Source organism: Narcine bancroftii, chromosome 7 (assembly GCF_036971445.1).
Source record: "Narcine bancroftii isolate sNarBan1 chromosome 7, sNarBan1.hap1, whole genome shotgun sequence".
NCBI classification, from domain to species: domain Eukaryota; kingdom Metazoa; phylum Chordata; class Chondrichthyes; order Torpediniformes; family Narcinidae; genus Narcine; species Narcine bancroftii.
This window is the reverse complement of record NC_091475.1, coordinates 72186414-72258502: the sequence shown is the minus strand read 5'-3', so window position 1 is coordinate 72258502 and position 72089 is coordinate 72186414. Positions and strand designations below refer to the sequence as shown.

The following is a 72089-nucleotide window of genomic DNA, read 5'->3' as shown; positions in this document are numbered from 1 at the left end:
AAAAGTTGAAGTATATCATGTCAATTGCATTTTTATGTATTATTACATGATATTAAAAGAAATCTTGAACCTTGAATTGCCGTGTTGATTAATTTTCTGACTGCAAGTGAAAAAAAGAAGACTGCGTGGATAAAACTGTGCAAACCTCAAACAATAATTGGTATTTTCCCCTTGATAGTACTAATAGATGTTTAATTCTTGGTATTGTTGAAAGAAAATCTCTCCTGTTAATTGCATCAATTTCCTCAATTACTTGATAGTTCACATTGTTTAGGATTGGTGAGTTAACCTCTTGCCCTTCAATTATGAGTTTGAAGTTTCCTAGGTCAAGGTCAAGATATTTGCAGTTCTTTTTTGGTTAGATTCGGTTATTAATTATTTGGAAGAAGATCAAAAATTGGACCACTAAACTTTATTTACAATCTGGCTGCCATCTGGCAGGAAGATACATGGATCAAAATGACACCAGGCAGAATCAGACATGGTTTGGGAGGACCTGATAAACACTGAAAACGAGAAGAGGAATGCTTATCATAAAGAATCTTTATAGTTTTGTGTACTTTCCTATCCTATCTGGGCCTGCACGATTCCTTTCTGCAAAGATCCAAACATCCATGGGTAGTCATGGGTATGGTAGAATTATTGACTCAACAGCTTCTATTTTGTGCTATTGACCCAGAGACATGAGTTCAGTTTCCATATCAGCAACTGGGAAATTTAAATTCAAGTTATTAATGAACAACAGGAAAAACTAGTCTCATTAATGGTGAACCTCTGTGGTGTTGTTTAAAAAAAGCATGTCCTTAACTGATACATTGAAACTCCATTATAACGCAATTGTTGGGGTCCATAAAATCTCATTGCGAATAAAGCAGGGTCGCGCTAAATCAGGGGCTTCACTGTATTTTCTTCTTTAATTTCTATTTCTCCTTTATTTGGAGCATCCCAGATATTCTGCATGCTCCTGCCAGGAGCCTGAAGTCCCCTCTCATGTGAATGGAAAGAAAAAGTTTGAAAACCACTGTTCTAATCATCCCAAATTGACTCGTTATGTCCACAGTTTCATAACTCCAAAGGAAATGGGCCAATGACAATTTTTCTCAAGCAAAATATTTCAGTAACAATTGGGTCTGGAGCAGAGATTCTTAACCTTCCCTTCCCACTCACATCCCACCTTAAGCAATCCCTACCTAATCACAGAGCACCGATGGCATAGGGATTACTTAAAGTGGGATGTGAGTGGAAAGGGAAAGGTTGAGAACCTCTGGTCTAAGTAGAAATTCTGCCTGGCCTGAAGGAAAAAACGAATCTCAGAGTTGTATGTGAGGTCATGTATGTTCTCTGACAATATATTTGAACTTTAAATTATATATCTGTTAGCATTATCAAGAAAAAATACAGATTATTGTTTGGGGTTTATACTTTGAGTGTTTTTTTTCACTTGTAGTCAGCGAGTTATTCAACATGCAAACTCATTTCGTGTTTTTGCTGATACTTCTTCATATGCAATTTCAGATTACAAAATAATAGTTTCATCCACTGAATTTTATCCCCAAATAAACTCCTTCGAGTCCATGACCTATTCACTCAAATTGGGTATTACTTTATCAATTTGTTGATCACAGGATCTCCCATTGTCTGTTGTACCAAATTTGGAATAGTTAATCCAAAGTCATATTAAATCCAATGATCAGCACAGACTTTCCTGTCCACAGTTAATCAAACCACATGGAAATTATTTTAAATATGTTTTTTGCTAGTTCTTTCTTTGACATCCTTACTACAAAGAATCCATAACAATAATTGACCCTTGTAATTTTCAATGATTATCATCAACCACTTTGAATGGATTTATTTTGAATTTTAAAAAAATTGTAGACATATAGCACGATAAAAGGCTGTTTCAGCCCACGAACCCGTGCCACCCAATTGACCTTCAACCCCCAGTATGATTTGAACAATGGGAGGAAACCAGAGCCCCCGGGTAAAACCATGCAGACACGGGGAGAATGTACAAACTCCTTATGGATAGTGCAAGATTCGAACCCTGGTCCTGATCGCTGGCGCTGTGACAGTGTTGAGCTAACTGCTAGGCCAACCATTAGCCAATGCCTTCCAATATGATGTGCTACAACCACCTTGATCATTCTGCACCAAAAAAATTCTGAGGCTCTGAATTGAATCCTTTGCATTTGATCTGAGCACCAAGCAAAAAATATGCGGAATTGTGAAGGCGACGAGTTTCACTAGAGATTGTCGCTTACCAGCCTGCTTCCCTGTTTAATGGGTAGAATAAATTCTGCATCAGTAGCCTATGAGCTAATTTTGTCCCAGAATCATTTTTTTTTCCCCACTGTTTAAACTAACTGCCTTGGAAAGAACTGGCTTGTATATTTGTGGATTTAGTTAATGTTACCCATGACATGACACACAACTCGGGAAATAAAGTGGTATGAGGTACCTAGAAAATATTTTCAGGCAAATCATTAAGCTGTAAAGCTCTCGCTTGTACTTTTAGGAAGTCACTTATTTAAAATCAACACCACAATGCCAAGTTGAGCTGAAAACCTTTGGTAATTTTCCAATCAAGCAATCAACACCCAGACCCGGTCTTGTTTTGCATTGTACATGCCTGGAATGTTAGCAAGTTATATGCAGAGAATGGCCCCAACAGTCTCAATGTTGATGGCATCAATGCATTTGAGTGGGTATAAAGTGCAAATGATTGAAAGTGTTTCCAGATCTTGGTTGTCGACAATGCAGGCACTGTTCTCCGATTTGATGGTCATTTTATTGCCAGAGGATGTGGTGCAGGAAGGCGGAACAGTGCCAAGCTCTGTCTAATGGCTGCAAACAGGGTCTGGCCGATATCTTGGATTCCAAAGAGTGGGAAATGAAACACAGATGGGTCAGATGGGCATAGAAGGGGATTACAGGTCAAACCAAAGAGTTAGAATACATTCAATGCTTATGAGGTACAGAATAGTGCATTGTTAATGTGAATGGACAGGAGAAAACAATCCAACCTTTGTCAGCCTCTGTAAACATACAAGTCATTTTACAGAACACTTTAGTCTATTACATTGCAATTAGAGCTATGGGCAGTTTGGTGTCAGAATCAGAATGACAATGTTCTGAGAGTCAGGAGCATGTGTGGATATTACGCCAAACAATCCATGCAGAAATTTTTCTGAAGTAAAACAAATTTTTGATGCTCGACCCTCACAACTAATTCAGCACCTTGCATCTATGTCTGAAGGATCGCATAAAAGAATTGCTCATTAATTCCTTATGTTCTATTCTAACGAAAAGTAAACCCTATTTTTCATCACAGTGGATATGCCTCGCTTAGCAGATTTACAGAAATACAAGATACAAGATAACTTAGAATTATAATAAATTGGATTGTCCCTTTTACCTGAGCTGCACTATATTTCAAAATAATCACAAAGAACCAGTGTTCATACATAAATGGACTTCAAATGATGAATATCTTGCAGTTCTTCTCTCATTTCGGTGAGATTACACTGTAATTTCTTTCAAAGATCCCTCTACAGAAGGTGCTGATTTTTTGCTGGGCTCAGTTCGACAATATCTTGCAGGTGGTGACAAGCCTCCACTGCTTTATCTGGGTGTCCATCATTCACATGTGAGTTCAGACAGTAAATGCTGGTAGGTGTTCAACCGTGCAAAGAGAAAGCCTGTTCTTACCTGATACCCACGTGCATGGATTGTCCAGTAGGGGTCACTAGTGAGCAATTAGAAAGTAAGACCAGAACGTGTTTTCAATCTTTTGCAGTCCAGCAGATAATATATTTTTGTACATTTCCCACTACTTTGGCAAAGAGCAGTGCAAATTGCACACATTTTAAAAAATATATACATTCATTTTTAGGATCTGAGCATTTTTTGCCAGCATTTATTGCCCATTCTGAATTGCCTTAAAGGAGATGGTGGTCAGCAATTTCTTGAACTGCAGCAGACCTTCAGGTGAAGATACTCTCACAATGTCAATGGGGCAAGATGTAGTTTCTGGTATAACTGAGTGGCTTGATGATGCACTACAGAGGGCAAACACTTCAGAGTCAACCATATGGGATAGGTCTGCCGTCACATATTGATCAGACCACATAAGGATGAAAGATTCCTTACCCAGTATGGCATCATGGTATTTTGTTGGTACAATGAATTAGAGTGTTGTGGTATACCACTGTATGTATATATCTATCTCTTTGGGCACACCCACTGGCTGACCCTGCAGCCCCTCCCATAGGCTCCTGCATAAAGGAGTCCCACAGCCCCCTCCTCAGTGCAGGACACTTCAGCAGCATGGAGGTGCTTTTGTTCCAAAGCAAATAAAAGCCCATCAATTTGCTCAACTTCAGTCTTTGGGAGTCAATGATGGGGCATCAAATTTATTTGCACTAATTTTGATAACGAAGCAGATTCTGAAGGCAGAGAATCTGGAAATCGACCCTCAATCACCTAAGGCATCGACCAACTTTGAACTCTGGCTACGTTGTTTCGAGGCGTTTCCTGCCGGCATCTTCAGCCACTCTTCGGTCCGAGACCAACAAATTACAGGTTCTGCACTCCCGAGTGGGCGCTCTGGTGTACTCGATTATCTGGGACACCTCAACGTATCAGGAGGCCGTAGACATTCTAAAGGGCCAGTACCTGCTTAAGATTAATGAAGTCAACAGCAGACACCTCCTGGTGACCTGAAAGCAGTGACCTGGGGAGTCCTGCGAACCCTTGGATGGGCTGTGAATGTAAGGCCATGATGGCTGCAGAGTATACTGAGGACCTGATCAGGGATGCCTATGTTGCAGGGATCAGGTCAAACTACATCTGCCAAGACTATTGAAGCAAGGGGAGCTCAGCCCGTGGAGAGAAGTCGAGCTGGCAGGTGCATTGGAGGTGGCCCTTCAAAATATGGAGGCCTACTCAACCGACAATGTGGCCGGCTCGTGGTTGCCCCAGTTGCTGCCATCTTGGGACGCAGTGCCACACCAATGATCCGACTTTGGCAGCAGTGTTCTGCGAGTAGCCATCACCACCATTTCCATGTTCCGTCAGTGACCCAACCACAGCCGCTGTACTCTAGGAACACTTGAAGTACTACTTCTGCAGTCTGGGCAAGCACCTAAGGAAATGCTGCCCAGCCGAAGACACGGTCTGTGCCACCTGTGGGAAGAAAGGACACATTTTGCACATAAGGTGTGTAGATCCAAACCTCTTCCCAGCCGCGCCACATGTGGGCCGTTATGTTGGATGCTACCATCGCCGGGAACTAGCAGTGCCACGTGGAAGTCATACGGGCCATTATCTTGGGCGCCAATCTCAGGATTTAACAGCGCCACGTACAGGCCATGGGGGCTGCCACCTTGGACATTGTCATCTTCCAAATCAGCATGCGACAAGCAACACTCCGACACTGGCCTCCATCACACTCGACCAAGACAACTCGCATCAGCTTGCCAGGTCGATGATGAATATTCAGTAAGCGGCCACGTGATGTGTTGCTTCATTCATCCCAGCATGGTGCAGTGCTACTCCCTCGTAGTAAGACCAGTAAACCAAGAGGTCTCCTTGGCCATAAGATCACATATGGCAGATATCTGTGGTGACTGCATAGTGACTCTGACTGTGTGGGGTACTGACTGTAAAGACTTTAAATGTTTGGTGATGCTGCAGCTCTGTCCTGCCATGCTACTGGGACTTGATCTTCAATGTCAATGACAATGGAGTTCAATGGGCCTCATCCATTCCCCTCTGACTGTAACCAGTTTTCAAATAACCCACTGCACTCCACCCACCCTTCAGCCTCCCCCCTCCCCACCGCATACAGCCAGCAACTCAATTAATGGCGCATGATCAGCAGACTCTCCACGCTCAAAATCACCCCTCCACTGTTGTTCGTCAATCTCCCCCCTGACTGTAAAACCCATCACCACCAAAAGTAGATGCATAGTGCCGGGGTTAGGGCCTTTATTAGGGTGGAAATGCAGTGGTTACTTAATGAGGGGATCATTGAGGCCAATACCAGTGGGAGATGGACTGCATGGTGGATCAGTACGAGCTGCAGGCCACTTTCCCGTACCTTGACAATGTCACCATCTGTGGCCACGACCTGCAGGACCATGACGCCAACCTTCAAAAATTCCTCCAAACTGCCAAGCTCCTCAATCTCATGTACAATAATGCCAAGTGCATATTTCACACAACCCGCTTTGCCATCCTTGGCTGTGTTGTTGAGAACGGAGTCATTTGCTCCGACCCTGACTGCATGCGCCCACTCCTGGAACTCTCCCTCCTCAACAGCCTTAAGGCCCTGAAAGGTGCCTGGACTTTTTCTCTTACTTTCCAGTGGGATTGCTTAAGGAGGTATGTGGGTAGAAAGAAAAAGTTTGAAAACCACTGTTTCATTCATACCTAAATGACTCGTTATGTGCAAGGTTGAGAACCACTGATCTAAGTTATAGGGAAAGATTAAATGTTAGGTCTTTATTCTTTGGAGAGTAGAAGGTTGAAAGGGGATTTGATTGAGGTTTTTTAAATTATTAGGCGTCTAGAGTGGACTTGGAGAGTCTTTTTTCCTTTAAGAAAGGGGGAGATACAAACGAGAGGACAAGCTGAGTGTTAGGGGCAAAAGTTTAAAGGGGGAACTTTTTTACTCAGAGAGTGGTCAGTGTGTGGAATGAGCTTCCAGACGAAGTGGTGGAGGCAGGCTCGATATTAGCATTTAAGGAGAAGTTGCTTATGTATGTGGACGGGAAAGGAATGGAGGGTTATGGGTTGAGTGTAGGTCAGTGGGTTAGGTGGGAGAAAGTGTTCAGCATGGACTAGAAGGGACAAGTTGGCCTGGTTCTATGCTGTAAATGATATGGTTTTACAGTAAACAGTGACTTTTATAAATTGGGGCAGATCAGGGCAATGCTATCACAATGTCAGCGACCCGGGTTCCAATATAGCACTGTCTATAAGGAATTTATACATTCTCCTGTGTGAGTTTCCTCCAGATAATCTGGTATCCTCTCATGTTCTAGGGGGTTAATTGGTCACATGGGTATATTTGGACAGCACTGGCTCATGGGCTGGAAGGTCCTATATCTCCAAATTTAAAAAAAAAATCTTAATTGAATTAAAAAAGACAATTAATACATAAAATGGATAGAAAGAAAATAATTATTCACAGTAATCCTCGTGCACAAAAAGCGAGGCAACAGGGCGAACAGTCTTTTTGTGCTGTCCGAGCAGCCCACGATTAGTGTATCAATTGGAGATTCAAGAGTGTGACAGCTGGTAGAAATAAATTGTTCTTGAAGCTAGATGTGCTGGTTCTGTACCTTCTGCCCAAAGTTTGCAGTGAGAAGAAGGTGTGGCCAGGGTGAAGGAGGTCCTTTATGATGCTGGCTGCTTTCTAGAGGTAGAGGCTCGCATAGACGTCTGCAATGAATGGGAGGTCAGATCTGTAATGGACCTGGCTACGTTTGCTATCTTCTGTAGCTTCCTGCATTCCTGGGCACTTAAATTTCAACCAGCCAATATAGTTTATATAGTGCACCAGTACGAGTTCTATAGGGTATCCGGCCACTGGCCATATCTTCTTCAACTCCATAGAAAATATGAGCATTGATGAGCCTTCATCATGGGCTTGTACATGTGCCTGGGAAGGTTGAAGTCACAACTCACCGTGTCAAGCCTTAAAATGCACTCAATACAAGGAACCTCAACCTTTAAGACATTCACTTCCAGAGGTGCGGAAAACCCCTTTGCCCTGCTTAAAACCAGCTCCCCCGCCAGCTCTTCTAACTTTACTTCATTTGGCTTGGCCTCTGCTTTACCTTATTAAGAGCTCTAGGCTATTTTATCCCATCCTGAAGGAGTTCTCCATTTAAAAGAAAAACATATGTTCAAGTTGTTTTGTTAAAGGAACAAAATAATTTGTCAGACTGACTGTTTTACATTAGATGTTGAGGTTTGTTTTTAGAAGATCCACACTACAGGTTTTAAAAGTTTGAAGTCACAGAGGCATGGCTGAGGGGCAGGCAAAAGCAGATTCAATCACTGTTTTCAAAAGGGAATTGAAAGATATCTAAGGAAGGAAATAATTCTAAAGAATTCTGCTTATAATTGTGATGTTCAAAAGACATTTGGATAGATACAAGGCAAAGATCATAGAACATAGAACAATACAGCACAGTATAGGCCCTTCAGCCCTCGATGTTGTGCTGACCCAAATATTCCTTCCTAAAAAAAAGTACCACGTAATCTTCCATTTTTCCTCCATCCATGTGCCTGTCTAAGAGTCTCTTAAATGCCCCCAATTTTTTCGCCTCTACCACCATTCCAGGCTCCCACAACTCTGTATATAAAAAAAAACCTTACCCCTGATGTCTCCCCTAAACTTCCCTCCCTTCACTTTGTACAGATGTCCTCTGGTGTTTGCTGATCCTGCCCTGGGAAACAGGTGCTGGCTGTTCACCCTATCTATCCCCTCTCATAATCTTGTAAACCTCTAACAAGTCTCTTCTCATCCTTCTGTTCTCCAAAGAGAAAAGTCCTAGCTCTGCTAACTGTCATGATAATGATTATGTATGAGATATACCGGAAGTCACGTGGTATGAGAGAGAGATAAGAACACAAGCAGGAGAACAAAGGAAACTGGAAAAATAAAAAGCCACTGAGAAGTTTACCTGAAAAAACTTGTGTTTAATGTTTTATTAACTTCACATTTCGGGCCACAAATGTGACATTGGCGACGAGGATGAAAGAAGCTTGAAGAAAATTAAAGACTAAACAAGATTACAGACAACTTCAAGGTGATAAGAATTTTCTCTTTAACTCAGTACTTTTGGGGCTGGAATATTTCCTCATGGCTGGGGCAGACGGTGACTTTCTAACGCATAGTGGAATTGCTCATTTTGACCCAACGGATGCAAGCACTGTAAGTGTGAAGTGGAAGGCATGGCTGGAAGAATTTGAATCCTACGCCGACAGTCGTGGCCTATTTCTAGATACCGGTACGGTTGAACAAAAAGCGCAGAGGAGGGCGTTACTTCTTTTCACTGCAGGACCCTCAGTTCGGGAAACATTTAAGACACTTTTAAATACTGGAAGAAAGGATGAGTATCGGAAAGCGGTAGATGCATTAAATGCACACTATGTAGTGACACCGAATGCTACATTTCAACGCCATTTGTTTCAGAGAACGAGACAAGAAGATGGCCAGACAATTGCTCAGTACGTGACGAGACTACGCCAGCTAGCTGTTGGATGCAATTACATGCCAGCTGATTTGGACAACCAATTATTGGATCAAGTCGTACAGCACTGCAGATCAGATAAACTCAGAAGACGTCTACTGGAAAGAGGGAGTGAGTTGGAACTCACCGATGCTTTAACCATTGCTGCTGCATTAGAGGCTGTTGAAGGGCAATTTCATACCATGACCCTGAAAGACAACTCAAGCCAGCAAATTAAGAGGCTCTCACATCGCCATAATCAGCCAAGATATACGTCGACAGAGGACGTGGAGTGTTATCGATGTGGAAACCGAGGTCACTTTGGAAAAGACCCATATTGCCCGGCCAAAGGCAAAGTTTGCAGAAAGTGTGGAGGTAAGGACCACTTTGCAAAGAAGTGCAAAAGCAAGCCCAATGCAGACCAGAAGAGGAAGAGTACAACTTCCAAAGGCAAAGCCTGGGGGAAAGGAAAGTATCCTGGAAAGAAAGATACCATTCGCCAGATAGACAGTGACGATGATGATACCCAGGAGGAACAGAGTTGTTACCAATTTACGTTGAAAGAAGTACGTCATGAGAAGGTCCCAGTGATCATTGGTGGGGTGACAGTTCAGGTCATTGTAGACTCAGGCAGTGACAGTAATGTGATTGATCGACATTTATGGGAGAAGTTGAAAAGGAAAAAGATCATCTGTACCTCAAAGAAGTGTTCCAAGAAACTGTATCCATACACAGCAACCAAGCCAATGCAGACCATTGGATGTTTTACTGCAACTGTTGAAGCTGGAGATAAGTACACCGAAGCTGAGTTTATGGTCATAGAAGAGAGGGGAGAACCATTGCTGAGTAGAAGCACAGTGCAAGACCTGGCAATACTTCATATTGGAGCTTGTGTCAATTCAATTCAGTCATACGAGGATATGAAGCAAGAATTCCCCGCAGTCTTCCAAGGAGTAGGAAAGCTGAAAGGTCGACAATTGAAGCTAGCGGTAGATGAAACAGTCAAACCCAAGGCACAACCAATGCGCCGAACTCCGTTTGGACTTTGTGGGAAAGTCGAAGCCAAAATTAAACAATTGATCGAACAATGCATTATTGAACCTGTGGAACATTTGACACAATGGGTCAGTCTTGTAGTGATTGTGCCCAAACCAAAGGGTGACATAAGACTATGTGTTGACATGAGAATTAGAGAACGACACCCTATACCTACAGTGGAGGAAATACTTCAAGAACTAACTACCAGCAAAGTACTCTCAAAAATTGATCTGAAATGGGGCTATTATCAATTAGAGCTGGATCCAGGTTCCCGAGATGTAACAACATTTGTGACTCACTGTGGATTGTATCGTTACAAGAGACTATCATTTGGAATTAATGCAGCTTCGGAGATCTACCAGTATGAAATCCATCGAGTGATTCAAGGCATTCCTGGAGTTGCCAACATTTCTGACGACATCATAGTCCATGCACCAACGAAGGAAGAGCATGACAAACGGTTGAGGCGTGTACTATCTAGACTACAGGAGGCAGGCCTTACCGTGAATGGAAACAAGTGCCAGTTTGGTGTGTCAGAAATGGACTTCATGGGACACAGACTTACACGGGAAGGACTAAACCCTGCAGAGGCCAAGGTGAAAGCTATTGAAGAGGCATGTGCACCTCAGAACGCAACAGAGGTGAGGAGTTTCCTGGGATTAGTCAATTTTTGTGCAAAGTTCATTCCTAATTTCGCTACAGTGGCAGAACCACTAAGGAAACTAACCAGGAAAGGAGTATCATTTCATTTTGGTGCTGAGCAGAAGAAAGCGTTCACAGCGCTGAAGCAAAGCCTGACAGATGCAAAAACTCTTGGATATTACGATCCGGCGGCATCAACCAAAGTCATAGCGGCTGCCAGCCCGGTTGGTTTAGGAGCCGTGTTGGTCCAGATGCATGATGGAGGACCACAAATCATTGCCTATGCCAGCAGATCGTTATCAGATGTGAAGAGAAGATACTCTCAGACAGAGAAAGAAGCACTCGGACTTGTATGGGCCTGTGAGAGGTTCCATGCATATTTATACGGCATTGAATTTGAACTCATCACAGATCATAAGCCATTAGAGGTGATCTATGCACCTAGATCCAAACCATGTGCCAGAATAGAGAGATGGGTACTCAGACTACAACCCTACAAATATAAAGTAATCCACATTGCAGGGAAAGCAAACATTGCTGATCCGCTGTCCAGATTGGTGAAGGATGGTGGTCCACAACCCAAGTCAGAATTGGGAACAGAAACAGAGAGCTTTGTACGCTTCGTAGCTATTCAGGCGACACCAAAAGCTGTGACTATGAAGGAAGTCGAGAGAGAATCCGAACGTGATCCAGAACTCATGGAAGTAAGAGAATGCATACAGAGTGGACAATGGGACAAGTGTACTCACAAGGCTTACATTCCCATTAGAGACGAACTTTGTTGCATCGGACAGTGTGCATTGAGAGGTTGCAGATTGGTGATACCGCAAAGATTGAGACTGAAGATCGTATCCTTAGCGCATGAAGGACACCTAGGCATTGTTGGTACCAAGCAAAACTCAGAACCAAGGTATGGTGGCCAGGTTGTGATAAAGACGCAGAGAAATTTGTTAAAACTTGTCACGGATGTCAAATTACAAGTAGGAGTAATCCGCCAGAACCGATCCGGAGTACGCATCTCCCGACAGGACCATGGATCGACGTAGCTGTTGATTTTCTTGGACCTTTACCGACGGGTGAATCAATTATGGTAGTGATAGATTACTACAGCAGATACTATGAGTACGTGGTGTTGAAGTCCACAACCACTGAAAAAACAATACAAGCATTAGCAGAGATATTCGCAAGATATGGATTACCTGTTACATTATACTCTGACAATGGTCCACAATTCATTTCAGAGACATTTGCGGAATACATGAGGACCACAGGTATCCACCATCATAAAGTAACTCCGAAATGGCCGCAAGCCAACGGGGAAGTAGAGAGACAAAATCAGTCCATTGAAAAACGATTGAGGATTGCACACGCAGAAGGACAAAATTGGCGAGAAGCATTGCTATCTTATGTGGCTGTCTATCGAGCAATGCCTCATGCAACCACTGGAAAAAGTCCTGCAGAAGCATTTTTTGGGAGAAAAATACGCACAAAAATGCCAGAAATAAAGGAAATCCGAGACGACCAGGAGATGAGGGACCACGATGCTGAAAAGAAAGGTGCAGCAAAGCTGTACACAGATTCGAAACGTGGAGCCAAGTACTCAGACATCATGCCAGGAGATAATGTTCTAGTGAGGCATGAAACTGGTGGTAAGCTAGACACACCTTATTACCATCAACCCTATACTGTCGTATCCAGAAGTGGCAGTATGGTGACAGTCAAGTCTCCGACTGGAGTCCTGTATAAGAGAAATGTCTCAGGTGTAAAAAGGTACCAGTCCAGAGATACATCGAGCGAAGAGGTTGAAAGGCCAATACGAGATGCTGAAACTGAGAGTCCTGATGATGTTCCAGAGGCAGTTACCAGCACTCCTGATGAAGTGACTAGAGCGCCAGAAACACCCGAAGCCGTGGCGAGCAGTATTGCCGACGCCGAGAGTGAACAACCGAGAAGCGACGACAATATCGCAGGCAGGCCGAAACGAAACCGGAAAGTGCCCAAACGATACGAAGACTTTGTGCCATAATTTTAATAAGAACTTTGGGACAGTATTTAATCTTATATCATAAAGTGCATGTATGAGTGCTGTAGGAAGTAAATTTTATGTAGTTGAGTTATAGTATTACCATTAGTTACGATGTTTGTATGTTTCCGAGGGATATTGGTAAGTGAAGGTAAAGTTTATTTCTGAATAAAGGAGGGATGTCATGATAATGAATTTGTATGAGATATACCGGAAGTCACGTGGTATGAGAGAGAGATAAGAACACAAGCAGGAGAACAAAGGAAACTGGAAAAATAAAAAGCCACTGAGAAGTTTACCTGATAAAACTTGTGTTTAATGTTTTATTAACTTCACATTTCGGGCCACAAATGTGACACTAACCTTCCTCATAAGACTTGTTTTCCAATCCAAGCAGCATTCTGGTAAATCTCCTGTACACTCTCTCCGTAGCTTCTGCATCCTTCTTATAATGAGGTGACCACAGCTGAACACTAAATGTGGTCTTACCAGAGATTTGTAGAGTTGCAACATGACCTCTCTACTCCTGAACTCAGTCCCCCTATTAATGAAGCCAAACATCCCTTAGGCTTATCTTATCAACCTGTGTGGCTACCTTCAGGTATGTTTGGATTTGAACCCCAAGATCCCTCTGTTCGTCCACACTCTTAAGCAACCAACCATTAACCCTGCACTCAGCCTTCTGGATAGTCCTTCCAAAATGCATCACCTCACACTTATCCAGATTGAAATCAATCTGCCACTTTTCTGCCCACCTCTGCATCCTGTCTATATCCTCTTGTAACCTTCAACAACCTTCCACTCCATCCACAACTCCTCCAACCTTTGTGTCAACTGCAAACTTCCTCACCCATCCTTCCCCCTCTTCATCAAGGTAATTTATAAAAATTACAAAGAGCAGGGGTCCCAGAACAGATCCCTGCTGCATTTGACTAGTCACTTTCCCTCCACTACTACTCTCTGCTTTCTTCCTACAAGCCAGTTTTTTTATCCACACAGCCAAGGTTCCACTGATCCCATGCCTCATAACTTTCTGGATGAATCTCTCATGGGGGACCTTGTTAAAATCCATGTAAACCACAGCTACCACCCTGCCCTCATCAATTTCTTTTGTTACCTCCTCAAAAATTCAGACTCATGAGGCATGACCTTCCTTTCAGAAAGCTATTTTGACTATCCTCGAGTAGACTGTACATCTCCAAATGCTCATAGACCCTTTCCTTAAGAATCCTCTCCATAAATTTGCACATCACTAATGTAAGACTCATCAGTCTATAATTCCCTGCAGCCAAAAATGATTCAAAGATCATAGCTATATCCTCAGCTATCTCTTCTCTCACTTCCAACAGCATCCTTTGGTATATCGCCTTCTGCTACAGGGACTTATCAATCTTGATGTTTTTAAGAAGATCCAACACTTCTTCTTCCTTAATCTCCATATTCTCCAGCACACAGGCCTGTTCTATTTCAACCTCACCCTGATCAAGGTCCTTTTTACTTGTGAATACTGATGCAAAGTTTTCATTTAGATCCTCCAACAACTTCCTCTGCCTCCAGTCACATGTTTATACTTCATCCTTTAGTGGCCCCACCTTCATTTTCATCATCCTTCTAGAACACCTTGGGGTTATCCTTATTTCTACATGCCTGGGCCTACTCATGCCCTCTTCAAGCTCTCCTAAGTCCTTTCTTAAGCTACTTCCTGGCTACCATATACTTCTCATGAGCCCTTCCTGTTTCCTGCTTCCTCTTGACCAGTTTCCTCACCTGTTTTGTCAGCCACGGTTCCCTTTTCCTACTATCTTTTCCTTGTCCCAGTGGGACAAACCTATCTTGAACCCTGCACAAGTGGTCCCTAAACTTCTTCCACATTAGTTTTGTGCTCTCACCCTTGAACATCTGCTTCTAATTTAGTTTTGCTAGTTCCTGCCTCATCCCTTCATCATTAGCTCTTCCCCAATTAAGCACTTTCCAAGTTTGACTGTTTTTATCCTTTTCCATAACTATATTGAAGCTCAGGGAGTTGTGGTCACTCTCACCAAAATGCTTCCCCTCCGAGAGGTCCACCACCTGACCAGGTTCATTCCCCAGAACTAGATCCAGTGTGGCCTCCCCTCTCGTTGGCCGGTCCACATACTGTGTCAGGAATCCTTCTTAAACACACCTGGCAAATTCAGCCCCATCCATCCTTCTTGCAGTCATGAGGTGCCAGTCTATATTAGGGAAATTGAATTGACCTATAACCACAACCCTATATTTCTCGCACCATTCCAAAATCTGCCTGCTTATCTGCTCCTCGGTGTCCTGAGGGCTATTTGGGGGTCTATAGACTAATCCCAGCACAGTGTTTCTGACTTCCACCCACACCGACTCAGTGGACACTCTATCTGCAGTGTCCTTGCTTTCTATAGCCATTATACTATCCCTCCCCCTCCTACCTCCCACCCTATTCCTTTAAAAACACCTAACCCCGGGACCTGCATTAGCCAATCCTGATCTTCCTCCAGCCAAGTTTCAGTAACAGCCACTACATCATAGTTCCATGTACTGATCCAGACTCTGTTCATCCCCTTTATTCCTTTACTCTTAGCATTGAAATAGACACATTTCAACTCCTCTATCTGGCTATCTTTACGTTTTGTCCCCCGGTTGTCCTTCCTCACAAACTCAGAGCACATAGCACCATGCTTTTGACCTTCTCCCCTAATCTCTGCCCCCACATTTTAATTCCCACCCCCCTCCCCTGCGAAACCGCCTGCCAGGATATTGGTCCTCCTCCAGTTCAGGTGCAGCCTTCCTTTTTGTACAGGTCAGACCTTCCCCAGAAGAGATTCCAATGATCCAGAAATATGAACCGCTACCCCCTATCTCCCACAACTCCCTGTTCCCACCCTCTCTGGCATGTGGCACACTCTAGGAGACAAAATACCATCCAGGAACCTTGATATCATTCGCCAAACCTCTTATCTGCTGTGCTAACCAATGAGTCCCCAATTACCATGTTCTATGTTATGGACCAATTATCAATGAATTAGTACTAGGCCAGAATTGCAACCTGGTCAGCATGGATTAATAGGGCTGAAAAGCCTATCCTGGTATCACTCTAAGATATGGGGAAAATGCTGGGGATTGGGTTTGCAGGATATTATTTTTTTGTGGATGGTTGGCCCAACAGGCTCAATAACCTTATTCTGAACTAGCCATCCATCTTCAATTCTTCCTCAGTGACCCTCTGGATATTATAAAATCTAGAGTGAGCATTTGTCAATGAATCAACTGAGCTCAACTCTATTTACAGCTCGATTAAACATAAAGAAGCTCCTGCTTGTCTACGGCAGGTCATGAACAATGTCAAGGCCTTTGATCATCAGGAACATGTAATATATGCATATATAAATGAAAATAAATGATCATTGCTAATATTACATTCTCTGAGGTGTTTGAAGTCCTGTGTCTTTTACTGAAAAGATGTCTGTGGATAACTTTCATCCAAGGGTTGACAATATCTGGGCCAGACAAAGTTCCTATATGGGCATTCTGCCCACATTCATATCAGACAATTTGATAAATTACAATCGGGACAACAGGAGGCCAATGAGTTTGCTTTCGAGTTTTCTTTCCCTCTGGTACACCTTCCCAGTTCATCACACAAGTATTTGCATCCAGGGTGCCACTTGTGGCTGCAAATAAAAGGCACAGCTTGGAGAGCAATTAAAATCAATTTCCTAACATCGCTGCTCATTGAGCTCGTCGTGACCAAGTCTCAGCAGCTTTCAAAAGAACATTTTAGGTATTGTTCCATCATAATTATTGTCCTCTGTTGTACAATGTACAATTTAATTATTTACTCATGCTGAATTCAATTTTGGAAATGTGTAATCGATTTTTCTGCATCTGTGCATTGCTGGAAGGGTAACACTCATTGTGTGTCTTTAATTGTCCTTGTGAGAGATATTGCCTGCCTTCTTGCATGGCGGCAGTTTTTATGTTGAAGAACATTGTTACATAGAATATTTCATGACAATGATGGAACAGTGATATCGGAATGGTGTGAAAGGCGGGGACCTCTAGGTGATGATCTATTCATTTGTCTGCTGTCATTTTCCTTCTTGATGTGAGAAGTCATAATATGGGAGTGACTATTGGAGTAGCCTCAGTGAGTAAAAGCAGTGCCTTTTGTAGATGGAACACAATGTGGCTGCACTTCCCCTGGTGGTAGAGGTATGCAAGATCGGCCAGATGCATTGGCCCACATGTCATAACACTTCTCAAATTCCATTAAACTTGCCTCCAATCAAATAATTGGAGGGTCTTCCACCATGGGTCCTCACTTTAACCTTCTAAGTATGAGAAAGGTTGCTGGGGGCATCAGGAAGTGAGTCAATTACAGCAATAAACTGGGCCTCTGATCTTCCCTTGGAAGCACATTGGTCATGCATCTGATCCATGCATTTCCGATCAATAGTAAGCCTCTGGAGTATGGGAGTTCAATAGTATTATGCAATTGGATGGCAGATTTCTTTTATTTAAATATTCATTGCCAAGTATTGCCAAACATTTATGTGGCATGAATGCAGAAAAAAATACAAATGTTGGAAAATTGATACAAATAGAGAAAATACTTGAAATACGAAAAAGGTCATTTAGAGAGAAAAACACAGGTAACATTTCAGGTCAAGGACTTCATCCAGACTGGTAAAGTTAGAGAAAAGGAGTCTGGTGGAAAGAACAAAGGGAAGGACTGCAATGAGATAGAAACCAAGGTTGTCACCATGTCATTTTAAAATGGAAGAAAACAAAATAATGTCCTGGAACTGTGATATGCCAGAAGCACAACTGTTCTGAAGATCTGGAGCTAAAGGGAAACTGGAAACACTAAGGCAGATCAGGCAGCACTTGTGAAGAGAGGGCAATTAAGTTAACGCCACAGGTAAATGACCTTATTCAGAACTGGCAGGAAAGGGAAAGACTCTTTATATTAAATCATGTAATGTATTGTTGGCTCCCAAAGACCGTAAAGCATCCACAGAGATATCGAGGTTCTGATCCCCCAGCTTACATTGGCATTAATGTTGCTTTGCCTAAACAGTGTTACTACACAAAGTAATGGATTACATTAATCCTGAATTGTTAGTGGAATCAAATACTTGGCAATCATCAGCCAACCCCATTTGTGACCATGTGAAGGAAGTAAGATCTTCGATTAATCAGCGGAGGAACTCCTGTCCACCAAAAATCAGAACCCTCTGTTTGTGAATCAATATTTAGTGCATAGAACCGAAGTTAAGTGCCATTTGGCTTGTTTGCTGATGAATCTGACACATTCATTCTATTGGTAGTTCCATCAAAAGTCTTACCTTTCCTGTTGTTGCAAACCAAGCCCCAGGCTTGGTTTTTGTTGAAGCAGGAACTTGAAGAAGGAGGTGAAAGACATTGATGTGATTTGAAGGGGGTTTTCGCAGCTATGAGGTGAGATATTATTTTATTATTAAGTCTTTGTAATGGAATACAAGGTCAGAAATTCTCCTGTCTTAGATAAGTTGCTAGGGTTGCCACCTTGAAATGTAGAAAGAAAGGGGATGGAAAGAAAATAGTAAATGAAGAAAATTCCTGGTGGCTTTCAAAGCTAGTTATTTTGGGGGTTTATTTTGATCAGCTATTCTCAACTTTTTTTGGTATGGCCCCATTAGGACTCTGCTCAAAGTTTATGGGCCCCCACTTCCCTGTAAAGTAGTCAAGTTTAGTAGTTTCCTACTGAATACATTGAAAAAATGTATGAATTCAGTCCATTGCACCCCCCCCCCATAAAAATACTGTGGCCTTGCGGCAGGGTTTGTGGGAGTGCATGGCCCCGATGAGTCTGGCCGATTTAGATATTAGCTATTTAAATTTTTAAAGGTTATTACATTATGTTTCCAATTATCTGAAAACCACTCTATTGAAATTCTCAGTTATCCGAAAAAATATTCAGCAGCGACATGCACTGCTCCTGCTAAGCTGTTCGCGTGTGTGCCCGCACATCTGTTTTGCAACCAGCGCCCAAAAGAAATCAATGAGCGCATGAATTGTGAGTGATCTAAAATAATTTGTTCGGGCATCTCTCATGTTCCCCCACACCTTGATGAAGGGCTCCAGCCTGAAATGTTGGTGATGTATCTTCACCTTTGCTACATAACGGCACTGTTTGACTTCCTGTGTTTCTCCAGCATTTGTGTTTTTTTCACTTATCCACAGTGTCAACAGAATTCTGTGTTTTACCTAAAATAATGTAGTAATTAATAATTATACTTATTGAAAATAACCTCTTAGTTTAGAACTTAGAATACTTGTATTATACTGAAACCTGCCAATACAGTTTTATTAACCATGAGAGATGGGCTGTGCCAAAATTATCTTGAAACAATTTCAAGTTTACATTTGCACAAGCATTCAGTGCGCACATACTTTCATCCCAGGAACAAAATTTGAACAATGTTAGATTTTTGCGCACACTAACGACTAAAAATTAGATGGGACATTGGCAACATGACATCACAAGTTGAAAAGATTTGTTACCCGCCATGCTCAAGTGGGTCTCTGATGTGCTGTTAGCTCCATTTTGAATCCAATGGAGCTTTTGTGTACTCAAGGTAAGAGTTAAACTTTATCTCATGCTTGAAAACCTTTCCTTGTTCTTTGTTCCTGTCTTATGCTGATATTACGGAGCTGGGATGGGACCAGGGACCTCGGACTCCTGGGCAGGTTTGACAATGGTGGTGGGGTGGTGTCGGGGATTGGCTGATATAAGTATCCTGTTACTTAAACTGACGTGCCTAAAGTTATTTCTCAGATATCCAGAAAATGCAGTTAACCGATACACATCCGGTCCCAAATGTTTCAGTTAATCGGAAACATACTGTATTTTCAGTAATACATATAAAGAGCATTACAGTGCATTAGGAATAAATAGTAGATTCAGCAAAATTTCAGGGTTTTTTGATGTTCAAACAGGATACTAGAAAAATAAGCTCTAGGTAGCCAGATCTCAGCTAGCCCACATTTCTGAGTATTATTTAAGCTAAACAAGCACATAGAACAGAATCTCTGCAATAGCCTAGAGTGCATCAGTTAACCAGCACTTCTACTCTCGGTTAAAGTCATGACTTCAATGTCATTTCTTGTTCTAATTTTGTGGCAAATTACTGGTGTACCATCTAGTCTCAGTATTCAGATGGCAGCTCAAGTTGCTTGACCTGCTGTTGTAACTAGACCCACAACTCTCAGTCAAGGCAGCTAAGCAGCATCACATAAATCCAAGAGCGGTTTAGTTTCCAAGGATGTGAAAATTGTACCCTTAGAATGGCACACAAACCAAATCTTCAGAAGAGAAACCATTGACCTTTAATGTCGATACCAAGTAGATCATGAGTTGAAGGGGTGGGTGAAACTATGCTGGCATTTCACTCCCTTGGCAACGTTACCAGTTTTGACTCACTAACCTTTGGTTTGCATTGTGCGATAGGTGGCTGTGTGTTCACTGCTTTTCTGGACGAAACAGGTAGTCTCTTCATATTTGTAGGTCAGTCAACTGGAGTATTTTGTTTTTAGCCGAACATCATCCTCGTGTTTCCTGGACTTCCTGGAATGCACCAGTGGGAAAAAGTGGAAAGGCTGAAGTGACTATCAGGGGATTCAGTCCTTATCCACTTTCTTAATATAATCTCAAGGGAAATTGGCCTCGTCTTTCATCTTCCCAGAATCAACGGTGAATTCAACAATTTCAGGTCATCAGCTTTTGAAACATGTGGTGTTCCAGATCCGCCTGAATGACCTTTCCCTAATTACTACGCTGCCCTATTTCACTACCATTTCTTTCGTTACTGACTCTCTCCTACTATATACTTCACCCCTCTGTTCCCTTCTCCACTTCATCTGCATCTTGTTTCATCTGAGTTTGGATGAAAGGCTATTAATCCGAAATTCTAACTCCATTTCCCCCTCAGTGGAATGACTATGTGAATCGCTGAATATGTCCAGTACAGTCACGTGTCACACAAAGTCCATTCAGGCAAAATCTGACCGTATGTACGTCTGTGGTCCCATAAGGTTATAATAGATTATCCTTGCCTACTTCTGTATTTATGGGATGCATATTTTCACATTTACAAATTGAAATCAGTATGAGTTAATGATTTAACTAAAGCATCCAATTCACATAATATCCTATTTCACAGAATGTATCGTGGAAGTTAAGTGATGCATGACTGTATTTCACTTTAAAATACTGCAAATTTACATCAAACACCACAGCTTCATTGAGCAGAGGACACAAAGTGGCTGTCTGCGCTAACCAGTTTAATATAAATCTAATCTGGATGGTGCATCTGCCATGAAATTACTTTACAGTACTGTACCTACCTGAATTTCTTCCCGAAAATGGTAACAAGGACAATGGAAACACCCTTAAAGTGCAGGGAATTCACCAGTGATTTCTTTTTTTATTTTTTTAAATATTTTTATTGAGCTTATTGAGAGGTAGACATGGTACCCACATGGGCCCCAGCTTTATCTGCTTTTTTGATGGCTACGTGGTGCAATTCATGCTACAAGCCGACATAGGCAAAGCCGCGCAACATTTCCTCTGCATCATGTACCCATGATGAGCTCATCAACTTCATCCTCTTTGCTGCCAACTTCCACCCTGACCTAAAATTCACTTGGTCCATCTCAGGAGACAGACTTTTGACAAACATCTTCAACACACCCACCAATTCCCACAGCTACTTCGACTACACCTCCACACTCTGTCCCCTGTAAGGATTCCATTCCATTCTCTCAATTCCTCCCTCTCCGTTGCATCTGCACCCTGGATGAGGACGTCCATGCCAGATCATTAGAGATGTCATCCTTCTTCCCCCTACCACCATCAACCTGGCCCTCACCCACTTATCCTCTGTTACCCGTACAGCTTCCCTGGACCCCTTCACTCCCACCCACAACAAGGACAAGATTCTTCTGGTCCTCACCTACCACCCCACCAACCTATGCATCCTCCTCCACCACCTACTACATGATTCCACCACCAGACATATGTTCTTCTTTCCACCTTCCACAGGGTCCACTCCCTCTGTGGCTCCCTTGTCCATTCCTTCCTCCCATCCATTCAACCCCTTGGGGCCTACCCCTGTGACCACAGGAAATGCACAACTTGCACCCACACCTCCTCACTCACCACCATTTGGGGCCCCAAACAATCCTTCCCAGTGAAGCAACATTTCACTTGTGAATCTACAGGGGTCATCTACTGTATCCAGTGCTCCCATTGTGGTCTCCTCTACATCAGAAAGACTGGACGCAGACTGGGAGATCACTTTGTTGAGCATCTCAGCTCCCCGCTGCAATAGCATGGATCTCCCAATGGCCACCCATTTCAATTCCTCATCCCATTCCTTTGCTGACACATCTGTCCGTGGTCTCTTGCACTGCCAGACTGAGACTACCAGCAAATTGGAGGTAAAACAGCTCATCTTCCAAATGGAGATCCTCCAACCGGATGGCATTAATATTAACTTTCTCAGGCTTTTGTAGAAACCTTTCCCCCACCTCCCACACTACTTACCCCATCATCTTCCCCTTTTATCCCTCTCTCTTTTGACACAGACATGATAAATTCTTACCTCATCCCTTATCATATCCAATTAACACCACTTGTTGGTCTGGATTCCTCCCCCAGCCAACACTTTGAATTCGGAAACTTGCAGAGATTTCCTTTTTCTGGCTTATTCTGCTTATTCCTTGAAGAAGGACTCAGGCCCAAACTGTCAGCAACATATCTTTGCCAGAATATTTAAAAAAATATGAAGGTTCAAAAAAATAAATATAAAGAACAAGGAAAAGATACAAGTCAGACAATTAAATTACATTGAAGTGAAATTATAAAGTAAGATAGTGAGTCATAAATGATCCCCCAGAGCATCTGGAATCTTATATCTGAACTATTAACTGAATAACGAATCTTTTCCATGTTCAAACAGGGTATGATGTCACTCAACCACTGATCGTGAGTAGGCGGAGCAGCATCTTTCCATTTAAGTAAAATTGCGCATCTTTCCAAAAGAGAGGCAAAAGAGATAGCAAGACTCTGAATCAGAGACAGAGAAGAATCATTCTCTCCCATTATACCGAAGAGGGTCACCAAAGGGATCTGATATGAAATCTATCTTCAAAAACTTTGACAAAATGCAGAAAAACTCTCTCCAGAATTTTTCTAGACTAGGACAAGTCCAGAACATAGGAATTAATGATACTACTCTGCTGTTACACCTGTCACAACAGTTGCTCATATCAGAATAAAAACAAGACAATTTAACCTTAGACACATGTGCTCTTTGAAATGTAATATCAAGCACATAACGAAGAGGTATTGACCAATTTAAGAATTGAGTCCCAATCCACATTCAATAGAGTCAAATTTAAATCCTGTTCCCAAGCATTTTTGATTTTAATTAACAAAGTCTGATTTAAACATAACAATTTCTCGCAAATAATAGATATTAAACCTTTATGAGAAGGCATTAAACTAAAAAGCACATCTACAAAATTTGATTCAAAATCTCTTGGAAAATCAGATAATTGTGATTCAAGAATATGTCAGATTTGCAAATATCTAAAAAATTGAGATTTGGGCAAGTTAAATCAAGTAGAAAAATGCTCAAATGCAAAATATCCATCAATGAACAGATCCTTAAAGTTTTGAATATCCTCTCTGCACCATCTCTGAAAAATACCTTCATGTAAAGAAGGGTGAAAAAAGTGATTGGATACGATAGGGCTTGAAAGAGAAATTATGAACTGTGTCCAAATTCTCATAGAATTTTTAACAATTGGATTATCTATGAACTTAATTGGGAATGGAAGTGAAGACCCAAGAAGCACTAAATTAGGAAAATTTGAGGAAGAATTCAGCTCCATTAATGCCCATAACGGGCAGTCAGAATGATTATGAAAGGACCAATACGTAAGACTTCATACATTGTCTGCCCAATGTTAAAATCTAAAGTTAGGCAGAGCCATTCCACCTTAGATCTCTGTAGAAGAATTTTATTAAGGTGAGGGTGCTTACCCTTCCATATATAAGATGATATGGCTGAGTCAAGTAAGTAAAAAAAAAATTTAGGAACAAATTCAAAAAAGATGTAACAATTTAAACAAAATATTCATTTTAATAGAATTTATATGGCCAACTAGAGTTGTGGACAAAGGTGACCATTGGGTCAGGGAATGTTTCACTTGCTTAAACATAGCAAGAAAATTCTCCTTAAAACGATGCTTATAATTCTTTGTAATTGTAATACCAAGATAGATAGATGGATTTTAACAATCTTTAAATGAGAATAATCATACACTGTTGCAGGAGAATTCAATGGAAGAAGTTCAATTTATATCCTGAAAATTGACTAAATTGTGAATATAACATCATATCTGTGAGGGAGGCATCTGGATCGAAATGTAAAGTAAGAGATTATCTGCATAAAGAGAGACCTGATGTTCAATCCCTTTCCTCCATATCCCCAACATGTCCTTCCATTCACAAAATGCCAATGGTTCAATCACCAGATGAAATAATAAGGGACGTAACAGGCATCCTTGATGAGTGCCACGGTGCAAATTGAAAGGTTAAGATTGTTGTAAATTAGTAAGAATTGTGGCAGATGGCCATGAGTACAATAATTTAATGCATGTAATAAAATCAGAACCAAAGTTAAAATTTTCAAGAGTTGTAAACCAATTCCCCATTCTATTCGATCAAAAGCTTTTACTGCATCCAATGAAAGAAAACACTCAGGAGTTTTCCTAGATGGCAAATACATAATATTTATTATGCAACATATATTAAAATAGGAATATCATTTTTTAATAATCCTCATTTGAGCTTCAGAATTAAATGAATCTGGAAGTTTACCCTGTTTAAATAAATCTGCAAACACAACACTTAAGTAAGGTGTGAGCAATTGAGAAAATAGTTTGAAAAATTCCACAGGGGATCCATCGGATTAAGGGGCCTTTCCAGATTGTAGTGAGGAAATAGCAACCGTTATTTCCTCTTGTGAGATAGATTCAACCAGTCTAATATGACTATATGAAGAAATTTTGGTGGCATTCAAACTAAGACATTTTTCACCTCATTACCATCATTTGTATATTCAGTAAAGTATAGTTTGGAATTGAATCTTTTAAATATATAGTTTATCTCCAAATGATCTGAAAGCATAACACCATTATCCTTACAAACCTTTGTAATGTGGCATTTAGCATCAAATCCTCTCAATTGGTTAGCCAAAAACTTACCAGATTCATCAACATGAATGTAAAATTGACTGTTAGATTTCAAAAGTTGGCATTTGGCTGGATATGTGGAGATAAGATCAAATTTAGTTTTTAGTTCAATATGTTTTTTTTGTAAATATCTGAATTTTTAGATTGAGCGTATTGTTGATCTACCTATTTAATTTGTTTAATTAGCTCAGATATTTCTTTATTTTTCTTCCTTTGTTTATTAACTGTATTCAAAATGATCTTCCCCCTGAGAAAAGCTTTTAAAGTATCCCATATAACTAAACTAGAGGTCTCTGAAGAGGGATTAGTATCAATAAAGAAAACTATCTGTTCTTCCATAAATTTAACAAAGTCCTTATCTCATAATAACACTGAATTGAAATGCCAGCGTCTTTTATCCTTTTTTTGTAATACTTTATTTTAAAATTTTCATACATGTATATAAACTTCCATATACATCCATCAGTTTGATACAAACTACAAAGAAGATTTACACCCCCCTCCCCTTAAAAAATAATGCCCTCCCTTTTTGAAATAACATGCTAAAAAGAAAGAAAGTGAAAAGAGAAAAAAAAAAACTACTGGATTGATCCAAGGTGGGCCATGGAACTTCAAGGACTTAATCAGCAAGTATTTATCTACACCATCTGGTGAAGTTACAGGAAGAAGTGATGAGAAAAAAAGAACAGAATTAATCAATAATACCCATCTATGGACTCCATATTTTTAAATATGTGTTGCATTTATTTCTCAAATTATATGTAATTATTTTCCAGTGGAATGGACTTTTGTATTTCCGCATGTAGTCTGTTTACACCCAGATAAGAACCTGACTTCCACATGACTGCAATGCATTTTCTTGCCACTGCCAATACTATATTCACAAACTTTCATTGAGTTGCAAAAGTTCCAATTTAGAATTGGATCCTTCAATATTCCCTAATAAAAATAGATGGGGATTTTGTGGGTATGTGATACTGGCAATTCCCCTACTTTCACCCAAAAAGGTCTCACTTTTGGACAAACCCATGTGGAATACAAAAAGGCACCTTCTATACCACACCAAAAAAACACTTATATGATAAGTCTGATTTTATTTTATGCAACTTGCATGGTATGATATATAATTGATGTAAGAAATTATATTTTACCAAGCTGTATTACACATTAATTGTATTAGACATAGAATCTCTTCACAAATCCATCCATATTTGCTCATCATTTATGATACACTAAGTCCTGTCCACACTTCTGTTTATATTTATAAAGTCCCAGTTTACAGGTTGCTCTCTTTAATAAGAGATACATTGCAGAAGTGAATTTCCGTACTGGTCCTCATCGACAAGAGTTTCCACTTCGCTACATGGGGGCACCAAGGTTTTTTCCCAATTTATCTCTTAAAAATCACTTTATTTGAAAGTAACAAAAAAATCGTGTTTTTAGTTATTCCTTATTTGTCCCTCAATCCGGTACCGCACGGATGGCAGTCTCTTCAATCTGAGGCGCCTGCAAGCTCACACCAAGACACAAGAGAAACTTGTCCGTGAACTACTCTTTGCAGATGATGCCGCTTTAGTTGCCCATTCAGAGCCAGCTCTTCAGCGCTTGACGTCCTGCTTTGCGGAAACTGCCAAAATGTTTGGCCTGGAAGTCAGCCTGAAGAAAACTGAGGTCCTCCATCAGCCAGCTCCCCACCATGACTACCAGCCCCCCCACATCTCCATCGGGCACACAAAACTCAAAACGGTCAACCAGTTTACCTATCTCGGCTGCACCATTTCATCAGATGCAAGGATCGACAATGAGATAGACAACAGACTCGCCAAGGCAAATAGCGCCTTTGGAAGACTACACAAAAGAGTCTGGAAAAACAACCAACTGAAAAACCTCACAAAGATAAGCGTATACAGAGCCGTTGTCATACCCACACTCCTCTTCGGCTCCGAATCATGGGTCCTCTACCGGCATCACCTACGGCTCCTAGAACGCTTCCACCAGCGTTGTCTCCGCTCCATCCTCAACATCCATTGGAGCGCTTTCATCCCTAACATCGAAGTACTCGAGATGGCAGAGGTCGACAGCATCGAGTCCACGCTGCTGAAGATCCAGCTGCGCTGGGTGGGTCACGTCTCCAGAATGGAGGACCATCGCCTTCCCAAGATTGTGTTATATGGCAAGCTCTCCACTGGCCACCGTGACAGAGGTGCACCAAAGAAAAGGTACAAGGACTGCCTAAAGAAATCTCTTGGTGCCTGCCACATTGACCACCGCCAGTGGGCTGATATCGCCTTGAACCGTGCATCTTGGCGCCTCACAATTTGGCGGGCAGCAACCTCCTTTGAAGAAGACCGCAGAGCCCACCTCACTGACAAAAGGCAAAGGAGGAAAAACCCAACACCCAACCCCAACCAACCAATTTTCCCTTGCAACCGCTGCAATCGTGTCTGCCTGTCCCGCATCGGACTTGTCAGCCACAAACGAGCCTGCAGCTGACGTGGACTTTTTACCCCCTCCATAAATCTTCGTCCGCGAAGCCAAGCCAAAGAAAGATTTGTCCCTCATTTGAATAAAGGACATTAACTGACCCTGTTCAAAACAATCTTCAATACGTCTGGACCACAATTATTGGACCACAATTTCAGAAATTTATTCTCTTGCGAGAAAGGTATCAAACTATTTTGGTACAGTGGGGTATCCAGTAATATAACTCCCTTTGTCCCAATTTCCCCATCTATCTTACCCCAAATATCCATTAAATGTTTCAGTAAAGGTGTGTCTTTAGCTCTTCTCATCAATCTTGAATTCTATTTATAAAGAAAAGCTGCAGCTGATTTTTCTGCAATTTTTTTCCAACTCTATATTAGTCAATGTCGGTATAGTCTCATCTTCAAAAAAATATACATTGAAACACATCTGGGCTGCTCTTTAATAATTATAGAAATTTGGAAGTTGCAATTCCCCTGATTAATATTTCCATCTTAATTGCTGCATCAATACTCTAGACAATGTACCCTTCCATAAGAATTTGTGAATCTACTTATTAAGTTCATTAAAAGTACTTTGAAGTACTAAAATAGATATTGAATTCTTGGAAAAATATTCATCTTTATACTGTTCCTATTAAAGTAATAGGTAATATCATCCATTTCTTTAAATCCTCTTCAACTTTATAAAGTAAAGATAAATAATTCAGTTTATATTAAAGCTTCAAATTGTTATCTGTTCTAATCCCCAAACATTTAATCCCATTTACGGCCATTTGAATTGAGTATTTTGTTGACATATTGTGCCTTTTGTAAATAGCATAACTTCATTTTTATCCCAATTTATCTTATAGCCCAAAACTTGTCTATATTCTTATAATTGGAGATATAATTGCATTAAGGAGGACTCAGGTTCAGTCAGATATATCAATACATCATCTGAGAATAGACTAATTTTATGTTCCTCATGACCGACGCTGAATCCCCTAATAAACACAACTCATCTAATCATCTCTGCAAGAGGTTCAATAGCCAATATAAATAATGCTGGCGACAAAGGACATCCTTGACTACTAGATCAGTGTCTTTTAACTTGAGGAAAATTAGAAAGAGTCAATGACATTGTGAAAAAAAATCACCAGACATCTGAAATCCCATAATCCAATAGAAAATAATGTATTAATGAGGCAGGTTTGTTGAATGTAGACAGGTTAGAAGATGAATGAACAAGGATAGGGTTCAACCAGCAGTTGAAATCCCCACATAGAATAAACAAATATAAACTTAAATCTGGCAAGGAAGTAAAAATAGTTTCAAAAGCAACATTGAGAGCATAAACATTTGAGAAAACCATCAATTTACCATGTAAGTTCTCTGCAACAATAGCAAAACGACTGTGAGAATCTGAAACAACATTATGTGTGCTAAAAAGAATATTCTGATTAATAAGGATCGATATGGAAGGAAACTAGAAACTCTATCTAATCCACTGGCAAACCCCAACTACTGAGGGCTTCTCCAATGTACCTGAACAAACTGATGCAGGATTAAAACGTCAAGGTGATAGCTTTTGGCTCTAGAAAACAGATTTCCACAGGTCTGTCATTCTCCAGAAGCACAAGGTGAGCATTTGACTGTAGCAGAATCAATTTTAAAGAATTTGAACAACCAGGTCTGCCACCTGGAAAACAACAACAAGAAACTAATGGCGAGAAGTTTCACCTTGAAGTAGAACTTGCACATTGTAAGCTTGGCTGAAGATACTAAAACTGGCTTGCTTACTAAATTATTCTCTGATTTGTTGGTAACGGAGTTCAGGGACGAGATGTTTCCAACACCACCAGAGCTTGAGAGAGCACATCATTCATTATTGCCTAATCCTAAATTGGAGAAGAAACCATTTTCGGTGGTTATACACCCAAATTGCTATCCAACGAAGGAACTGCTGATCTGTGCAGACATAAAAAAATAAATTAGAATCGTGGGAAGACTACTCTCCCAAAGTTTTGAAGCAGCAGGCTATCTACAGGGAAGTTATGTCTGAGTTATTCAAGCATGGGTGTAAGCTTTCATTGCTGATCCCAGCTCATCCCCGTATCTCTCTTCCCAATGGCAGCAAGAAATGGTTTGGTTCAGTGGAGGACACCTGGGAGTTCATTCATAACGTTCCTGTTCCAACTCCTGAATTTCATTCTCTCTTTTTGTTTGCCGTTGAATGGCTGCTTTTAACCGATGATTGAGTTTAAAATGTTAACGGTTCATTCGTTTTTAAGCCTTTCACAGGGAAATCAATGTTATTGTGAGTTGATTTAATTCAGAGTGGTTGAAAGTAAAGAATTTGACACACTTTGATTGCATTTACAGTTAAGATTATTCTATGAAAATGGGATAAAACAAATGTATATATCCTGTAATATATTTTTAAAAATACTTCAGAAGTCTTTTTTTTTGGATGTGTACTTGCCTCCCTCCTTCTGAATGCTTCTTTTGGTTTGTTATAAACAGCTGTGGGGGTAATAGTCGTTATTTTGCTTCGAGCAGTAACATCTAATCCCTGCTGGAAGATAGTGGGTTTCTAGAATTAATTAGCGTATTGTCAGACTATTTGTCAGCCTTAAGGTGGTGGACTGGAAAAAAACAAGGCTGGGAACATGGGTGTTTTGCATTGCCATGGATAAACTCGGCTCTGCAAATGCGCATTGGAATTTCTGAAATTAGTTTTACTGTTAGTGTATACTTTTTATAACCAATTGCCCATGGCTAATCCTATTAAGTTCCTGAGTTAGAATGTGAAAGGCTACGTGCTTTTTAAAACTACCTCACTTACGATCACCTCTCCCAAGTCTTCCACTCCTCCTCTCGCTTCGATGGTCCCATGATCCAAAATAAATAATACTCCAAATTTGGGCTTGTGGCGGCTCTCCTGCTAGGAGATCGAACCGGCTCGGGAGGTCTTGGGCAGCGCGATGATGTCACCTTCGGCTCTGCATGGTGGGTGGGTGGCCAGGAGCCTCGAGGGTTTTTTAAACTGCGCAGGTCCAACAGTAAACTGTTGTTTTCTATTTGAACTCAACTCGATTATGACCCTTCATTTCACACCATGATTGAGCGACCACAGGCTCACCAATGTCTTATGCAACTTTACCATAACATCCCAACTCGAATATTCAATATTTTGATTTATGAAGACCCAATTGTCAAAAACTCTCTTTATGACCCTATTTACTGAGACACCATTTTCAGGGAATTACTGACCGTATCGGTATTCCCAGATCACACTGTTCTACCGCACTCCTCAGTGCCTTAGTGTTTTCAGTGTACATCCTTCCTCAGTGTGTCCTTCCAGACTTCACACTTGTCTACATTAAATTCCATCTGCCATTTTTCAGGCCATTTTTCAGCTGCTCCAGATCCCTCTGTTAGCTTTGAAAACCTTCACTGCACCTCAAATCTTTGCATCACCTGCAAAGTTGTTGATCCAATTGACCACATTATCATACTGAGCATTGATATAGATGACAAATGGCAAAAGACCCAGCACTGATCCCCGAGGCATTCCATGAGTCACAAGTCTCCAGTTAAATAAGCAATTACCCACTACCACTCTGGCTTCACCTGCAAAGCCACGTATAATCCAATTTATTATTATACCATAGAAATGCTCTGTGGTTAGTATGAGATTACTTAAGGTGGTTTGTGAGTGGAAATAAAAAAATTGAGAAGCACTGACCTAATGATTCCATTAAGCTCCAGATGAAGACCAAGAACTTTAAGCTCCTCTTACCCCACCCCTCACCTGATGACTATCCTTGAACTTTGGCTTTTCTTTTTCTCCTTAATTTGGACTCCATTCATCTAGACAGATTCAATCATTCATCCTTCACTCCAGATCTCCACTTACAAAACAAACCATGACTGCTTATTACACCAAACACAAACAGGGCCTTGATTGGCCCTCTGCTCACTTGCCTCCCTCCTTCTGAATGCCCAAACTCAGCCATGGTCCCAGCAGAAGCTTTTAAACCCACGTGCACAACACCCATGAACCTGGTACTCAAAGCAAGATTCAAGATTGTCATGTAATAAAACAGTGTCATATTACATGAAATTGCTTTCATCTGCTGTAAGGCAGACAGATTCGCCATCAGCAGAAATTGCCTGAAGCTCCTTTTACAGTCAAAGAGAAGCAAAAGATAGTCCAACCCAGAGTCACCGAGTGTCTGTGGATTTGCCTCCAGCTCTTCCGCAGCCCCACAGAGTCCTGTCCAAACCATTGGCAACCTGAGCTCAAGATTCAAACCTCCTACACAATTAGGAACCCTCAGTATCCCTTCACATCCCAGTTCTGACACCTGGTAACCCCTCCAGCCAGTTTCGAATCAGCCTCCAGCACCTGATGCGAACAGTGGCGTATTGAGGAAAAATAACACCTCTGGCAAGAACTGAAATTGCGCCCTCCCATTAAAACATACTTACTTCAACCTGCCGCCATCCCTCGCCACTGCAATGCCGTCCACTTCACCTTCCTGGCCTGCCCTTGTGGCCTACTCTCTCCGCAATGTGCTTCTCATTCTCTCTGCCGACCCCGCATCTCGGAGGGAGGGAAGAATACACCATGCACCGCATGTGTGTGTGTCTGTGAATGCCAGTCGGTGATCGCCGACTCTCCCTTCCCTCTCCCAGCAAGTAGCAGAAGCAACACAGTGATGAGCAGAGAGAAAGGTTCGGTTTGAAGGCTGGGGTGCTAGATCACTGAGGCCAATTCTCAAGATCTTTTATGTTTCAATTAGGTAGGACTGTTGTTTTATTCAAGAGAAACACCACAAAGAACACAGGACTTCACTGGGATATCAGCAGGAATATTACTTCAGAACAACATTCTCAAATGCTGTGCCTTGGAATAACCATTTTGAAATGAACGTTCGTTCTCACCAACCTCAGACGAGAAAATACAATAAACCAGCATCTCTCATCGGCGGCTCTGCGAACCACCTGATGTTTCATGGGTCTGTTATAGGTGGTTCTTTGAGAAGCAGCAAAAACAAAATTGCCAGCATGTCACGCGTAAAATGTCTAATTTACAATGAAAAAGCCAAAAATTAGCAACAAAAAAAATTTCCCGCCAAATGGAAACAAAATTCTTGATAGAGCGACCTGTCCCAAAATGCTGACAGACCACCTGTCTCCAGGGGATTCACTGCAACCTACCGCTTCCTTTTGGATCACACACGACAAAATCCCTGTTGGCAGTCTTGGAAGAGCTCAACCCCCCCTCTTCCTCTGGGTTTGTTACAGGGTGGTCTGGTGTGCAGGTGAAATAAAGGTTGAGAACCTCTGCTATCAGCAAAGCTTACCAACAGATTGTCCCAAAAGATGCCAAACTTAGTTAGACTGTGCACATCCACTCACACCCCCAGTGGATAGCTTTCACACTCACTTCACACACGTACACCCAGAAAAACATCCGTGATTCAATAACCCACCTGCACACACATGAACTTGGTACCAAAACACAGCTGTGGCTCTGACACAGATGCAGAGCTGGCACTGAAATAACAACAGATACCACTACCATCCCTCAGTACCAGCCCAATCTGCAGCTGTTTGTGCCCATGCATTACAAATAGAGGAGTGCCCAGATGAATTGTGCCAGAACCCTGAATCTACACAAATTCAAAAGGCACCGACTTCCGAGAGATTCACCCCCCATCCCTCCCCATCCCCTCCTCATACACAAAGGTCATTCCTACAACAAACACTCACCCTCCCGCCACTAAGTCACCAGGTTTTGTTTTGGAGACCCACAGAGTGGCTTGGAGGAAATCGTGGCACGGAATGGCAGCCTGGAATAAACATCTGAATTCCAACAGCGCAGCCACATCCTGTTACGTGGAATTCTGCTCATTCCTTAAAAATATCAGCAGTAATACTGGCTCAGATATCCTGCAGTAGGTACTGAGCAAACCTGGGGCTGGGTTACGGAGGTGCTAGCTGGACATGACTTGACCACCCTGCCTTGGCAGCAAGGTTGCTGGAACCATCCCCAAACCCACTGGAGAACCTCCCTCTGAACTTGAATGGTCACCCCAAAGAGCATCATCTGGCCAGGGGTGGCAGCGCTGACAGGATTCCAGCACCACGACCACCCCCCCATCCTCTCAGCGCCCAGGAGGAAGTTTCCCTCCCGCCACTGAGCCACACACATCAGAGCCCCAGTCTCTCTGCCATGTGTCCGGGCTCAGAGGTGACCGGCCAGCGCAATAGCACACCCAGGGCAGAGAACTGCAGTCAGCCAGCAGATGTGCACACACACACACACACACACACACACAGAAACATACACACACACACAGAAACATACACACACACATAGACACACAAAGACACACACAGAGAAACACACACACAGACAGAAAGACACCCACACACACACATACCCACACACAACCCTTCATACAACCACACAGATGCGCGTGCACACACACCCACACACATGCAGATACAGAGACATACACTCAGTTAGATGTCGGGCTTACTCAGGAACAAGCAAGCGAAGACCGTGGCGCCCCTCAATTGGTGCCCAGGGCACGTGACCTTGCTGCCATATGCCTCTGCATGTGAACCCCTTGACTGCAGTACCAGCAGCCCATAGCCTCCTCGGGTTCCTCACCTCGAGTCGCCAACATCCTGCTGCCTGTGCAGGTCGTTCAACTGCAGAGCCCCTCACCAGTCCACCTCTGTGGTCACCGTCCCATGGCTCGTCTGCTCTGCTTCTCCTTCTCAGACGTGGGGTGCTCTCCCTTATTTCTGGTGCCCTGTGCCAGTCCTCCGCTTCCCTGGAGTCCTCATGGGTGCCGCTGATCATCTCGGATTTTTAATGAGACTACTGCAGGCCATTCAAAGACTGCACAAAGCTGACAGCAGTCAAATTGGGCAATTGGGCTGTCTGGGAGGGCTGGGACTCCACTCCCTGCTCTCCGCGGGTTCACACCAGCGTGCGTGCTGCCATGACAGTAGTTCTGGCGGTGCCACCATTTTTGTGAAACTGAAATTGCTCAATGTGTGTGCAGGGGAATGGTGACTTCAATGTAATGGGATTAAAGCAGGTTTCCAAATTCCCCATCAGCGCAGTCCACTGGCAAAAATTTTTCAAGACAACACAAAGTTATCCAAATTGCCCTGCACAAAATGAGAAGGCTCAGTTAATTTTAACTGACACCACTTCATATTTTAACGTTTAATGACATTGCTGGGGTAGCCATAAGAAATTTAGCTATTACAATTTAACCAGATTTATCAAAAAATGTCCTCTGTCAGGGACTTTTGTAAAGCAGTGTACACTGGACATCAGGAGGTGACTTTTGCTGAGGTTCTATCATCTAGCTAGCAAAAAACAGCATCTATTTTATATTGCTGAAGCATTGGGACTCTCAGTCCAAAGGTTAGTCAGCATAGCACAGACTGGGCAGAGGGATCAATCCCTCCTCACGAAGATGAGAATTTGTTCCTGGCCTTATTAACCTACTGACACGTTTACTGGCCCCAATTATAAATTACATTATTTGTTATAAAAAATTAGAATAGGATGCAACTCGCAGTGGAGAAGCCATTCATCAGCCATCAGCAATTCTCCTGGGCACTCAATTGTCCCTGGCTGCTTTACTTAACCTAACATTGCAGCCTAAAGGCTATTCCACATAGCACGGAACGGGCAGAGGGTCGGACCCCTTCCACAGGCACGGCTGAAAGTTTACTTCTGGTGAACAGCTGCAAGAATGTTCTCTGGAGGTTCCAGCTGGCTTGATTTGCCAGGCAAAAATCCCATTGATCTAGTTCCGTTCTAGTTCTCTGTTCTCATAGTTCAAAGAACAACAAGGTCTGTAAAGAAATTACTGCCATATTGTTCAATCGTCAACTACAGGCATTATATTCAAATATAATTAGGAACACGTTAGGAAAAGCAGCTCAATAGAGATAAGCCTTCTCTCAGAGTACAGTTTTTCAATGGGAGCTTAGCTCCAATTGCAGATAAAAATGATTAAGCATTTGTTACCATTGCCTTTGAACTTCCAACCGCACATGTGGTGGAGCATTTTTCTGTTCAAATTAAAAACATCCTGGGAGAAAACCATTTTTGTCAGCATGCTCCTAAGGTGAAGTTAAAACCAGCGCAATGTGTTTGAGTGTTTAAGGATTACAATGAAATCTTTGTTTATATTGAGACTTCTGGTTTAGTTTTAATAAAGGGAGGGAAAGATCCAATTAGGAAAATGATTAATGAAAGCCAATGTTATATGAAAATGTGTGATCTTTTCAGCACCTCCAAGCCGTTAATGATGATCTTATCCCAACTACTTCCGTGTGTCTTTCTGTACCCGAAGATCTTCCTTCAGCAAAAGAAATGTATCCGTTTCAGATTTATAGCTTTAATTAATGAATTCATCTACAGCTTCTCATGGGGGAAATTCCATGCTTGTATCACCATTCTGAGTGAAGACTTGTTTCCTTACTTCCCTTCCAAATGGCTTGGTTCTGTTCAAGGCTTGTCCAATAGCAGAGTATCAGTTGCATCTTCACTCTGAAAAACTTAATCGTCGGACTAACTTTTCAGCAAACAAAGCCTCAGCTGTAAATTCTCCTCATTATTTAACCATTACGGACTTGCATCTACTGTGTTTAATTTACATTCCTTCAACATCAGTACATCCTTTCCAGGAATCTATATCACCTTATTGGGCATCACAAATTGAAAGTTAGAGGTCCAAAACCAATGCTGCCTTTGGGTGGCCAATCATTGAGCATCTGATGGTTCCCAGGAGGCACTGAGGAAATACTCCAGCTTCATTTCAAAAACCCCACTAGTGCACTCCTTGGCTGCCTAGTTCTAAAGCTGGAAAATGGCAGCTGATGGACCTTTGAAGCCACCTATCTCAAAACGACTTAAAATCCTGTCCTTTCATGAGAGTAATTCAGCACAGAAAGACAAAAAAGTCAAAGAAACTCCATTGGAAAGTTGTCCTGCTCAGAAGGATCAAGCCTCTTCAACGCACGAGAGAGAATATTGAAAATGCATTGATTATGTTACCACATCATCATTCAATAAAAAACTATAGAGCAGAGAGGGAGTCTATTTGCCCCATTGAATCCACCCTTTGAACAAGAACACAAGTTAAAAACAAAATCCTATATCCATGTAAGCCAGTGGTTCTCAGCCTTTCTCTTTCCACTCACATACCCTAGGCCATTGGTGCTCTGTGATTAGTAAAGTGGGATGTGAGTCAGAAGGGAAGGTTGAGAATCACTGGTCTAGTCCCAATTGTTACTGAAATATTTTGCCTGAGGAAAATTGTCATTGGCCCATTTCCTTTTGGAGTTACGAAACCGAGCACATAACGAGTCAATGAGGGACGATTAAAACAGTGGTTTTCAACTTTTTTCTTTCCACCCACATTCCACCTAAAGCAATCCCTTACTAATCACAGAGCACTGATGGCATAGGGATTACTTAAAGTGGCAAGTGAGAGGAAAGAAAAAGGTTGAAAACCCCTGACATAAGCCTTCCTCCTTTATTCATTTGAGTGTTTATCAATTTCCTGTCATCCAATCAGGCACTGTACCTCTGTATCCAGGACAGGTATTCACACATGAGGACTCCACTGGTGGCAACACTGATGAAGTGCATCTGATTCTGCCTAATTCATTCCAGAGGCTATGATTGTTCTACATTAGGCAGGAACTCCCAGCAAATCTGGCCCCAACCATTTTGAAGTGCTTTACTGTGATACAGGGAAGGTGGCGACACAGCAGGGCTCGCTCAAACAATGCGCACATTTGGCTTCTATCTTCTGTGTAGCCCTCTTTCGTTTTGGTCCTGTGATTTAAACTACAGATCTGTCAGTCTGATGTCAGTGTTAGGGAAACTGCTGCACAGAACCTCGAGAGACTGAATCTATCAACATTTGGATGACCAGGGAAAAATTAAAGAGAGGCAGCATGGATCTGTGCATGAGAAATCTGTAAAAAAAGAGACAAAGAGAGCAAGGCTGTAGATATATAATTTTGAATTTAAATTTAGACATACAGCACAGTAACAGGCCCTTTCGGCCCATGAGCTTGTGCCACCCAATTACACCAATTGGCCGATGTACAACCCCAGAACATTTTGAATGGTAGGAGGAAACTAGAGCACCTGGAGGAAACCCACACTAGCACAGGGAGAATGCACAAACCCCCTACAGACAGCGCGGGATTCGAACCCCAGTCGCTGGTGCTGTAATAGCGTTGTGCTAACCATTCCACCGCAACCTGGATTTTGGTAAAGTATTTGATAAGGTCATATGTTGTGAGTTGCTAATGAAGGTTAGGACACACCGAAAATGGGCTCAGTGATAGGAGTCATAGATTCATGGAAACTTGCTAATCTTTGCAACATGAGAATATTGGGATACATTTTTACTTATGGTCTAGATCCTGTCTCTTTTACCTTAGTGTATCAAAGGTTCATCATGGAGATCCACTGATTGACATAGCAACAGCCTGTATCTTCATATTTTTGTGATTCCCTCATTTAAATGTTTGAAGATCACTGGTATCAATCGTGTGTTGAAAATAATACCCAACTGTTCCTTTCTGTTGCTTCTACAGCCAGTTCTTCTTTCATTGGTAGTCGTAAGTTACTCAAGGGACCTTTTACCACGGCAGCAGGTCAATGCTAATATCTCAATGTGACTGATTGTTTTCCACAACCATAAACATTGTTGTACCAGTCATTGATAAGATGCTCAAAAGCACAACAGGCTTCTACGAGATTCAATATGCATTGACGTTGGAAGTGGTATATAAACGAGTGCTCTCAAGGTCTAATGTAATAATGTCAGGAGGACACAAGGAACTTCAGAGCAAAGATGTCTACTTCCTTGAAAATTAACAACTGTTACAACTTGGATAATATTTTAATACAATACTTGTATCACTTATTTAGATATTTGCACACAAAAATACTGCCTGTGCCATGATTGGCTGCTGCCAGCTGGACGCGCATCCCGAGACGGATCCTACCCATAGCCCATTGCATGCTCCCCCTTTCTCTCAGCTTCAACCAGTCAATAAGGTTGATGGTCATTCCAGTCTTTAGTTAATAAAAGTTTCACAACTTCAGCCTTTTGTGATTACTGATAGTACATCAGTGCCCATGAAGAGGAAAGTGCAGTGTTCCTGACAGCTCCCAGGCATAGGTATATCCAATGGACATTCCCCTCGGGTTCAGATACAGGGCTTTCCCTCTGCTCTTGATGACTGTACAAAGTGTTACAGCTTTGGAATCTGAAGTAAGATCACTGCCACCAGTCCAAAGGTAAGATTTTCTTGGAAAGCAGATTCTGGGATGCATTCACAACAGGAAAAGAGTCTGCTTACCAAGTAAACACAAAGAAGATGTTAGAATGTGGAAAGTTCAAATTAATCATGAAGAGATTTAACCCAACAGTGAATTCAGGAGAAATGTCTTGAACAATCATTCAGAATGTGGAGGTTGCAATCACAGGGAACTGCGTTCAGGAAGAAACTGAATCTGACCAGGAATGAGAAGTCAGTGGAATGATTTTCTTTTGGAATTAGGCAAGCGGGAGGAAGTTCACATTGAGCTAAATGGCTGTTTATTTGTTGTTAAGTCCCATGCAAAGCTAGTTTCTAATTTTTCACTTCTGATGACAGCTATTGACAAGAAACCAGCCCTGAGCTTTTTCTAACAAAAAAAAACAGTTAAAAATGAAACTCAGCTTTTAACTACATAATAGTGGGATTCAAATGTTGTGGTTTTGATAATAGAAGCTGAGTCTTGTCTGAGTGATCCTGGAATGTGTTCAGAGTGTGCTACTGCTATCAACACATTAACAAGTGCAATGCACCTGAGAAGGCTTAGTTCCTGTTCGTTATTATTTCAGCAGCTGCTGGGCATCATTCATGTTAGTTTGTTTTTTTTCTTCCTGAATCCAGAGTTACTTCAGCAAAGACTTGGAGTGCTTAATCATACAGTTTTGAAATGAGCACATTCTTCTTTGAAATGATTGTAAAACTAGGTCCTGTAAATCTGAGCATGTTGGAAACACATCTTAAGAGACCTGAACACCAAGTATCAGCACATGGTTAGGATCAGTCTTGTAACTGAAATCCTATAAATGCACTCAAGCAAAGAGTTCCTGTAAACCACTGTCAGTTGTGCAAATTACTTTGGGAAGTTCCATAGTCCAGCTTCTATTTTCTCTTTGTCTTTCTCGCAGTCATGGCAACAAGAGCATTTTCTTACATAAGAAATGATGACCTCTTGGAATAAAAGGTCTGATCGTCTTTGTTTCCCGGGCAACTTATCTTTTTACTGTTCATTTGGCCTCCAGGGAGGGCATTGTATAAACAGGATGGGACACTTGGCTGGTGTGGATAGGAATTCTACAGCTGACCCATTGGGTCACCACAAGCCTCAAGTTGCCACCTGTGCCAAATGACAGATGGGGGCCAGGTCAATGGATCAGAGCAGTGAAAGGGCAAGGGTGGCCAAAGAAAAACAAATGGCAACTCACCTGCAAGCTTAAATGGCTAAATCGCAATAAATTTAAGTGAGTAAAATGCTAGGATTAATGTGAGCAGGAGTCAAGGTCAGCTGCCCAGAGAGCATTGAGCAAAGACAGTTGGCTCCTGTTTTAATATTGTGCTGTGCTGTAAATGGAAATGGAGGAGAGAACATTTTCTCAAAGCTTTGTAGAATAGCTTGTTTTTAGTCATGAATTGTATGATTCTTGCTGACCAATTAACTGGATAGTTCATCGCTTCTTTAATGAATATTAAACACCCAGCCTTTTGAATTTAAAAATTTTAATTTAAACATACAGCACGGTAACAGGCCCTTTTGGCTCACCAGCCCTTGCCACCCAATTACACCCATTTGACCTACAACCCCCGGTATGTTCTGGAGGTGAGAGGAAACCCACACAGACACGGGGAGAACGTATAAACTCCTTACAGACAACGTGGGTCCCCATAACTGGTGCTATAACAGCATTGTGCTGTTATAGCTGCTTTTGGTGTTCATCAAAAGAACGTGCAGAATAAATGAGAGCATTTGAATCACATGTAGCGACACTATGGCAGCACCACAACTCCCAGAAGGCATCAAACTGGCCATGTGATGTCAGTGCGTGATGACGTCAGCGTGGGTCAAGCACATTATTCTGCCTTTTAGAAAGTTGCACTTGATCTGGAGTAAATCCATTTGATTCACTAAAAACGCCTTGTGTGTGGTTATTTTGTCGTGTCCACTGTGATTCCAGTGGCCACAATTGGTGACCCCGACGAGTCCAAAAACATATTTTTGGATAAATATGGACTCTGCAGTCATTGCTATGAAACTGCCACCTTTCTGGACAGCTGGGCCTGAACTGTGGTTCCAACAGGCTGAAGCACAATTTCACCTTTGCAAAGTCGAATTAGACACCACTCGTTATTACCATCTTGGCAGTGCCCTGGACCAGGGCGTCGCTAAGAGGGTCAGCGACTTCCTACAGGATCCACCACATTCCAGAAAGTATGACACTTTAAAAGCACTTTTATTATGTGTATATGGTATGTCCTGTAGGGAAAGAGAAGCCACAGTTTTTCACTATTGGCAGGCTTAAACCAACTTATGTGGACGTCTTCCCCATTGCAGCAGCCAACAGTCCGTCGACAAACCTTTCTGCCAATTTGGGGGAGGGTGGGGAAGGGGGGTCGCATGTAGTGGCGCTATGGCAGCACTACAACTCCCAGAAGGCATCGAACTGGCCATGTGGCATCAGTGCGTGTCAAGCACATGATTCGGGCTTTTAAAAAGTTGCGTGCAATCTGAAGGGTAAATCTAGTTGATTCACTCAAAAAACACCTTGCATGGTTATTTTTTTATCATGTCCACTGTGATTCCAGTGGCCACAGATAAAATTGTCTGTAATTGGGAACAACATAACCTGTTATTCCAAAACATAAAAACATGATGGTCAATTGCACTGAATGGAAAGCTGCATAAAAGTATGAAACCCTCCTTGACACAAGGTGGAATGAAGTTGTGTGCCTCCCTACTGGAATCACACCATTTACTTTAGCAATGCAGAAGGCAGTGCAACTGATTCATTGTTCTCATTAAGGTCCTGCCAGAAAGTGTCCATCTTTCTTGGGAAAATATGCTTTTAAGTTGAGTTCCAATTGTGTTGCATTTGGTAACTTAATGACCTGGAAGAGTGAGTGTGAACATGGTAACAAGCGAGGATAATTGAGGGAAACATTTGATGCAAAGAGCAGTTCTGGTCAACATCTCAAGAGGAATTTCCAGTCAAGAACATGTTACCATCATCTAAATCATTCAGATAGGACAAAGCCCATAAAAAAGGACAAGGTCCATGAGGATGAAATTGGTGATCCACATTGAATTCATCAAATATGGTATATTATGGATAGTCATCTACTTACGATGATCCGACCAATGACTTTTCAAAGTTATGATGGTTCAAATCCGTACTTTTCACTTCTGTGTTCTGATCTGTTCCCATGCTTGCGATATGCGGTACGCTACTTTCTCACGATGCTGGGTGATGGCAGCATCGCGCAAGAGTATTGTACTGTATAGTCTCTCGCTGACTTAATCATGCTCACAGTCTATAGGTGTTTTGGGCATGTACAAAAGTGAATACGTTTTGGGAAGAATTAAATCAGATATTAAATAAAATCACAAAAAACAACATACCAAAAAATCCAGAGATCTTTCTTTTAAATAACAAGAAGTAAAGAATTAGGTCTCAAATTGGATAGAGCACAAAAAAGATTTATTACGATAGCCTGAGCAGTAGCAAAAAAATATATAATGGAAAATGGAAATGAATAAGTGTATTCCATCAGAAAAAAATAACATATAATTTAAAAAATAAAGTTAGATTGTTTGAACAAATTTGGGAACCGTAAATGGAACATAACAGAAAGAACTTGCCTCGGACGTCCATCTCCTAAAAGGATAAGAAGACCAAAATGATTAGATTTAGTGTGTAAAACTAGATGACACATTTTTCTTGTTTGTTTTTCCCTTGTGTGAAGACATTGTGTGGTTTTATTGTATGTTTAATATTTATTGGTATTTGAGGGGGGTGGGAAGGGGGGAGGGAGGGAAGGGGGGAGAAAAGGGGGAAAATGTCACTGTGTATATTTAATGAGAAGTGTCTGTACATACTTTGGTTGATATGGTTCATAGTGTGAGAAATAAATTTTTAAAAAACATGCTCACAGTCTCTGTAGCAATCATGTGAAGGAGAGCTCAGTAAACAATCCACCGTGTCTACTAAACGCCCGTGTGTGTCTCCTGCTTCTGGTGAGAAAAAAAAACAATTACTCTGGAGACAAAACCGGAGATACTGTTCAGCATGAAGGTGGCAAGCCAGTAATGGTTATAGCACGCGAGTTAGGACTTTCACAATTCAGTGCAGTGAAATCGTCAGCGTCAGTAAATTCATCACGAAGAAAAGAGCTGGGCCAATTGAAAGATTGTTTGTCACGTAGAGAGAAGTGGATACCACTTAGCTTACTGATGATACAGGCTACAGCAAGAAATCTTTTCGATAGGCTTAAAGAGCATGCTGATGATCCTATTTATACCCAAAATTTACAGCAAGTCATTGGTGGGTGGTTCCAACACTTCAAAAGGCATCATAATTTTTATAATGTGAAGATTAGCGACAAGGAAGTAAGTCCCAATACTGAAGATGCCGAAGCTTCTAAGGAAGAGCTGCATAGGATCATTGTTGATGAAAAATATTTGCCAGAATGTTGATGAAATGGCCTTGCTCAGGAAGTGTATGCCGGAGCGTACTTACATTCAACAAGAGGCCAGGATTCAAGGCCTTCAAAGACCGTGGAAATGTTGCAGGGTTCAAATTAAAGCCTTCCCTAATTTACCACTCTGAAAACCCAAGAGCATTCAAGAATGTACCAAGCATATGCTTCCTGTTTATTATCACCACAACAAGAAAGCCTGGATTACATTAGCATCATATTAAGACTGGTTTTTGAACTGTTTAATTCCCCAGGTAAAAGAAAATTGTCGACAAAACAACATCCCATTCAAGATTCTCCTGATTTCAGTCAATGCTCCAGCTTCTTGGCGACATGCATCCTGATGCAAAGGTTGTGCTTTTGCCACCAAACACGACCTCACTCATTCAACCAATGGGCCAAAGCACAATAGCTTCATTCAAAGCGTACAATTTACAGCAAATGTTGGCCCAGGCTGTAGAATTGACTGAATGTGGCTGAGCACTACAAAAGTTTCGGAAAGGTTTTAACATTCTAGATGCCGTCTAGAACATTATTGCAGCATGGGAAGAAGTCACAAGGCAATGCATGAACGGCATTTGGAAAAACCTTTCGAAGACATCTGTGAGCGCCTTCAAAGACTTTAGCAAAGATTCTGCTGTTGATGAAATGCATACCAGGATCTTAGTGCCTGGGAAACAGCTAGAATTGGAAATGAAGAGGAAATCAGCTTGTTGGCATTGAGGCTGAAGAGCTTTCCAATGAGGAGCTGATTGAATTGGAGGAAGAAAGAAATAAAGAAATTGAGGGAGAGGAAGCAGAAGTTACACCCGAGGCACCAATAAAGTTCACAGCAAAGAAACTGGCCGAGGCGCTCGCTGCTATTAATAGTGGCGGATGGATGTTAGAAGAAATGGACGTCAATTACGAGAGATTTGCAAGAGTTGACAGGCAGATACAGGATGCTCTTGCTTGCTACAGAGAAATTTACATTGAAATCTTCCTGAAGAAGACGATATCTGCTAAACCATTAACAAGTGCCGATGCCCCAGTGCCTTCAACGAGTGCCGATGACGCCGTGCATTCTACGAGCTGTTCTCGAGCATTATCAGAAGAGGGTAAAGTTGTTGACCCTGTCCCTTTAGTATCCTCACCATCCAGCGATTAATTCAATGCTTCAAATATTCTTCACACCCATTGTGTTTTCAGCTGTGTCCGTTAATGATTCTTTTCCCTTGTGGAATAAAGGTATTCAACATTTAATAACAAAAAATGGTAGGTGCGGTATTCTTTATCGACTTGCGATGGGAGTGTTGGAACTTAACTCCGTCGTAAATTGAGGAGCACCTGTATTCGTTCAACATTATTCAAACTTCTACACCCTTCCCAGACAGTCTAATTCCATCCCCAATTATTCCAACGGATCTGAATTTTAGGACGGGAGTACAGTTGTGTTATGCTATTTTATCTCCCATTCCACCCATTCATTGGAGAGTGAATGTAAAGGCACAAATTACACTTACCACCACTGACAATCCCAAGTTCACATTCCATAAAGAATTCTTGACTTTTCGAAACCTATCATTTACAGTAGCTTTGCAAAATGAAGTAATGATTGGAATTTTATTTGATTTTATTCTGTGGATGGTACATAATATGTGTTTTATTGAATCGTCCTGGCACAGTCAGCAGCGCACCCTCCAGAGATGAGTGAATTGCTTCAATACCTGAGGTAAAATGGACATTCCTTGTCCCCATACAAGTCTTGCTCATAGAGTTCAAGATTGATTCAATATGATGAATAGAGGCTCCTTGTCTCACCCTCCCCAAGTCTATGCCAAACAACAAGGACCATTAGCACTAATCCTATAGTAATCCCATTTTATTCTCGATGTATGTCCATCTGATATCCCACATTCATTCACATGAAACACAACTTACAGTGACAAACCAATCCACATATCTTTAAGATGTGGGAGGGAAGTGGATCACATCGTCTTTGGGAGAATGCGATCCATGCTGACAGAGCTGGAGGACAGCATTGAACCCAGGGTGCTGGATCTGTGAGACAGCAGATCTACTGTCTATACCAGCTATTCTCAGCAGCTCTATTGTCTATGCCAGACATTAACATACAGCCCACTGGGGGCCAGAGCACATAATCATAAAATATCTTTATGTAGTCAGTAGGAAAAAAGTACAGGTGAAACCAACTAAACGACTACTACACAGGGAAATGGGCCCATTAACTTTGAGCAGAGCCTTAAGGGGACATAGACAAAAAAACACAAGTTGAGAAAGGCTGGTCAGGGCCATGATATTCATGATGCACATTCCATTGAGGCTCACTTCTGCTGCTTCTCAGGATAGCTCCATCTCTTTTCCCCTGTATCTCAAACTGAACTAGACTGTTCCCAGTTATGACCCCCGGTTGATATATGCATCCCATTGTGTTCAGGCCACCTTGCTGTATCTCCACCTCTAGCCCCACCTCTCAGCTCATCTGCTGATAAAACTCTTATGCATGCTGTTGACACCTGGACTTGTACTCCTAACAAGCCACCTCCATCCTATATTCCATACACCATGAGCCATTCAAAGCTCAGTGTCCTATGTTCTATTTCACATTAATTCTTTGGTTTTCCTTTCCTGAATTATAACAAGTAAATTTCAAAAAAAGCCATCTTCACTGTCAAATCCATCTCCTTCCCCTATGATCCTAATGAACTGTAGTCTGATAAACCTCTATTTAAGGGGTTTATTCATCTCTAGATTTAATCATTCCACGATTGGGAGCCATCCGACCACACACTAAAGCTTTGACTGTCACTCCTTAAACATCTCCACCCCTTTACTTCCCCTTCCATTATGAAGATGCTATCTAAAACGTATGGGAAGTTGTCCTCAGATCTTTAAATATATGGTGCCATTTTTTGTGCGATCATAATCCTGTGAAGAACCTTGGTTTGATGCTTAATTTTGCTTGTTTACTGAATGGATGGAGCCCGTATGAGTTCATCTGTCAGAACCTTGCGATGATTGCAAGATTTGCTGCAAAACACAAGGCAGATTTCAGTTTGGAGCAATAAGCAGACGGAACATGTAGGGAGAAGTGATAAAGGCTCAATAGGATGAGAAATATTTCTGTCAAATTCTCATAAGCTCTTCGAGGGGATGGATTGTCTCAGTGAATTGGCATGTGGGGACATGTGTGGTGTGTGTGAGAGAGAGAGAAAAAAATGTCTTTGAGGAAAGAGGAGGGATCGGAAATTTCAAATGGCTCAGGTTATTTTCAGAAAGGATGTTTGATTTGAAGTTATTGCTTGCATTCATTCCAGACATGTAATAAAGAAGACAACTGCAGGGTAACAGCCTTTTGCCTCTTATCTAGTACAACAATCTCTGTCACTCTACATAACAAGAACATTGCTAAAACTCCTGGCCTGGCATCTTATCCTCCATGTCCTTGCCTCTGCCACTAACACTTGAGCTCAAGAATATCCTGCCCTCCTCTTCCCCTCTCCCTCCTTTTCCCTTCCCCTCCCTGCATCTGCCCGAAATTTCTCTACCTCTGTCGCACCATCTTCCTTTAAGTTTGTCCCTTAAACATTTTTATTCATTTATTGGACATGCTGCAATTTCTTGCCCAAAACTACACTCAAACTAAAAAAAAGCTTAGAATCGACCTATCGGAGGTATATGCACGGAGTGAGAGGATAGATTTCTTTTCTTGATGAACCTCCGAACCAAAAATTTTAAAAAAATAATATCCAGTGGTTTGTGGATTCCCTTTAATGATGACAACTGTTAATTCAATTTCAATTTAAAGTTGCAACACAGCCCTTTCCACCCACAAGCCCATGCTTCCCAATTAACCGACAAACCCCGTACATTTTTTGGAGGGCGAGTCAAACCCGGAGCACCTGGAGGAAACCCATGCAGACACAAGGAGAATGTACATACCCTTTACAGATCTCGAGGCCTTGTTTTCCATTTAAAGTTCCTCGCTGTTGTGAGATTTGAACTCACATCCCTACATCAGGGATTCAGGCTTTTGGACACTAACTCTTTAGCCAAGCCTTTGGTCACCTGCAAAGCCTGATGTAAAAAAGCCCCATGGCACTACTTCAGAGAAGAACAGGCAAGCTAACTCCAAACCCTGAACAATATTTGTCCCTCACTGATCACTGATGATAAATAAATTATCTGGTCATTCTTGTGGGAAATTGCTACATCCCAATTGGGCCGCACATTATCCATATTGTAATAGTAACCTTGCTTCTTACAGTTCAACTCCGATTATCCAAAATGTTGGGACCAGGCCTCTGATTTTTTTTTCGGAGAACTGCTCATTTTTTTAAAAACAGCACAGTAGCAACAGCAAATCACTTGTAACAGTGTTTAAACAACAACAAACAACAAGGGAAGGCTTTTTAAGCATTAAAATAACATTTAATTCTCACCCAGAAAAATGCTGGCCGCTGCTGATCACCGACACCTGCCCGCTGAGGTCCGTGCTGCCATCTGCAGCCCAATGACCCCACTGACACCAGCAGCCTGACATCCCTGGTCAGTTCAGTTCTGAATTTTCTTTTCGGATAAATGAAGGTTTCTGATTTGTTTCGGACATCGTCATTGATCTGAAATTTCAAAAACATTTTTCGGATCAATGAGGAATTGGGAGAATCTGATTTCGGATAACCGGAGTTGTACCGTACAGGTAGTTGTCAAAGCATTACAAAAGGCTGGCAAAAGACTCAAAAAATATACTGAATATGTGTCCTTCTTTTCATCGATTACTTGTCTTGATATCGCCGTGTGTGGGTGTCACCTTGTCAAATTTTGTCTACTTCTCGAAATGTTTTGGGCATGCTTTATTACATTGAATATCCCAAATAAATAAAAAAATATATTTTTCACCATCCAATGGAAGGAATGGAAGTGGGCCCGCAATTTTGAGCTGCCATAAGTGTAAATGGATCAGAAATGAAGAGATAATATATTTATGATTAATATTTCATCTTCCCCTTAATGATTTCATAATCTTGTGAATTTAAAATGTAAGTTATTTCTGCATTTTATTTCCTCTCCTCTCTCTCTCTACCTGATGCTTTAGAACATTCCTACAGTATTCATGGAATTATTTGTGTATCGTAAGTATACTGAAGCTTTTGTTTGGGCATGGATATTTTCCCTGATGACAGTTTACTGTTTCAGGGTGATGCTTGGAGCATTTTCCATGGTCGGGAGTTCAAAGCAGAACAAATTGGTCCACAAGACGGCAACACTCACAAAGCCTGGGTCCGAGTAGCATTGACAATGACGTGCTAAGGAATCATCAACCCTGTCTGGATATATCAAGGTAAATGATGCATCAGACTGCATCAACTTGAGGTAAAATGAATTGAAACTAACCCAATTTTGTGGATCTCCGTAATGCCAGAAATGATTGCCCTTTGCATTAATACACTGGCAGACAATTTGATCTGACTCAAATGATCATAGCCAGATGTTAGTAGAAGCCAAGACAAGCAAACAAAAGTGTGGGACGGATCAATTAAACCAATAATCTCAGCAGGGTCCATCGTTGTTTGACTTTTATTTATAGTTTAGAGTACATCGTTCAGCAGAATTGCATGAAATGTGCATCAATGCGCTTGAATATTTTGGCTTTATGGTATGGAATTTGCCTGCTGTTAAACGACCTTATGTGCCTGTCTGCAGCTGCAGAGCTCCATGCCCAGCCGATTTCCGAATTTCAAACAAATTTAGGAAATAGCACATCACAACCTTGAAGAACACAAGCTGCACCAGGGAAGTTTGCAGATATACTTTGTTCACACAGAACTCATCCTTTGTCCACTGGAGTGATGGGAACACGGCAGGACACTCATAAATAGATAAATTTACAACCTTTGACTCTGTAAAATGCCCACAGCAGCATTCACATCCGAGCGTCCATTGTGCTCAGCCACCACCTGTGATGGCAGAGGGCACGAGGTCAAAGCAAAGATCAACAGTAACTGGCCGGCCCTTTATCTATAATCGAAGCCTTATTTTTTGAGGAAAAAAATTACTGGACCATTTCCTTATTCACATAAAAGACAAAACAACAGTATTGATTACCTCATCCAATCACAGCTGTCCTTTCACTGGGTATTTATGGGCATTCAAGGATGAGAAATTAAGAATCTGTCATTTTCCCTTTCATTTAGAAGCCACTTTTTTTTGTCGGCTCCCTTCACCTTTTGACCCAAGCTCCAGAAATACTGGTCACTCAAGGGCAATAGTTCAACATGCGGTTAAGTGGGAGATGTTGTCTGTTCCACTTCCTCTTGGTGTTCCTGCACAATGCTTTTGTTACTCTGACTTCAAAGTCCACTTGAGCTGAGTGTCATGCCTCTGCAAAGTCCCTCTGACCAAGAAGGCAGCATTCCTTCCAGACACCCACTAATGAATGAAAGAGCGGCTCTGTTTACATTCAAGCCATTTAAGATACCAGCAATCCAGTCTCAACAGCAAGGACCACAATTAAGCTCATTTATTTTATTGCTCACTGTAGGGGCCACTGGTTTGAAAAAAAGGGTGATAACCTGACTCTCTCCTCACTGATTTGTCAGCAGGACTGTTCAAGAGATTTCCCCAAAGTACCCCTTCCCCAGGTCTTTGTTTTTAAAAGAATGGCAACATAATGGATAATTATGCATTCTTATTTCAGTCAAACCCTTCAATTGCTATTGAACTGTTCATCGCCATGTGTGCTGAGATCGATAAACTTAGAATTTCCTGTCATACAGACACCTCAGATACCATTTTGGAATAAAAGTTCTCCAAAGACCACAGCCGGTAAGAAGATTAATCATGATAACAGGTGGCATTTAGCTGCCACATAACAGGTGTGTCAAATTTAAAAAGGAAATCAAAAATAAATGACACTGCCGCCATTGTCGACCTCTGTTGCTACTATAACTACCCTGTTTCCATTCCCTTCCCCGCCTGTCATCACGCTCTCTCCCTGGATGCACCTGCCTCAGCCTATATATGCTGACAACATTGGAGAAATATGTGAATGAGCAGAGCCTGGCGGGACATGGAAATAATGCTGGGAAACTGGGATTAATATAGATAGGGATTTCAGTCAGCATAAAGGTGGTGGGCTGAAGGGCCAGATTCTGTGCTGTACGACTCCAACTCTATGAAACTGCCTTTAGAAGAACAAGTAGCGGTACAGATCTTCCCAAGGCTTTATCTTCCTGTTTATAAAAGCGCAATACTATAAAGTGAAACCTAATTTAAAACTGTCAGTGTAGGGTTGCCAAGTGATATCACCATTGAACAAGCATGTGGCAACCCACCAGTCAAAGTACAACTCAAATCTGCACCTCTCAAAGGCTGTCGCTGCAAATCATTTCCTTCAGAATAAATTATTATCTCTCTTGTACAATTTTTCGTCCTTCCAAGAAACTCAAAACGGAACCCACATCCTGTCTTGGTTAATTCTCTCTGTCAAATTCTACCTCAAGATCTCTGTTAGGGTTCGTATCCCCTGTCGGCTCTACCTTCAGATCCATCTGGCCAGTTTGATATCCTTTGAACTTGCAGTTCAAGTTCAAATTTATTGGCAGAGAACATGCATGATATATCACACACAACCCTGTGGGCTACCTTTGTGTCAAGAAACCTTGATGTGGTATTGTCAGACCATACTCCTGAATCTCTCTGTGTAGGTTTATGCCCTATCTGCACATTCCTGAATGGATTAATGCCCTCCACTGCATTACTGCATCTTGCACAGTTTCATCCTTTTGGAAGTATTTGTACATTCCTCATCCAATGTTTAACTTCAACAATTTTCAATGCCTTAGAAATAACCATCAGTTCCTCTTTTCTCATGTTCTGCAGCTCTGCAGGTGATGGTTGTAACAAAAATGTATCAACATCCTTTGCTGCAGTTTTTCCAGGCACCAGTTTTAAGTTGGCTTGCAAAAATTCCAGACACAATAGCTTGCAAAAAAACAATCAACTAATAAATCATAAAACTGCAATATTCAAATCCTAAAGGACGAGTCCCCATAAAATGATACAGAATCCAGAGGACCCCAAACACCAGCAGCAATGGATATTCACCACAACACAGGGTTACTTCAACAAAAGTAGTTTTTAATTATATTTGAACAAGAAAACAGAATTAAACTTTAACTTATTACTTAACCTACTTACTTAACCTACCGAACCTACTTAATCCCCCACTACTAAGCCAGGTGTGTGCAATGTATATTTAAGGTTAGAAAGGTTCTTTGGATCACAATCCAATCTCACTGGTTGCAGGCAATTCTTGTACTGTGCACAGAAGTTAGCATTAACAAAATTCACCAGTCTTTGGTGCTTAACAGGCAAATTGTTACCGCTCAGGAGAGTTCTTGTTGGTTTTCAGAGAAAGATTTATTTTGTTCCAGGACATCTGCACCTGATTCCTTTCCAATTAGTCTTGCTGATGAAACTTGCTCCCTTCAAGGTTCTCCAGATGATCCTCTTTCTTTCAGGTCACCTCAGACAGCCAGTCATCTCCTTTGACCAGACAGCCTTACAAATGTTTGACAGCTTTGTCCCTCTGGGCTGATTTCTGTGTTTCTCCTCTCTGTTTCACTCCCTCCCTCTCTGAGAGCAAAACTGTTCTGCCCCTGCCTCCAAATATCACATGCTCTCCCAGGCAAGCTGTATTCTGATACTTTGTTGTTCATTTGCAAAAAGCATTCTGCAAGTGTCCTGCAAAAATTCTGTGTTTTGAAATGTGTGTCTGCAAGCTGCTCTAACAATCCCTCCCAAGCCAACTCTAAATACTCTGTCAAAGAGCACCCTAATTCTCAGATCTATCTCAATGAAATGTTATTCTCTCATACCAGGTCTGTATCACTTAGAATACCCCATCTCAGAATTCAAATAAAAATTAAATCAAAAACACGATTGATATTTAACTGGTCAATTAATATTCTTCCCATTGACAGCAAACCAGTTTCCATAATCATAATGAAGGACATTACGAAGGCTCAACAGAGCAGTGGGCCAAAGATGATTGGAAGGGGTTGAATTTTTAATGGAGTCATGATGGATCTGGACACTTTACATGTTCCTGGCCTCTTCTGAACAAAGTCTGAGCATCCAAACTTAAATTATCTTCCATCCCTGAATTTTCATTTCAACCTTTTCGAGTGGTCTAAAGCCCTGATATAAAAACCTGAGTAGAGAACCCATTGTCCTATACTTCAAGCTAAAGGTGATGATAAGAACACAAGAACAGAAGTCGACCATCTGGTCCATGGAGACAGCTCTGCATTCAATGTGATTATGGCCAATCTGGCTGTTGGCTGAACTCCACTTGACTGACCCAGAATTCCTCAAAATTTTATCAAACCATGTCTTACATACATTTAATAATGCAGCCTCCACTACTATACTGATCAGAGAATTCCCACTGAATCTGCCAAGATGAATCTACCAAAGGCAAGAAAACTGCAATGAAAATGTCTTTAAAAGGCTGGTGTGCAAATGGGTCAGGCCGCATGGAAATTCCACTTTCAATACTATTCATTTTTCAATCACATTTCTTTGAGGAAAAAAAATTGTAGAACTAATATCTATTCCTCCTTCTTGCCACTGAGAAAAGCCTGTGAAATTACCCGAGCTAAAAGTAGTCTGATTTAACCAGTTTAAAGAACTTAAATTTTTGAGAAGGGTTTACAGCAAATATGTTGCACTGAATTTAATGGTGGATGCGGATTCAGCAGGAAAAAAGGGGCTGTTAAACAAGAAAGTCTGCAGATGCTGGGGTCGAGTGCAGTACACAAACTTGTGAGAGAAAATTTCTCCAGATTGTTTGTGTCTTGTACTTGTTTCCAAGGTGTAGCTCACTGTGAGTCAATGACTCTAAACTTTAGAAACATGTATCGATAATAATTCATGTTAAAATACAGGAGCATTTTATTTTGGAACTCCCTCTTTCATTAAAATTAAACTATGACTATTTCAAAATAAAACCCTTATTTAAGACATTGTGGTCCAGGTAGTCAAAGCAGAACTGAGCAGCTTTTTTTTGTGATATCCATTTTTAAGGCTAAACACCAAATAAAATAATAGATATTTACAATTCTTTGAATACATCTTCCTCTCTGATGAGAATTATGTCTGATTGTTTCCACCAGACCTCTGCCTCAGCTTCAAGTGGTTGCACGGCTAGTGCAGAGGTGAGTGCAACACCTTTACCACGCCAGCGATCGGGACTGGGGATCGAATCCCATGCTGTCTGTAATGTGTTTGCACGTTCTCCTCATGCCTGGGGAGTATGCAGGAAAATTGGGCCGAAATAGCCTGTTACCGTGCTGTTTGTCTAAATTTTTTAAAAGTATACCAATTTATTGATGGTATCAATAATAATCATGAGTAACTTTGTGGGGGGGTGGGGGGGGGGGAATACTTGTAAAGCTCTGAGGAATTGACAGAGATTAGCATAAAAATCCCTGTCACAAGATTATTTTTAATTGGTGCTCTGTTAGCAAAAATCCCTTCAATTCTCCTCTTAAAATAAATATATTTTTCTATTTACAATTTGGTAGAAGCTGATTCTGCCTATTTAAACCCATGCCGCACAATTACACCTCAATTTACGTGCAACCCCAAACATTTTTGGAGAGTGGGAGAAAACTGGAGCACAAGGAGAAAACCCACACAGACACGGGGAGAACGAGCAAACTCCTTACAGACAGCACCGGATTTTAACCCCAGTCACTGTGGCTGTAATGGCAAAGCGCTAACCACTCTGCTAAACACCTGCCTAAATCAGTTCATTTTAAAATAGCCACAACTTTGAGTCTGGATATTTTTGGGCAATTTAATTAAGTCTTTGATTCAATGCAAATTGAATGGTTTTTCTGTGTTTTTGTGAAGATGTCACACAGCAGTTGTAATTTCTGCTCATTATTACCAGAGTTCCAGTGTCAATGTGCGAGGTACGTACATCACGGACATCAGTTCATGTTTGATCCAAGGACCAACCAACAGGAAACCTGAGTATTCAGTTGGAAATGAGTGAAACAAATAATGAAGTTTTTTCTTAAAGTTCTTCATATTTCATCAGCTCCCCCCTCTCCCCCTCAAGATATTATTTCAGGGCTTCAACTTCAGGAGCATGAGTCTTAGTGATAAACAAGGTTCAAGGTTAAAAATTCCTTTCATTGCCATGCAATAATTCAAAAGTGTAATATACAAGATGCATGTCAACTTTAGCCTTCTGTGAAGGCTAACAAAGAGTTTCCACTGCCCATCGCCCAGAACAATAAGAGAAAGGGGAACAAAAGAGAGTCCCTTCAAGACACTGTGGCTCCGTGGATTTGCCTCCAGTGCTCCCGCCACCTTTGCCGCCACACAGACTCCTGTTCACTCTATGGCCAGATCCAAGCTTCCAATATGCCCGAGAAACTTTCTGCACCTGAGGACCTCAGCACCTTCTCGCATCCCCTTGCCCTCGGCACTCTCTCAAATCCTAATCACTCGATCAATCTTATTCCAAATTACAACCTCTACAGTTGTAATTGGAATGATGCATCTGAGAACTGATTTGCCCAAGACTACAAGAAACAATCGAGCGGTAAACGGAGCTCAGTCCATTACAAAAGAACTGTCTCCCCTCCAGTGACGGTGTCAATAACTCTCGCTGTCTCATGAGAGCCGCTAAAATCATAAACAACTCATAAAGCCCCAACGATACTCTCTTCACCCCTTCTCCACACACCCCCCTCCCAATGAGCAGAAGATTCATGTGCTTGAGAACATAACCTCTGGATTCAAAGATGCTTTTACTAATGTTATCAGACTACTGATTAGGTCTTACACTGTCTTTTATAATTAGACCTTTCTCAATTCCCTGCATTGTTTAGTATATTCTCCATATCGTGCACTGTTTTACTGTTATAATGCAACTTCATAAATGTATTTGGTTAACTGATATGGTAGATTCTGCCTTGTAAGTTGGATTGCCTGGATAGCAGATAAAACTAAGTTTTACTGTATTTCTGTACACGTGACAAATAACAATTCAGTTCAATTCATAAAAGTTGAGGACGGTTAGCTGTGTGGCAACCCGCAATTGCAGAGATCGGGCCGGCACATTACGTGGCAGCAGATGTGGACAGAAATCGCTAAAGCGATTCCCAGGACAACGAGCCGGCGGGGGTAGAAGCTGGGGCAGCATCAGACCAACAGCCCTAAAATGGCGTTGATCATGCTACCCAGCTAACTCAGCAGAAACAGGCTGGGGAAGAAGGGCATTCATATGCATGGAAGTTCCCGCCCACTGTTGTTATTCATATGGATGACTCAGTCAATCATCAAAAACGGCGGGAACTTGAACAGTATAAAAGCAGCCTTTCCAACCCTAATAAAGGAGTGAGCTTAACCTGCCTCACTCTATGTGTGTGTGTGTGTGTGTGTGTGTGTGTGTGTGTGTGTGTGTGTGTGTGTGTGTGTGTGTGTGTGTGTGTGTGTGTGTGTGTGTGTGTGTGTGTTTCTTTGTAGCGGTCGCTATAGCTATACACAGAAAATGTTATTTTGCTTCTAATATCCTCTATCTTTTAAATTTTTTAATTTAATTTTAGACGTACAGCACAGTAACAGGCCATTTTGGCCCATGCACCCATGCCGCCCAATTTACACCCAATAGACCTGAAATGGTTGGAGAAAACTGGGGCCCCTGGGAAAATCCCACGCAGACATGGAGAGAATTTATAATCTCCTTACAGATAGTGCTGGATTCAAACCCTGGTTGCGATTGCTGGTGTTGATGGGCGTTGCAGTAACTGCCCTTATTCTTTCAATATATACATCTTTTCTAAAAAAAAGGTAAATATAATTAAAGGTGACCAGACTGTTTAAATTGCATCAGAGGCCAAGATAAGGCCCAATATCATCCTGAGTAGAACTGCTACTTCACAGTGTCAGCGGCCCCATTTCAATCCAGACCTCAGGTGCAGACTTGATGAAGGGATCAAGCCTGAGACATTGGTTATGTATTTTTAAATCTTTGCTATATAATGTACACTGTTTGACCTTCTGACTCCTCCCCACCCAGTCTTTATTCTGACATCTTCCTGTTCTTTGCTTATACATTGAAGAGCTCCGGCCTCTTATGGATACTTCGAGACTGGCTGAGCTCCTCCAGCATTTCTGAGTATTTTTACCTCAATCACAGTGACTGCAGACGTTTCTGTTTTTACTCAGGTCCTGACTGTGGAATGGAATTCGCACATTCTCCCTGCGACTACGCAGATTTCCACCAGGTGCTCTGGTCTTTTACAACATCTCAAAAGTGTGCAGGTTAAGCACCCATTGTTGGTGTGAATATGAGGGTTATAATCTGGGGAGGGGCAATGAGGATACAAGGGGAATAAAATGGGCATATGATGGCCAGTGCAGGCTCTGTGGACCATAGGGTCCGCTTCTGTGTTGTAACTACTCTATCTCCTGCAACAATATCCCCATGAAATAGCCACAAATGCCTCTATTTGCTTGTGGAGATTTTTGGAAGCTGTTAACAATTTACATCATTTGCTGCAGCAAGTATTCCTCATTTCAGTTTACATTGCCAATCACTGTTTACACCTTGATTGTCTGCTCCCACTGCATCTTTCACCCTGTCCACACATCTAGTCACTATGCCCCACAACCCAAATCTGTAGGGTACACGTATAGGACAAACCAAACAGCAGGGTATAGATACATCACCAAAGTTGTTTATTTCCTGGTGGAAAATGTGCAACTGAAGATTAGGTACTCTCAGATCGTTGAGGAACAAGACACTCAAGCCTCACGGAGTAATAGTGAAGCAAAAGCGAATGTAAATCGGATCTTCTCCACCTTTGTTGAAAGCTCCAAGGGCCGGATTCAGGAGACTAACTCCAATCCGCCTACTAGGGTAGAGTCAGGGGCAGAGAGACACTCTACACCTCCTCCGTGAAGGCAATGCCGCTAAAAGCGGCTGTGAAGGGGGTGGGCCAATGATGTCATCAGTCCGCGACCCAGGGAGCAGGATTTTTAAAATCCCCTACACCATAATTATGTTCCGCCTGAGTCCTAAGGCTCCTTGAACAGATCTCCACCAGCGCTCTTCCCTGCTCTTCGGTCGACATTTTGGGTATGCGCTGCTTTCCCTTCTCACTGCATATGGATGACGTCAAGGCGACGGACGATGCAACTGCCTCCAGAAAACAGTTCCCAACACTGCTCAGTAAGAAACTAACACTGGATAAGCCTTACAGGTCTTTTCCATAAAAAGGTAAATGTAACTTTTCTTCTTTTCATTGAGCCACCTTTAAGGTAGCGTTATAACATAAAAAATGCCTCTAGAGGGCAGGACTTCAAATGACATGCTCCTTTGGTCAGTGTTGACTCATTTCCCCAACAGGAGAAAACAGTCTACCAATATGCAATCAACATTCCAAAACAATCCCCACAATGGTTTTATTTTAAGATAATAAGGTTACACATTGATTCTAGGTTCAAGATTCAATGTAAGTGTCACTACAGGAAAATGCCTTTTGCCTGCTGTAAGGCAGACAGATTCACCATCATCATCAATGGCCTGAAGCGCCTCTTGCAGCCAGAGAAAGAGAAGCAAAAGAGAGCCTCCCCCCCAGCGACCACTCCACACCACTCCTGCTGCCTCCACAGCCACACAGAGTCCAGTGCAAACCATTGGCAAGCCGAGCTCCAGATCCGAACCAATGCAAATTAGGAAACTTTCATTGGCCTTGGCACCCTCTCAAATGCTGGCTCCAATACCTGGAGTACTCCATCAACCAGTCTCCAGCAGTCACCTGTAGTCCGTTGCCTGGTGTGAGTTCCTTGAACGCAGTCTCCAGCAGCCCACAGCCTGCGTGGGTTCCTCTCCTCGAGTCACCGAGAGGCTGCCACCTGTGTGTTCCTCAGCCACAGAAGCCCTCTCTAGTCTGCCACTGTGGTCACCATCCTGAGGGCCGTCTCCTTTGATTCTCCTCCTCAGATTGGGTGAGTGGTCTCCTGTTTTCTGGTGACTGAACCTGTCCTCCACTTCCCCAGATTGTGCAACCGCTTGTGTCTGCTGCCAAATCATAGGTACCCCCATTTTGGTCACAGATCTCGCAGTCACAAGATTTTAAATAAAATTACCATCGGCTCCTTAAACAGGCCGATTAAAGCCTGCACGGAGCTGACGGCAATCGGACCAGGCAGTCAGAACTCCATGGAAGTGCTGTGTCTCTGCTCCCTGATCTCTGCAGGTCCGAACCAGTGGCAGCCCTGGCAATGCCACCTTTTTCCACAGAAGGAAAATAATCTTCTGATTCTTGATGAAGGGTTCCAACCAGAAACATCAACAATTCTTCTCGCACTCACGTTGCTAGACCTGCTTAGTTCCTCCAGTGGAATATGCTTTGCTCTTTTCATGTAATACCTGTATGATGGCCCCAGGAGTGAAGCAAATCCAAGCCACAAGAGAAATCCAGCCAACAAACAGAGTCATTATCAAGTGTTCAGATGATTTGAAGATTGGATCAATCAGAGATGATTTGCAAGCAGATCTTGCCAGTGTATAATTTCCCGTCTTCAAATTGTTTAAATGATGCGTGAATACAGTCAAAAGCCACGCTGATGTAAATCATGGTGCCTTTCAACTTTATCAGCATTTGTCCACAATGCCTTTCAAAATTTAAATATAAATACCCTGATAGTAAGAATTATTTTCTCTCCAAGTTTCAATGAGTACATTTTGCCATGAATGATTTGGATTCCACCTTAAACTGACTGGCCAAATCTACTGCCCAAAATTAGATGCTTTTGAAATAAATTCACATCCAAACCATTTATTCCCTTGTTAACTGAATAACTTAACTTAATGAGAAGACATTAACTGTGAACCTCGTTTCTTAATAACCATTCTGTTATTTTCTTCACATACTGAGTATCTGCAAAAATTGCCATCAGTTGTAATATCGGGAAAATCGCAGAAAAAAATTAACATAATTACTACCCGTGTGGTCGTTTACACTGGGCGTCTTTTTAGACTGCAAGTCCCTGAGTGAAACAGTCCCGGCAGTAGAGTGAATGTCCGACAATGATTTTTTTTTTCTGATACAGTTTACACTGCAGGCTTCCTCCAAAAAGTTGCAGGTGGGGCAGGAATTCCTCGATTGTGCCGTTACAGGCCTGCAATCTGAAAACCATAATAAATCTGTCTGGATGTCGTGCACACATTTCCATTATGTAGTCAACTAAAGAACATGAAGAACATGAGAATGGAATCAAAATGTTTCTCACATTTCCTGTCTTGGCAATCGAACAAGTTAAGGTCCACTGTCATTCTCTGCGGACCATTTGAGAATACCAGTAATAAAATCTATGATTTCATTTATAGCCACTGAAATATTTTGATGCAGCCACACTTCTGTGCAACATAGATTAAAAACTTCTCACTATTTTATTGACATTTACTCACAGAAACTCACTAGTTATCAATGCAATATTCTATTTGTTCTGGCTGAGAGCAGGCATTGCATTGAGGTTGAAGGTGGAGAGAGGGATATGAACACATATTGTGCTCAAGCTGCATGGATTAACTATCAGCTTCCTCAACACCAGAAAAGTCCATGTGCCTGTAAAATCTGGTCTCATTTACTGTCTCAGCTTCGTGATGCAAGGAGGTGGCATATTGAAAGAAATTGAGCACAGTTTTGTAGCATGTTTTGAAAAATTCTAATCAGTCATGGTAAAAATTTTTGCAGTTCTTCAGCAAGTATTTTTTTAAATATTGCTAATAGTTGCCTGTATTGTCTTAAACTGCTGACTATCCCCAGAAAATTAAATTATTTTTACTTGCAGAGACTTTGAGCAGCTACTACTAAGCTTCATACTGTTACGGGCCCAGAGGAACCCAAAACCCAGCAACAATAGAAATTCACCAAGACAAATGGTTACTTCAACAAAAATTATTTTTAACTTTTTTAAACATAAAAGCAGCATCAAACTTTAACTTTTTACTATTAACTTAACCTAAAACCCCCTTCTAATTCTAAGCGCATGCATATGCAATGGATGTGTAAGTTCAGAAAAGTTCTTTGAATCACAGTCTAATCTCACTTCTCACTCCTCCAAGTTCACTGGTATCAGTCAATTCTTTTACTGTGCCCAGAATTTAGCATTTATGAATCTTCACCAGGCTTTGGTCCTTGAAAGGTAAATGGTTACCGCTCAGGAAGTTCTTGTCGGTTTTTGGAGAAAGATTTGTTGCTCGTTGGACACAAACTGATACCTTCCAATCAGCCACTTCAGTGTTTTGCCGCAGAAACTTTCCCCATCAGGATTTTCCAGATGATAATCACTTTCTTTCAGGTCACCACAGAGTTCCTTTTTATTTCCCTTATTTCAAGTGAAACATTATACAGCCAGACATCTCCTCTTGTAGAGACTGAACTAAGAACTCAGAACCTGTCTTCAAAATGGGATTTTTCCACAAGCTTGCCAGCTTGTCATGTTCCAGTCCCAGCTGTTGCTGCTGAACTGTAGAACTGTAGACCTGAATTCTCTCTCTCTCTCTCTCTCTCTTAGGCCTGAGAAAACCACATGACCCTCTTAGAACAGCAAACTGCACTCAGACTGCAGCACTGGACGCAATCTCCCGAGCCCGTTCATCTGTTACATTCCAAAACAATAACCGATTATTCTACAGCATGTCCAATTAACACCTACTTGTGAAGCCTCTATAGGCATTCTTCAAAGTTTTTCCAAAGGCACTCGGAGCCTGGACTGTCTGGCTTAAACCAAGCTCTGGCATTTTCAATGAGATCTGTGTTGTGAAGTGTTTGTGTGTGTTTGTGACCTGCACTAAAAAAACACCACAATTTATCTCTGACACAATCTGTCACAATACCAACAATTATTTAAGCTCATGCACAAGGTGAAAGAAATTCACAATGTATCTGCAAATTGCAGTTTCTCTACCCTAACCTGGAATAATATGTTTTATATTATGAAAGAAAACAATTTATTAGACCACATATCAGTTATTGAAATAACAGAAAAGCTTCCTGCAACACCCAGATAAACATGAGCTTGTCTCAGACAGTTGATTGACACTTTGTGGATACTGGAAAGCCTATTTCAGCAAGATTGGGGTGGGTATTTTTCCTTTACTATTGAGAGCAATTGGGCTTCCACATTTGCTTATGTGACAGCGCCAAGGATATTTATTTCACGAACATGTGGAAGGTGCCACCTCAATGCTAAACCTTTCTGTTGTCCAGAGCATTTTCAATTCTAGCCAGCGGGAGCCTGATTTTGAAACTGCATTGGCATTATCAGCTCACTGACTCAAAACCCTTCTATCTAGCAGCCCAGACTGAGGAACATTTGACAATGTGCAAACCTAAGGAGTAAAATTTCAACTTTCCACTCACAGGCAATCTTGAAGAATCAGCCATCCTGCAATATCAGCTCATTATTTTCATGCTCTGTGAACATTAACTTGATTTATTTAGCACAGATATTTATGCAGGATATCCAAGTTTTAAGCTTCAGTTCTTGTTTACAATGGCTTCCTGCTCAAGGGCAGCTGAGAGACACAACATAGTACAGCAGACAGCCTAGATACAACATGAGATCAACATGATGCTTTGTTAACCATTTCTAATGCTTAGCTCAGAATCATGTCACATCCTTAATTAAAACTTCCAATGCTTTTTAAAAAAAAACAATTTTAACCACACCCTGCATCTTATTATTTCTTTTCAGGGAGAGAGGTCAGGGTTGACTTCAAGTATAATGACCAACTTTGCAAGCACTGCCTCCTGCAGCAGCAGCCGAATTCCTTACTGCAACATGGTGGTTTAGTTCCATCCAGCTGCTCTGTCTTATAAATTCACATTTGACCATTACCGCAGACTTTTTTGAGAACTGACACTTGAAAGGCAGGCACTGGCAGGCTATCAACTATAGCAACAGGAAATCGCCTGAAGACAACAATGTAAAAACAGCAGCTGCAGAAAGCAAAGCAAAATAACTTTACATGCTCATCGTTGTTTTTAATTAACACGTTCTTGTTTAGATTTAAATCTTTAATTAGAGTCTGCTCCAAGCTAAAATAAAGCCCACAATCGCTGCATAAAAAAGTCCAATTTTTGAAAGAAATGAGATGACAGCATTTATTATGATTGCTTGCAAGGATTACTTGCATTTGGGAAAATAATGAAATATTTCAAATGGTACAGAAATTTGACTCCAAAATGTTAGGAGACCATTGCACTTTGCTTTATTTTTAAATTGAGATTTTGAGCCTTAATTTCTGTAGAGCTGAATTTGTTTTTACCTGGTTAATTACAACAGCTTTTGGACGGAATTTTCTGGGAACTGCAAGCTGTCACATTGCAGTTATTGAAATAGGAAGTCTGGCATCTGATTCAATGGGGCAAGTAACAGGATATCCCCTGGAACAATCGGGTTGATAGATCTCGAGCAGTCAGACAGGTAAACTTCATGTCAAATTAGTACAGAAGGAGACAAAAAGAGAAGGAGGGAAAGAGAGCGAAGGAGCAGACGTTAAAAAGGGAATAAAATGAAAGGAAAAGTAAAAAGGATTCCATTCTGACCTCAGATGTTGCCTGCGCGCGCTCTCCGTGGCTATGGGTTTCCTGCTGGGGTTCCGGGTGATGGGTATTTGGGGGAATAAAATGGGTTAGGCCTGGATTAATACAAATGGATGGTTAATAGTCAATGTAGACTTGATGGCCTGCAGGGCCATTTACTGTGCTGTATCTTGATGGCTTTAAACATCTAAAAATTGTTATACAGTAAAACCCCTGCGATCGGGCACCTGTAGGGATTGTTAGATGCCGGTTAAGTGAATTTGCCAGTGGCTTGAGGTTGCGTGTTATAATTTGACTGAGTTAAGTGATAAAATTTTGTTTTGTGGCGGCGCACATCCTCATGGCGAACGGGCCCCGCTTGTTTTGCTACGTGGCAGGGCAGCCATGGGGAAATGGCATCATCAGAGGTTTTTCTCTGACTCCAGCATCCCTTCCAGCGGGCACCCTGGGCTGCGATTATGACGTCACAATGCACCAGGTGACTGAGCTCATGCTGCTCTTAAAGGATCGTGCTGAATTTGTATTTTCCACCGCTCACACCACCACAGTGGTGACCCTGACGAGCCCAGATGTTTTTCTGGACTCAAAACACCATGGATTCAGCAGAGATTAACAATGCCTCCATCAAGCTCCCCCCCTTATGGACCCACTGACCGAGAATGTGGTTCGGGCAGGCGGAAGCACAATTTCAACTCCACAACATCTCCTCAGACGTCACGATGTTCTAACATGTCGTGAGCGCTCTGGACCAAGATATTGCAGTGAGAGTGGACGGCATCATCCACCACCCCCCCCCCCCCCCCCCGGCTACGGGCAAGTACACTGCTCTCAAAGACCTGCTGTTTGGAACTTTCGGGCTAACTCTCCAGCAACAGGCTTCCAGGCTCCTTCACCTAGATGGGCTGGGGGACCGTAGTCCGTCAGCGCTGATGGACAAAATGCTGGCCCTGGTGGAAGACCACAAGCCTTGTTTTCTCTTCTGCCAGACATTCCTGGAACAGATGCTGGAGGACATCCAGCTGCTCCTCACAGAGGAAGACTTCTCGAACCCGAGGAGAGCAGCAGTCCGTGCGGATGCCCTCTGGCGCACGAAGTGGGTGAATGAGGCAGCCCTCAATGGGGTGGCTGTGTTTCTTCCTCTGCTAATTTTTTTATGCCAGCATGACCTGTTCTGAATAATTGATGATTAATACCCTGTTGATAAGTAAGTCTAGTCAATATTTTGGGTTCAATTAAAATGCACAGGCCAGACTCTGAAATAGACCACTTGCTTCATTTTAGTCCAGTAAAATGTGCTTCTTCCTTCAGGTACGGTTGCTCCAAATAAAACCTCAAGCAGCATTGTCCTTCCTTACTAATATAAATTGTGGAGCATCTGCATTTCAGAAATGCAAAATGAGTGCTTGATCGTGAATAAACAAGGATTTTATTCTAAACAAAAAAGGCAATGCAATTCCACAGGGGAACGGTGAGACCAAGAATTGGAACATTGCTTGCAGCTTTCAGACTGCAAGGAGAATCAGAATTTATTGTCAGGAGCAAGTCACAAAATTAACTGTTTTGCATCAGCATCAGGGTGCAAGCACTCATATTATAACCATCCTACAAAAGTAAATAAAAATAGTGCACAAAAAGTCTTTGGTTCATTGATCATTCAGGAATCTGATAGCAGTGGGGAAGAAGCTGTCCTTGTACCGCTGAGTGCTTGTCTTCAGGCTCCTGTACATTTACCCCGACGGTAGCAGAGTGAAGAGGGCCTGGCCTGGGGTGTGGGGGTCCTTGAGGATAGAGGCTGTTTTCTTAAGACACCACCTCTTGTAGATGACCTTGATGGAGTGAAGTCTGATGCCTGTGATGGCACAGGCTGAGTTATCTGGAGTTTTCTCTTGTCCTGAGCATTGACACCTCTGTACCAGACAGTGATGCAACCAGCCAGAATATTCTTCACAGTATACCTGTAGAAGTTTTCGAGAGTCTTTGGTGACATACCGAGACAAAATCTATCTCTGCTCTCCAACCCTCACTCCCTCTCTTTAGTCTCTAGTTTTTGTCACGATGTTTCCATACAGTAAGATGTGATCACTGGATGGAGCCCTCAGTCCTGAACGGTGAATTGAGAATTTTATGGCAGAACTGCGGAGCTTTGGAAAAGTTATGACTGAGTTCACCCACCTATCGCTTTGTGGTTGAGCAGAGGAAAGGGGTGAGATCCTTCAGGAGTATGTTGCATGAGCATTAGCAAAAGAGAAGGATGTTGATGACAGTGTTCTTGAGTATATTGATATTTAGAAGAAGGAACATCAGGTATCCGGCAAAGCATTCCTGTGAAGAAATTCCAAGGCCCTAATTTTATCTATCCTAGAATACTGAGGGAAGTAAGCAAGAAGATTGCTGGGGTCTTGACTGAGATCTTCATATCCTCTTAATCACAGGAGAGGAGCCAGAACACTGTAGAATTGCTAATATTTTTTCCTTTCCTCTAGCTCCCCTTTTCTCTCTCTCTCTCTCTCTCTCTCTCTCTCTCTCTCTCTCTTGTTCCCTATCCCTTGGTCTCCTTCTTATTTGTTTAAAATTTTTAATTTAGATATACAAACAAACAGCACGGTGACACATCATTTCAATCCATGCCTCTGTGCTGCCCAATTAATATAGAATCCCCCATACGTTTTGAATGCCCCCCCCCGCAGAAACCCACGTGGACACAGGGAGAACATAGGTCCTTACAGACAGCACGGGATTCGAACACCCAGTCCCGATCGCTGGCACTGTAACAGAGTTGCGCGAACTGCTACGCTAACTGTGCCACCCCTTACCTCCAGCTCCGAACAATTCTCAGATTTACTCCCATCCATGTTCACCTGAGGGCTCTTGGCTGTTGACCAATTCCCCCTCCTCCTGCTCCTACTTCCCTCTTCCCATCCCCCCCCTCCTCCTTTCTCATAAGGCACCTGCCTATTTTTTGCTCATACCTTAACAAAGGGCTCAGGCCCAAAACGTTGATCATATATCTTTGCTTTGTATGAACGCTGTTAGTCCTGCTGAGTTTTTCCAGCCCTTTAGTGTATTCAGCTGATGTTGCTTCTTTGTCTAAGAAGGAGAGTAGGGACAAACTAGGAAATTCTAGGCTGTTGAGCCTTGCGTCCATCCAGGGAATGTGCTGAAGCAAATTCTTCGGGATAGGATTTATTCATTTTTGGAAAATCTTGGATTTGGTAGGGATGGTCAGTATGGCTTAATGCAAGGGAGGTCCTGTCTCACAAATTTAATCGAGAATTTTAAAGAAGTAATAAAGATGATTAATGACGATGGTTTCCTTGAACTTTAGCAAAGCCATTGCCAAGATCCCTCATAGCCAGCTGGTCCAGATATCATGACTTGGTAAAATGCATCCAAAGTTGGCTTGGTCATAGAAGTGAGGGGGTAGTGGTCTTTCCTGATAGCAGGTCTGAGGTCAGTGGAGTTCCACTAAGGTTGGTGTTGGAAGATCCATTGTTTGTAATATATACTAATGATCTGAATAAAAACATAACTGTTCTCATGAGTACATTTGCAGATGACATGAAAATTAGTGGGGTTGTGCATGGCAAGGAGGGTTGTTAAAGGATCCATCAAGATAATGATAAATTCAAAATTTTGGTAGAGAAATGACAGATGGAGTTGGGCGGCACAGTTGGTGTAGCAGTTAACACAACGCTGTTACAGTGCCAGTGATCTGGATCAGGGTTCGAACCTCATGCTGTCTGTAAGGAGTTTGTACTTTCTCCCCATGTCTGTGAAGGTTTCTTCCCAGGACTCTGGTTTCCTCCCACTGTTCAAAACATACCGGGGGTTGTAGATCAACTGGGTGTAATTGGGTGGCACGGGCTCATGGGATCTAATTCATTTTGGAAGGAGAAAGTCAAGAGAACAGTATATGGTGAATTGCAGGAGCATTAGGAATGTTCAGAGGGATTTTGAGATGCAAATCCCTGAATGTGGCCACAAAAGTGAATAGAGAGGAAAAGAACGATGCTTGCTTCCATCGGGTGCAGCACTGAGTGTGAAACCTGGAAAAATTTGGATTTGTTCCCTTTGGAGCATTGTGTGCATTTCTGGTCACCGTATTATAGGAAGGCTCTGGAGAGGGGGCAGAGGAAGTTCCCCGGAATGTTACATGGATTTACTACAGGGAGTAGTTAGATAAATTTGAAGGTTTTCTCTGGGTGTCAGAGACTGTGAGGACAATCTAACGGAAGTGCATGAAATGATGACAGGCATAGAAAGGGTGGACTGGCAGACTTAGTCACAAGGTAGAAATGTCAAATCTTAGAGAAATGCTGTTAAGGTGAGGGAGGAAAGTTGAGGGGAGAGTTTACACAGAGAGTGGTAGGACATTGAATGACACTATCATGGGTGTGGTAGAAGCAGTTACAGATAGGAGATATACATGAAGAGGAAGTGAACAGAGAGATACAGACTATTGCAGATAGATAGGATTAGTGGTGACTGCAGCTATGGTAGGTCAAAGGAACCGTTTCCACTATGCTGTCCGATATTCTGTGTGCGTGATAATGGACTGAAAAATGGAATTAATTGGTTTGGCAATAAAATTACTTTAAAAATCCAATTTTGTAATCAAAAATTGATTTGGTTTGATTTGGAACCTAAAATAATGATATTATACTATAATCTCTTATAAGACATCAGCAATATCATATAAAAGGTTGCACCGTGATGGCAGGTAGGTACCTTATGTAGAGCAAATGAAATGCCTGGAGCATTTCATTATGGCAGACTAGTAATTATTAATTGGTTGATGAATACCAAACCTTTGGGGGGTTCTATCCATTCTTTCTATCCTCAGTTACTTGACACTATTGAATTGCCATCTTTCTTAAAAAGAGAGAATATTGCTAAAGTCCCTTTACGTGTTCACTTGATGAGTTAACATTTAATTGGCTTCCTTCAGATTCCTTACATCCAGCTACAGCTTTCACCTTCAGCAAAGATTGGTATCACATCACATTGGCTTGATTCATATCAAGTAGTCAGGGTCCCTCGAAGGCATTCAATGTAATCCAGTGCAGGACCCAAACCAAATCCAGCAACTAAATAATGATATAAAATAACAGATGTTACATGTTCCCATTTTTCAGCTCATTTTTATTTATGTAGGACTGTCCCTTAAAGGGAACATTATAGCAAACCTTGTAGGCTTAGGAGCACCTGCGAAACTGAGCTGGCAGGCTGAAGACATCTTGTTCTGAAATTGGATACATTTGAAGAGATGCAAGGCAGTCTCCCTAAAACTCAGGTGCAGAGACCAAATGACCAACAGATTAAGATGGAATACGCAGTTTTGCTCAGGAGCCATTTTAAGAAGACAGCGCAGGAGCAAACAGCTCTGTGAAGAAGAAATACAGTGCTGGATTGGCCTCATACGTGGTTTACAGACCACCTGCCCGATTTCCTCCCGTTAGTTAAAGAGGAATGAGTGAGTATATAGGCAATCTGTCTGATTTCCTCCTGTTTGTTATAGAGGAATGAGAATACCACTCCATGACCAACAGCGTGAAGGTAATTTTGTTCGACTGCCCAACGAGAAGGGTTCTTCTTGCAGAAGATTTACTGCGCTTGAATAGTGACCAGGGTGAGAGTCACTTGAGTTCAGCTGACCTATGAAAAAGGATTCTGGAAGCTTCGTGAACATCACTTGCTTTCTGTCCTTTACACCAAAGAAGAGGCGAGTTTTGGTCAGCACTCGTCCAAAAAGGACATTTCATTGGAAGCACCTCAACCATGGTTTCATGAGTTATAAATATTCTGACACTCTCTGTCTCTTCCACCCACTTTCATGAATTGCTTATTTCATCTAAAGCCTGTGTGTCACATCCACATAATACCCGCGTGTCTCATCCAAGGCCTGTGTGTCGCATATACCTAAGGCCTGCGTGTCTCATTCATATAAAGCCTGCATGTCCCATCCACCTAAGGCCTGCGTATCTCATCCATCTAAGGCCTGTGTGTCACATCCATCTAAAGCCTGCGTGTCACATACACCTAAGGCCTGTGTGTCTCATCCATCTAAAGCCCACGTACCACACCAATTTCAAGCCTATGTGTCAACATTGGGATGTTATGAAACTGAACTTTGAACTATCTTTCGAGAATTCGACCTTGAGTTGTCGTGGCTTGGGGTATTCCACACACACCAATATATTCGCTGGGGGTTTAGATAAGAGTAGATAAATTTAGTTAAGTTTGGATAAGTTAACTAAATTAGTTGAAGTGTTATATCACTGTTGATTAATAATTTAAAATATTATTTTAAATATGACACCATCTGGGCTAATTTTTGTCACTGATGTCCGGTACATAACTTGGATCACTTGGCTTCATTCTGATATCACATTCCATCAGTGAGGTCAGAAATGAGCGCATGATCATGAACACATGCAATTGTTGATGCTGTTCAGCATAAGCCTGATGCACAAGAAACACTGGGCTCATTGCATGCAGAGTGAACCGAAGTTCCCAGTCCAATTCTCCAGTTAATGTTCGGAAGCACATTTTACCCCCAGTTAACACATTTTTAGGTGTAATTAGTGCAGCCAATACACGTCCTAATTGATAGAATTTTTTGGCAAAGGATGGGCAAATAATAGTTCAATTGACAGGTAAGGTCTCTGGAGATACAAAGAGTTCAACATTGGAGAGTTATAGATGGAAAAATATTGAGTGATCACATTTCCTTCATGACATAGAAGGAGGATTTTGACCTCATGAGTCTATGAAGGGAGTTAGAGCATTCCTCCATTTTTTTCCTTGCAATCTACTCTCATGCCCATAAACAGCCCCCAATTCTCCCACTACATTCAAGGTATCATTCTGCAAGGATCAGTTAAACCTCACCTCCAATGAGTCTTTGGGATGTGCAAGAAAATGCACACGGTCACAGGGGAATCATAAAAGTTTAAGAGACAGGCACAAGTGGTCGGAATCAAAGCCAGGACACTAGAGATGTGAGACTACTGTTGCACTTCCAGCAACAGCTCTGTATTGCCCTTAAGAAGTCGGATGAGGCCTAGATTAATAAAAGAATAGATATGATGATAGAGAACCCAGTTCAATTCCAGTCAGAGCTGACAATTATTTTGGTTCAACCTTAGGTTGTAGCTAAATAGAGGGGTGGAAACAATAATGAGGAATTTGTGTTTGTGGTCCAAACCACAGCAACCCTTAATTGAAAAAAAATTGTTCTCTACACCCATTTGATGATTGATCCTTACTTTGTAATCAGTTTGCTGTACAGAACTTAGTCACGGAATCAGCAGGGAAACATGCCCTTCCACCCTTACAGTGCACACCAGCCGTCAGACAACTGAACGAGGCTACACTAATCCTATTTCCTTCTCTCCCACCCCTCATTACTATGAATTCCTCCCAGATTCTAGCATTCACTAGGGGCAATTTTAATGGCGAATGCACCCACCAAATCTCATGTCATTGGGATATGTGTCGCAGGCACCTGGGGGAAATCCATGCAGTCATGGAGAGAATATGTCAACTCTGTACAGGCAGCAGGCCAAGGTCAAGATTGAACTAGTTTAGTGGGGAATAAAGGAGTTCATTTAGACATACCTATCGGTTAATAGGCTCCATTCACTACAAAAGAACAAAGCAAAGCTTAATTATATAAGTTATAATCAGACATACAATAAAGAAATGTTTTTGACTTTATAATACCATGCAAGGAAAAAGGGGCCAATCGAATTTACTATTTTCCTGGGTTTGATTTCGCTAATTTCACATATTTTCAACCTGTGAGGAAAACCTGTGAGGAAAACCTTCCTAATTTTTGTGAAAGGTAACAATGACTAATTTTTGAATATTTATTAGTAATTTTGTTCACAACATCTAAACCAGTGGTTCTCAACCTTTATCTTTCCACTCGTGTACCACTTTAAGTAATCCCTATTGCCATTAGTGCCCTATGATTAGAAAGGGATTGCTTAAGGTGGGAAGGGAAGGTGGAGAACCACTGCTCCAGACCCAATTGTTACCGAAATATTTTGCGTGAGAAAAATTGTCATTGGCTTTGGAGTTGTGAAACCATGCACATAATGAGTCATTTAGGTACGATTAAAACAGTGGTTTTCAAACTTTTTCTTTCATCCCACCTGAACCAATCCTTTACTAAACACAGAGCACCAATGGCATAGGGATTACTTAAAGTGAGTGGAAACAAAAAGATTAAGAATCACTGTCCTAACTCTTGTGTCTGCTAACTGATGAACTATGTGTCAACCTTTAGAATCTTCAGCTCCACATTCAAGAACCCCCTGAGGTAGAGTGTTTAAATAAAGGACAAATAAGGCAGCCTTAAGGTACTCCTGAGGTCAGTAAAAATAAGAGAAAAGGAAAAGGAAAATTTGAAACAATCACTGAATTTCAAGGTTTTTTATTTACAGTAATGTTGTAAGAAGGTTATAATATGAACGTTTGCTCTATGATGCTGCCACAAAACACCAAATTTCATGAGTTGTTCATGACAGTAAATTCTTGATTCTGATTCTGAAAGGTTCTCAGCCAAGATCTAGACAGAAATTTCTCTTCTTCATTGGCAAGCCTTTGGGATTGTGGATGACTTTAGAAGAAGCGACTGCACAAGTAGAAGCTGAGCTAGTTGGAGACCATCCTACATGCTGCTGCTACTAACGTGGACATATTCGTAATCCTTATGAAATGGCTGTTCACAATGAATGACTGAAACAAATTCTACCTGGGGTCTGTCGCGTTCAGCACAAAGCACACAAACCCGGATCAGGGTCAGCAGGAGAAATCGTAGCATTTGTGAATACTGAATTATTGGAGAAAAGAA

General features: G+C 41.7%; 1 long non-coding RNA gene across 4 annotated transcripts; it reads left to right on the top strand.

The window, feature by feature from the left end:
• Window positions 1-38932: 38932 nt before the first annotated feature.
• On the top strand, window positions 38933-62740 carry LOC138739009 (uncharacterized). Of its 4 annotated transcripts, none has more exons than XR_011341952.1 (5): window positions 38933-39102; window positions 48786-48930; window positions 50287-50414; window positions 53768-53809; window positions 56838-56918. It is a non-coding gene; the product is annotated as an uncharacterized lncRNA (long non-coding RNA). The 4 variants fall into 4 exon arrangements; XR_011341950.1 differs by lacking the exons at window positions 38933-39102; window positions 56838-56918 and adding exons at window positions 40151-40360; window positions 62379-62740; XR_011341949.1 differs by lacking the exon at window positions 38933-39102 and adding an exon at window positions 40151-40360.
• The last annotated feature ends 9349 nt before the right edge of the window (window positions 62741-72089 follow it).